Genomic DNA, 72,089 nt, shown 5'->3' on the forward strand with positions numbered 1-72,089 from the left:
ATTCCAGTTAATTGTTAAATTAGATATCATCACTAATACACAGGTGATAATATTCCAGTTAATTGTTAAATTAGATATCATCACTAATACACAGGGGATAATATTCCAGTTAATTGTTAAATTAGATATCATCACTAATACACAGGTGATAATATTCCAGTTAATTGTTAAATTAGATATCATCACTAATACACAGGTGATAATATTCCAGTTAATTGTTAAATTAGATATCATCACTAATACACAGGTGATAATATTCCAGTTAATTGTTAAATTAGATATCATCACTAATACACAGGTGATAATATTCCAGTTAATTGTTAAATTAGATATCATCACTAATACACAGGTGATAATATTCCAGTTAATTGTTAAATTAGATGTCATCACTAATACACAGGGGATAATATTCCAGTTAATTGTTAAATTAGATATCATCACTAATACACAGGGGATATTATTCCAGTTAATTGTTAAATTAGATGTCATCACTAATACACAGGTGATAATATTCCAGTTAATTGTTAAATTAGATATCATCACTAATACACAGGGGATAATATTCCAGTTAATTGTTAAATTAGATGTCATCACTAATACACAGGTGATAATATTCCAGTTAATTGTTAAATTAGATATCATCACTAATACACAGGTGATAATATTCCAGTTAATTGTTAAATTAGATGTCATCACTAATACACAGGTGATAATATTCCAGTTAATTGTTAAATTAGATATCATCACTAATACACAGGTGATAATATTCCAGTTAATTGTTAAATTAGATATCATCACTAATACACAGGTGATAATATTCCAGTTAATTGTTAAATTAGATATCATCACTAATACACAGGTGATAATATTCCAGTTAATTGTTAAATTAGATATCATCACTAATACACAGGTGATAATATTCCAGTTAATTGTTAAATTAGATATCATCACTAATACACAGGTGATAATATTCCAGTTAATTGTTAAATTAGATATCATCACTAATACACAGGTGATAATATTCCAGTTAATTGTTAAATTAAATGTCATCACTAATACACAGGTGATAATATTCCAGTTAATTGTTAAATTAGATATCATCACTAATACACAGGTGATAATATTCCAGTTAATTGTTAAATTAGATATCATCACTAATACACAGGTGATAATATTCCAGTTAATTGTTAAATTAGATATCATCACTAATACACAGGGGATAATATTCCAGTTAATTGTTAAATTAGATATCATCACTAATACACAGGTGATAATATTCCAGTTAATTGTTAAATTAGATGTCATCACTAATACACAGGTGATAATATTCCAGTTAATTTTTAAATTAGATATCATCACTAATACACAGGTGATAATATTCCAGTTAATTGTTAAATTAGATATCATCACTAATACACAGGTGATAATATTCCAGTTAATTGTTAAATTAGATGTCATCACTAATACACAGGGGATAATATTCCAGTTAATTGTTAAATTAGATATCATCACTAATACACAGGTGATGATATTCCAGTTAATTGTTAAATTAGATGTCATCACTAATACACAGGTGATAATATTCCAGTTAATTGTTAAATTAGATATCATCACTAATACACAGGTGATAATATTCCAGTTAATTGTTAAATTAGATATCATCACTAATACACAGGGGATAATATTCCAGTTAATTGTTAAATTAGATATCATCACTAATACACAGGTGATAATATTCCAGTTAATTGTTAAATTAGATATCATCACTAATACACAGGTGATAATATTCCAGTTAATTGTTAAATTAGATGTCATCACTAATACACAGGTGATAATATTCCAGTTAATTGTTAAATTAGATATCATCACTAATACACAGGTGATAATATTCCAGTTAATTGTTAAATTAGATATCATCACTAATACACAGGTGATAATATTCCAGTTAATTGTTAAATTAGATGTCATCACTAATACACAGGGGATAATATTCCAGTTAATTGTTAAATTAGATATCATCACTAATACACAGGTGATGATATTCCAGTTAATTGTTAAATTAGATGTCATCACTAATACACAGGTGATAATATTCCAGTTAATTGTTAAATTAGATATCATCACTAATACACAGGTGATAATATTCCAGTTAATTGTTAAATTAGATATCATCACTAATACACAGGGGATAATATTCCAGTTAATTGTTAAATTAGATATCATCACTAATACACAGGTGATAATATTCCAGTTAATTGTTAAATTAGATATCATCACTAATACACAGGTGATAATATTCCAGTTAATTGTTAAATTAGATATCATCACTAATACACAGGGGATAATATTCCAGTTAATTGTTAAATTAGATATCATCACTAATACACAGGTGATAATATTCCAGTTAATTGTTAAATTAGATATCATCACTAATACACAGGTGATAATATTCCAGTTAATTGTTAAATTAGATATCATCACTAATACACAGGGGATAATATTCCAGTTAATTGTTAAATTAGATATCATCACTAATACACAGGTGATAATATTCCAGTTAATTGTTAAATTAGATATCATCACTAATACACAGGTGATAATATTCCAGTTAATTGTTAAATTAGATATCATCACTAATACACAGGTGATAATATTCCAGTTACTTGTTAAATTAGATGTCATCACTAATACACAGGTGATAATATTCCAGTTAATTGTTAAATTAGATATCATCACTAATACACAGGTGATAATATTCCAGTTAATTGTTAAATTAGATATCATCACTGATACACAGGGGATAATATTCCAGTTAATTGTTAAATTAGATATCATCACTAATACACAGGTGATAATATTCCAGTTAATTGTTAAATTAGATATCATCACTAATACACAGGTGATAATATTCCAGTTAATTGTTAAATTAGATATCATCACTAATACACAGGTGATGATATTCCAGTTAATTGTTAAATTAGATATCATCACTAATACACAGGGGATAGTATTCCAGTTAATTGTTAAATTAGATATCATCACTAATACACAGGTGATAATATTCCAGTTAATTGTTAAATTAGATGTCATCACTAATACACAGGTGATAATATTCCAGTTAATTGTTAAATTAGATATCATCACTAATACACAGGTGATAATATTCCAGTTAATTGTTAAATTAGATATCATCACTAATACACAGGTGATAATATTCCAGTTAATTGTTAAATTAGATGTCATCACTAATACACAGGTGATAATATTCCAGTTAATTGTTAAATTAGATATCATCACTAATACACAGGTGATAATATTCCAGTTAATTGTTAAATTAGATATCATCACTAATACACAGGTGATAATATTCCAGTTAATTGTTAAATTAGATGTCATCACTAATACACAGGTGATAATATTCCAGTTAATTGTTAAATTAGATATCATCACTAATACACAGGGGATAATATTCCAGTTAATTGTTAAATTAGATATCATCACTAATACACAGGTGATGATATTCCAGTTAATTGTTAAATTAGATGTCATCACTAATACACAGGTGATAATATTCCAGTTAATTGTTAAATTAGATATCATCACTAATACACAGGTGATAATATTCCAGTTAATTGTTAAATTAGATATCATCACTAATACACAGGTGATAATATTCCAGTTAATTGTTAAATTAGATATCATCACTAATACACAGGTGATAATATTCCAGTTAATTGTTAAATTAGATATCATCACTAATACACAGGTGATAATATTCCAGTTAATTGTTAAATTAGATATCATCACTAATACACAGGTGATAATATTCCAGTTAATTGTTAAATTAGATATCATCACTAATACACAGGGGATAATATTCCAGTTAATTGTTAAATTAGATATCATCACTAATACACAGGTGATAATATTCCAGTTAATTGTTAAATTAGATATCATCACTAATACACAGGTGATAATATTCCAGTTAATTGTTAAATTAGATATCATCACTAATACACAGGTGATAATATTCCAGTTAATTGTTAAATTAGATATCATCACTAATACACAGGTGATAATATTCCAGTTAATTGTTAAATTAGATATCATCACTAATACACAGGTGATAATATTCCAGTTAATTGTTAAATTAGATATCATCACTAATACACAGGTGATAATATTCCAGTTAATTGTTAAATTAGATATCATCACTAATACACAGGTGGTAATATTCCAGTTAATTGTTAAATTAGATGTCATCACTAATACACAGGTGATAATATTCCAGTTAATTGTTAAATTAGATATCATCACTAATACACAGGTGATAATATTCCAGTTAATTGTTAAATTAGATGTCATCACTAATACACAGGTGATAATATTCCAGTTAATTGTTAAATTAGATATCATCACTAATACACAGGGGATAATATTCCAGTTAATTGTTAAATTAGATATCATCACTAATACACAGGTGATAATATTCCAGTTAATTGTTAAATTAGATGTCATCACTAATACACAGGTGATAATATTCCAGTTAATTGTTAAATTAGATATCATCACTAATACACAGGTGATAATATTCCAGTTAATTTTTTAAATTAGATATCATCACTAATACACAGTGTATTATCTATTTAATTGTTAAATTGGACATGATAACTAAAACAGTGTCTAAAATATCCCACTTAATTTTGACGTTACATGTCATCCCTAATCCACAAGAGTTCCCCAAAAGCTGGTTTGGGAATTAGGGGTACACTTTTTATTGCAAGTTGTGGCTTCCCCACAACCTGGCACATGTGAACAGTTTTACAGAACTCCACCACATCTTTGTAGAGTTGTGGCCAGTCAAACTGCTGTCTTATGCAGGCTTGGGTTTTTCTGATGCCGACATGTCCAGCCATTGGAATTCCTGGGTTATTCTCTGTATTTCCTTATGGTACCTGGGCAGAACCACTATCTGGTGAACCACTGTCCACTCTTCATCCGCAGGTCTCTAAGGAGGTCTCCACTTCCTCATCGTCACCTCATTCTTTAAATAGTCACACTCTGGAACTCCCTCTGCTTCTGTTTAACTTTAGACTGTCTTTGCTAACTTTTTAAACATTGGGTCAGCTTGCTCAGCCTCGACCAAGGAAGATCTGTTTAACACATCCTTTTTGTCCTCTGAATTCCCAAAGAAGGTTTCAGATAACTAGATAGGAGGGTCATCAGTCTGCAGTGTCAGTTCATCCTCCTCTGATGGAGCTTGTTTGACCATGGACCATCACAACACAAAGGCAGGAAAAATGTCAGTGGCCTTCTCCTGTAACTGCTCTGTCTATCTCATCTATTTCAGTCTCTTGAAAACCACTGGAGAAGCTAGCACCTTCACCCTGACCAGATCATTACCCAGGAACAGGACCACCCTGTCTACAGGTAAATTAGGGACAATCCCCAGGGTTACCAGTCCTGAAACAAAGCTGCACTCTAGGTATATTCGATATGGAGTCCTGGGCATTTACCTTCCCCAATACTGATGACTAATACTTGAGCGTTCGATGCCCTCTCTGGGGGAGAGTTCATGCATTTTCCCAGCAGGAGGGAATGGGTGGCCCCTTTATCCCAAGTATGGCTTTGGGCTTACTTGCTGCATTCGAGGGGTATTTGGTCACTTTTCCTTAGGATACAAAATCCTGCTATCTCGCAGGGATTTTCTTAAATTTTCCAGCACTCTCTGTGTTGGGCATACTGGGTCTTACTGCCACAGTTAAAGTCACAGCCTGGTCTTCTGTGTTTCCCATCAGGGCCCCATTTCCTGAACTGGTCTGGTGTATCCTGATTAATCCGACAGATTTTCACTGTAACGTCCAGCAGTCAGCTCGGAGGTGATTGTTTCAGTGGAAACACACAGGCTTTTGGGCGTCACTCCTGTTCTCAGCCTTGTCTGCTCTGGCCTAAGGAGGACCCGTTGTGTTTCCACCTCTCCCTTCTTGCTCATGGCTGTTTTACTTTATTCGTTCATGAGATGTGGGCGACGCTGGCTAGGCCAGCATTTATTACCCATCTGTAATTGCCCTGGAGAAGTAGTTGGTGATCTGTCTTCTTGAACCTCTGCAGTCCATGTCGGGTAGGTACACCCACAGTGCTGTCAGGAAGGGAGTTCCAGGATTTTGACCCAGCGACAGTGAAGGAACAGCGATATAGTTCTAAGTCAGGATGGTGTGTGACTTGGAGGGGAACTTGCAGATGGTACTGTTCCTATGAATTTGCTGCCCTGTCCTTCTAGGTGGTGGAGATCGCGGGTTGGAAGGTGCTGTCTAAGGAGCCTTGGTGCGTTGCTGCAGTGAATCTTGTAGATGGTACATACTGCTGCCTCTGTGCATTTATGGTGGAGGGAGTAAATGTTTGTAGATGGGGTGTGACAATCTGGAGCGTTGCTTTGTCCTGGATGGTGTCGAGCTTCTTGAATGTTGTTGGAGCTGCACACATCCAGGCAAGTGGAGAGTATTCCATCACACTCCTGACTTGTGCCTTGTAGATGGTGGACAGGCTTTGGAGAGTCAGGAGGTGAGTTACTCGCTGCAGAACTCCAAGCCTCTGACCTGTTCTTGTCACCACTGTATTTATATGGTTACTCCACAAGCAAATGGACCGCTGGGTGTAGCACTACCTAGAACTGTACTCCAGGGAGAATGTTGTCACTGAGACTGCCTTCAATGCAGCCCAGTCTCTGCCAGTCATGGTTGAGCTGGACGTACAGCCAACAAAATCGGAATCAGTGATGCCATTGATTCTCTAGCCAGCGGAAAAGCCCCTGGGAAGGACGGAATTACCCCTGAAATCATCAAGACTGCCAAGACTGCTATACTTTCAGCACTCTACGAACTGCTTTGCCTCTGCTGAGATGAGGTAGCAGTCCCACAGGACGTGCGCGATGCCAATATCATCACCCTCTAAAAGAACAAATGTGACCACGGTGACAGCAGCAACTACCGTGGAATCTCCTTGCTGAGCATAGTGGGGAACGTCTTCGCTCGTGTCGCCTTAAACAGGCTCCAGATGCTGGCTGAGCGTGTCTATCCTGAGGCACAGTGTGGCTTTCCAGCAAAGAGATCCAACATTAACATGCTATTCTCCCTTCGCCAGCTACAGCAGGAATGCCGTGAACAACAGATGCCCCTCTACGGTGTTTTCATTGATCTCACCAAAGCCTTTGACCTCGTCAGCAGACGTGGTCTCTTCAGACTATTAGAAAAGATTGGATGCCCACCAAAGCTACTAAGTATCATCACCTCATTCCATGACAATATGAAAGGTAAAATTCAGCATAGCGGGGCCTCATTAGAACCCTTTACTTTCCTGAATGGCGTGAAACAAGGCTGTGTTCTCGCACCTACACTGTTTGGGATTTTCTTCTCCCTGCTGCTCTCACATGCGTTCAAGTCTTCAGAAGAAGGAATTTTCCTCCACACAAGATCAGGGGGCAGGTTGTTAAACCTTGCCCGTCTTAGAGCGAAGTCCAAAGTCCGAAAAGTCCTCATCAGGGAACTCCTCTTTCCTGAAGACGCTGCATTAACATCTTATACTGAAGAGTGTCTGCAGAGACTCATCGACAGGTTTGCAGCTGTCTGCAATGAATTTGGCCCAATCATCAGCCTCAAGAAAACGAATATAATGGGACAGGACGTCAGAAATGCTCCATCCATCAATATCGGCGACCATACTCTGGAAGTGGTTCAAGAGTTCACCTAACTAGGCTCAACTATCACCAGTAACCTGTCTCTCGATGCAGAATTAAACAAGCGCATGGGAAAGGCATCCACTGCTATGTCCAGACTGGCCAAGAGAGTGTGGGAAAATGGCGCACTGACACGGAACACAAAAGTCCAAGTGTATCAGGCCTGTGTCGTCAGTACCTTGCTCTATGGCAGCGAGACCTGGACAATGTATGTCTGTCAAGAGCGACGTCTCAATTCATTCCATCTTCACTGCCTCCGGAGAATCCTTGGCATCAGGTGGCAGGACCGTATCTCCACCACAGAAGTCCTCGAGGCGGCCAACATCCCCAGCATATACTAAGCCAGCGGCGCCTGAGATGGCTTGGCCCTGTGACCCACATGGAAGATGGCAGGATTCCCAAGGACACATTGTGCAGCAAACTCGTCACTGGTACCAGACCCACCGGCCGTTCATGTCTCCACTTTAAAGACGTCTGCAAACGCGACATGACGTCCTGTGACATTGATCACAGGTCGTGGGAGTCAGTTGCCAGCGATCGCCAGAGCTGGTGGGCAGCCATAAAGGCGCGGCTAAAGTGTGGTGAGTCGAAGAGACTTAGCAGTTGGCAGGAAAAAAGACAGAAGTGCAAGGAGAGGGCCAACTATGTAACAGCACCGACAACCAATTTTATCTGCTGCACCTGTGGAAGAGTTTGTCACTCTAGAATTGGCCTTTATAGCCATTCCAGGCGTTGTTTCACAAACCACTGACCACCTCCAGGCACTTATCCATTGTCTCAGAGACAAGGAGGCCAAAGAAGGAGTTCAGTTGCTGGTCCGTGGTAACCCCAGGATGTTGATAGTGGGGGATTCAGTGATGGTAATGCAAATGTATGTCAAGGGGAGATGGTTAGATTCTCTCTTGTTGGAGATGATCATTGCCCAGCACTTGTGTGGCGCGAATGTTACTTGCCACTTAGCAGCTCAAGCCTGGATATTGTCCTAGTGTTGCTTGTTTTCTACACGGACTGCTTCAGTATTTGAGGAGTCACCAATGGTGCTGAACATTGTGCAATAATCAGCGAACATCCCCACTTCTGACCTTATGATTGAAGGAAGGTCATTGATGAAGCAGCTGAAGACGGTTGGGCCAAGGACACTACCCTGAGGAACTCCTGCAGTGATGTCCTGGAGCTCAGATGATTGACCTCCAACTCTAATCCTGTTATATTTTTCAGGTTCACGTGCAAAATGGTTGGCACATGGTTTAGGATTTCGGCTTTCCTAGCTTTTGGATGGATAGTAATCCCTTACTGCTCAGTTCTGTACAGAAATGTAGTTAGGCCACACTTACAATATTGCGTGCAATTCTGGTCGCCACACTACCAGAAGGACGTGGAGGCTTTGGAGAGGGTACAGATGAGGTTTACCAGGATGTTGCCTGGTCTGGAGGGCATTAGCTATGAAGAGAGGTTGGATAAACTCGGATTGTTTTCACTGGAACGACGGAGGTGGAGGGGCGACATGATAGATGTTTTCAAAGTTATGAGTGGCATGGACAGAGTGGATAGTCAGAAGCTTTTTCCCAGGGTGGAAGAGTCAGTTACTAGGGGACATAGGTTTAAGGTGAGTGGGGCAAAGTTTAGAGGGGATGTGCGAGGCAAGTTCTTTACACAGAGGGTGGTGAGTGTCTGGAACTTGCTGCCGGGGGAGGTGGTGGAAGCAGGTACGATAGCGACGTTTAAGAGGCATCTTGACAAATACATGAATGGGATGGGAATAGAGGGATATGGTCCCTGGAAGTGCAGAAGTTTTTAGTTTAGGCAGGCATCAAGATCGGCGCAGGGTTGGAGGGCCGAATCGCCTGTTCCTGTGCTATACTGTATTTTGTACAATCCTCAACTCTTCAACGAATAGGGCATTTAACCTGCCCCAAGTTACTTCACTCTGGGTTAGGAAGGTACTGCCTCAAATGTGGACATTTTAATACTCCAGCAGTGAAAAACCCATTAAAACTTTATTGAAGTTTTTGAAGTTTTGCTAGGGAACCATTTGGTTCCCCATTCCCAATTTCCCAACTGTCTTTGGTTTTTGATCCCAGATGCGAGCCCCAAATTTATGTTACACTTCAGGTGAGGAGGGGTCGAAAGGCTCCCGTCTTGTCGCTCTCCTTGTTCGATGCCACAGGTTTTATTCCTTTTTAAATAGTGCATGTGTTTACCAATTCAGTGAGTGTTTAATACTTCAAGTGCTAGGATCATAAAATAATCAATCAGGCAGGTTTTCTTTAGTTTAAACAAGAAAGAGGTTATTTTATTGTACTGAAAATCAAATACCGATTGAAGTAAAATAGTAAACTCTGCTTCAACTTTCACACACACACACACACACACACACACACACACACACACACACACACACACACACACACACACACACACACACACACACACACACACACACACACACACACACACACACACACACACACGAATCACACGGACACACAAATAGGTTACAGAGTGATGGAGAATAGTTTGGGTTGGATTAGAGTCCAGAAGAAATAAAACTAATGTACAGTTTGTGGGGTCTTGTAATTCATTTTTCCTCTGACTGAATTCATGGTTCCAAAGTCTCTGCCTGGTAGAAGTGGACATGCAGCTGGTCCGCCTGGTTCAGGGGTTTCTTGGAGACAGTAATGCTCAGTGGCTTTCTTCCTCGGTCTCTGTAGCAATGGTGGACTTGGATGTTCTGCAGTCACAGACAGATTACAACATTTACAATGTTACCTGGGGAGAGAAAGAGAGCGTAAGACAGCCCAACCAGGGTCTTGCATGGGTTAGCTTGCAAAGCTTGTCTGCTGTGTGTAACAAAAAGTTACAAGTTTACATAGACTGGGGTAGGGGGGAGGGAGGCTGTCACATGGTCTATCAGTACCTTTCTTCCTTTAATGAGTTTCAAAGTCTAAGAATCCCAAGTCTCTCTCAAATTATATTGTAAATGTTTCTCCTGCAGGTACGTCTCCGCGAGTAAATGCTGCAAGATGGCTTTGAATGTCTTGCTAATGAGGGTGATCCCAGATAATCTACTCAATTGTTCAAAACATTGTCGTGGGTGGGAGCTTTGAAGACATACATCTCCACTTCGATGTCCTGGAATGTGAGGTATTTCAATGCAAATTGTGGTGGCCATCTTGACTACCAGCTTTTTAAATGTTAAATGCAGGATTCCAGCTTTCCAATTTCAAAGTTTAATGTTGGTTTCCAACCAGTGAATTAAAAATTCTCATTCAGCATAGCATGTTTTCTTGGCAGGAGGTATTAGAAAGGCGTGCTGCACTTCAAGATGTTAATACAAAAAGAATCCTGGTTGCTGTGGGAAAGAAGAGTGGAAATTGTGAAGGAACGAACCATAGTTTTCCTTACACACAGGGATGGTGCCAAAGGACTGGAGAATTGTAAATGTTACACCATTGTCCTAAAAAGAGTGTAAGGACAAGCCCAGCAAATAGAGGACAGCCAGTTAAACCACGGTGCTGGGAAAGCTTTTAAAACAATAATCCAAAACAAAATTAACTGACTGGGACAAATGTGGATGAATTTAGCCTCACCAAAGCCTTGTTTCAATGCAGCAAGACACCCTTTCTCCTGTATTTCAATCCTCTCGCTATGAAGGCCAACATACCCGGGGACTGCTGGGTAGGGGAAAACTATTTATTTGGGCAGTTTTAAAATCTTTGTCTTTTGCGAGGAGCAGCCTTGATAGAACGGGGTGCGGAGCGGACTTTCAGCTGAGCGGTCAATTTCAGTAAGTTACAAGTTACTCCCTTTTTTGTTTCGGAGGACCGGGGACTGCTGGGTAGGGGAAAACTATTTATTTGGGCAGTTTTAAAATCTTTGTCTTTTGCGAGGAGCAGCCTTGATAGAACGGGGTGCGGAGCGGACTTTCAGCTGAGCGGTCAATTTCAGTAAGTTACAAGTTAATCCCTTTTTTGTTTCGGAGGACCGGGGACTGCTGGGTAGGGGAAAACTATTTATTTGGGCAGTTTTAAAATCTTTGTCTTTTGCGAGGAGCAGCCTTGATAGAACGGGGTGCGGAGCGGACTTTCAGCTGAGCGGTCAATTTCAGTAAGTTACAAGTTAATCCCTTTTTTGTTTCGGAGGACCGGGGACTGCTGGGTAGGGGAAAACTATTTATTTGGGCAGTGGCAGTACCCGAGACACTACACGTGTAGTGTCTCCCACCCACCCTCCTCCTCTAACCAAAAAAAAAAGGACTCTAGGGTGTTGATAAGGTAAGCTTTTTATTTAAAACTTCAGTCCGTCGGATTGCTAAGCGAACAAGTTTTGACTTTTTTTTTTTCGTTTGGTTTTTCAGTAGATTTATTGGGAATCTAGAATAGTGGGAATGGAGGTAAAGGCAGTTGTATGTTCCTCCTGCAGAATGTGGGAGGTAGGGGTCGCCAAGAGTGTCCCTGCTGACTGCATCTGTGGGAAGTGCACCCAACTCCAGCTCCTCGCAGACCGTGTTAGGGAACTGGAGCTGGAGCTGGATGAACTTCGGATCATTCGGGAGGCGGAGGGGATTATTGACAGGAGTTATAGGGAGGCAGTCACACCTCAGGTAAAAGAAGTAGGTAGATGGGTTACCGTCAGGGGAAGGAAAGGGAACCAGCAGGCAGTGCAGGGATCCCCTGTGGCCGTTTCCCTCAACAACAGGTATACCGTTTTGGATACTGTTGGGGGGGACGACTTACCAGGGGTAAGCAATGGGGTGCTGGTCTCTGGCACAGAGTCTGTCCCTGTTGCTCAGAAGGAAAAGGGGAAGAGGAGCAGAGCATTAGTCATTGGGGACTCCATAGTTAGGGGAACAGATAGGAGGTTCTGTGGGAACGAGAGAGACTCACGGTTGGTGTGTTGCCTCCCAGGTGCCAGGGTACGTGATGTCTCCGATCGTGTTTTTGGGATCCTTAATGGGGAGGGGGAGCACCCCCAAGTCGTGGTCCACATAGGCACCAACGACATAGGTAGGAAGAGAGATGGGGATTTAAGGCAGAAATTCAGGGAGCTAGGGTGGAAGCTTAGAGCGAGAACAACCAGAGTTGTTATCTCTGGGTTGTTGCCTGTGCCACGTGCTAGCGAAGAGAGGAATAGGGAGAGAGAGGAGTTGAACACGTGGCTGCAGGGATGGTGTAGGAGGGAGGGTTTTGGTTTCCTGGATAATTGGGGCTCTTTCTGGGGTAGGTGGGACCTCTACAAACAGGATGGTCTTCACCTGAACCAGAGGGGTACCAATATCCTGGGGGGGAGATTTGTTAGTGCTCTTCGGGGGGGTTTAAACTAAATCAGCAGGGGAATGGGAACCTAAATTGCAGTGCCAGTGTACAGGCTGTTGAGAGTAGTGAGGTAGGGGATAAGGTTACAGGGACGCAAGAGGGCACTGGCAAGCAGGAACTTGGTTTAAAGTGTGTCTACATCAACGCCAGGAGCATCCGGAATAAGGTGGGTGAGCTTGCAGCATGGGTTGGTACCTGGGATCCTGATGTTGTGGCCATTTCGGAGACATGGGTAGAGCAGGGGCAGGAATGGATGTTGCAGGTTCCGGGATTTAGATGTTTCAGAAAGAACAGAGAAGAGGGTAAAAGAGGTGGGGGTGTGGCATTGTTAATCAAGGAAAGTATTACAGCGGCAGAAAGGACGTTTGAGGACTCGTCTACTGAGGTAGTATGGGCCGAGGTTAGAAACAGGAGAGGAGAGGTCACCCTGTTGGGAGTTTTCTATAGACCTCCGAATAGTTCCAGAGATGTAGAGGAAAGGATAGCGAAGATGATTCTCGACAGGAGCGAGAGTAACAGGGTAGTGGTTATGGGGGACTTTAACTTTCCAAATATTGACTGGAAATACTATAGTTCGAGTACTTTAGATGGGTCTGTTTTTGTCCAGTGTGTGCAGGAGGGTTTTCTGACACAGTATGTGGACAGGCCAACCAGGGGCGATGCCACATTGGATTTGGTACTGGGTAATGAACCCGGCCAGGTGTTCGATTTAGATGTAGGTGAGCACTTTGGCGATAGTGATCACAATTCGGTTAGGTTTACCTTAGCGATGGGCAGGGACAGGTATATACCGCAGGGCAAGAATTATAGCTGGGGGAAAGGAAATTATGACGCGATTAGGCAAGATTTAGGATGTGTAGGATGGGGAAGGAAACTGCAGGGGATGGGCACAAACGAAATGTGGAGCTTATTCAAGGAGCAGCTAATGCGTGTCCTTGATAAGTATGTACCTGTCAGGCAGGGAGGAAGTTGTCGAGCAAGGGAGCCGTGGTTTACTCAAGAAGTTGAAGCGCTTGTCAAGAGGAAGAGGGCGGCTTATGTTAGGATGAGACGTGAAGGCTCAGTTAGGGCGCTTGAGAGTTACAAGCTAGCCAGGAAGGATCTAAAGGGAGGGCTAAGAAGAGCAAGGAGAGGCCACGAGAAGTCATTGGCGGATAGGATCAAAGAAAACCCTAAGGCTTTCTATAGGTATATCAGGAATAAACGAATGATAAGAGTTAGAACAGGGCCAATCAAGGATAGTAGTGGGAAGTTGTGTGCGGAATCAGAGGAGATAGGGGAAGCGTTAAATGAATATTTTTCGTCAGTATTTACAGTAGAGAAAGAAAATGTTGCCGAGGAGATTACTGAGATACAGCCTACTAGGCTAGATGGGATTGAGATTCACAAGGAGGAGGTGTTAGCAATTTTGGAAAGAGTGAAAATAGATAAGTCCCCTGGGCCAGATGGGATTTATCCTAGGATTCTCTGGGAAGCCAGGGAGGAGATTGCAGAGCCGTTGTGGTTGATCTTCAAGTCGTCATTGTCGACAGGAGTAGTGCCGGAGGACTGGAGGATAGCAAATGTTGTCCCCTTGTTCAAGAAGGGGAGTAGAGACAGCCCTGGTAATTATAGACCTGTGAGCCTTACTTCGGTTGTGGGTAAAATGTTGGAAAAGGTTATAAGAGACAGGATTTATAATCATCTTGAAAAGAATAAGTTCATTTGCGATAGTCAGCACGGTTTTGTGAAAGGTAGGTCGTGCCTCACAAACCTTATTGAGTTTTTCGAGAAGGTGACCAAACAGGTGGATGAGGGTAAAGCCGTGGATGTGGTGTATATGGATTTCAGTAAGGCGTTTGATAAGGATCCCCACGGTAGGCTATTGCAGAAAATACGCAAGTATGGGGTTGAAGGTGATTTAGAGCTTTGGATCAGAAATTGGCTAGCTGAAAGAAGACAGAGGGTGGTGGTTGATGGCAAATGTTCATCCTGGAGTTTAGTTACTAGTGGTGTACCGCAAGGTTCTGTTTTGGGGCCACTGCTGTTTGTCATTTTTATAAACGACCTGGATGAGGGTGCAGAAGGGTGGGTTAGTAAATTTGCGGATGACACGAAGGTCGGTGGATTTGTGGATAGTGTCGAAGGGTGTTGTAGGGTACAGAGGGACATAGATAGGCTGCAGAGCTGGGCTGAGAGATGGCAAATGGAGTTTAATGCGGAGAAGTGTGAGGTGATTCACTTTGGAAGGAGTAACAGCAATGCAGAGTACTGGGCTAATGGGAAGATTCTTGGTAGTGTAGATGAGCAGAGAGATCTTGGTATCCAGGTACATAAATCCCTGAAAGTTGCTACCAGGTTAATAGGGCTGTTAAGAAGGCATATGGTGTGTTAGCCTTTAATAGTAGGGGGATCGAGTTTCAGAGCCACGGGGTCATGATGCAGCTGTACAAAACTCTGGTGAGGCCGCACCTGGAGTATTGCGTGCAGTTCTGGTCACCGCATTATAGGAAGGATGTCGAGGCTTTGGAGAGGGTGCAGAGGAGATTTACTAGGATGTTGCCTGGTATGGAAGGAAGATCTTACGAGGAAAGGCTGAGGGACTTGGGGTTGTTTTCGTTAGAGAGAAGGAGGAGGAGAGGTGACTTAATAGAGACATACAAGATAATCAGAGGGTTAGATAGGGTGGATAGTGAGAGTCTTTTCCTCGGATGAGGATGGCAAACACGAGGGGACATAGCTTTAAGTTGAGGGGTGAAAGATATAGGACAGATGTCAGAGGTAGTTTCTTTACGCAGAGAGTAGTAGGGGCGTGGAACGCCCTGCCTGCAACAGTAGTAGACTCGCCAACTTTAAGGGCATTTAAGTGGTCATTGGATAGACATATGGATGTAAATGGAATAGTGTAGGTCAGATGATCGGCGCAACATCGAGGGCCGAAGGGCCTGTACTGCGCTGTAATATTCTAATTCTAATTCTAATTCGAATACCATTTTCCTCCTTAACTGCCTGCTGAACCTGCATGTTTACTTTCAGCAACTGGTGCACAAGGACACCCAGGTCTCACTGCACCTCCCCCTCTCCAAAGTTATCGTCGTTCAGACAATCTGCCTTTCTGTTTTTGACACCAAAGTGGATAACTTCACATTTATCCACATGATACTGCATCTACCATGTATTTCCCACTCACTCAACCTGTCCACATCACACTGGAGCTTCTCTGCATCCTCCTCACAGCTCACCCTCCCACCCAGCTTTGTGTCATCTGCAAACTTGGATATATTACATTTGCTCTTACTGTTTGTTTCCTGTCTGCCAACTAGTTCTCTATCCATGTCAGTACCATACCCCCAATCCCATGGGATTTAACCTTTGCACGCTAATCTCCTGTGTGGGACCTTATTGAAAGCCTTATTAAAATCCAAATACAACACATCCACTCGTTCCCTCTTATCTATTCTATTAGTTACATCCTCAAAAATTCCAGTAGATTTGCCAAGCATGATTTCCCTTTCCTAAATCCATGCTGACTGTGTCCGATCCTGTCACTGTTTCCCAAGTGCTCTGTTATTACATATTTTATAATGGACTCTAGCATTTTCCCCACTACTGATGTCAGGATAACCCCTCTATAATTCACTGTTGTCTCTTTACCTCTTTTTTAAAAATAGTGAGGTTACATTGTCTACCCTCCAATCCATTGTAACTGTTCCAGGATAGAATTTTGAAGACTGACCAGCAATGCATCTACTATTTCTGGAGTCACTTGCTTAAGTGATCAGACCCACCGGCCGTCCATGTCTCCGTTATAAAGACGTCTGCAAACGCGACATGAAATCGTGTGACATTGATCACAAGTCGTGGGAGTCAGTTGCCAGCATTCGCCAGAGCTGGCGGGCAGCCATAAAGACAGGGCTAAATTGTGGCGAGTCGAAGAGACTTAGTAGTTGGCAGGAAAAAAGACAGAGGCGCAAGGGGAGAGCCAACTGTGCAACAGCCCCAACAAACAAATTTCTCTGCAGCACCTGTGGAAGAGCCTGTCACTCCAGAATTGGCCTTTATAGCCACTCCAGGCGCTGCTTCACAAACCACTGACCACCTCCAGGCGCGTATCCATTGTCTCTCGAGATAAGGAGGCCCAAAAGAAAAAGAAAGAACTTGCTTAAGTACTTTGGAATGTAGATTATCAGGCCCTGGGGATTTATCAGCCTTCAATCCCATCAATTTACCCAACACCATTTCCCTATTAATACTGATTTGTGTCCTCATTTGAGAAGAAAGAACCAAAGTATGTATTTAATTGTTCTGCCATTTCTTTGTTCCCTATTACTTCCAAACAGCATTTGATGAAGTGTCACTTAACAGGCTTGTCGATAAAGATAAAGCCCATGGAATAAAAGGGACAAAGTTGTCTGCATGACAGGAAGCAGAGAGAGGGGGTGAAAGGTTGTTGTTAGAACTGGAGGAAGTTTCCCCCAGGGGTCGTTACTAGGTCTGTAACTTTTCATGATCTATTTTAGCCACTTGGACTTGAGTGTAGATTAGAGATACAGCACTGAAACAGGCCCTTCGGCCCACCGAGTCTGTGCCGACCATCAACCACCCATTTATACTAATCCTACACTAATCCCATATTCCGACCACATCCCCACCTGTCCCTATATTTCCCTACCACCTACCTATACTAGGGGCAATTGCTAATGGCCAATATACCTATCAACCTGCAAGTCTTTGGCATGTGGGAGGAAACCAGAGCACACGGAGGAAACCCACGCAGACACAGGGAGAACTTGCAAACTCCACACAGGCAATACCTAGAATTGAACCCGGGTTGCTGGAGCTGTGAGGCTGCGGTGCCAACCACTGCGCCACTGTGCCGCCCTGTAAATAGCACAATTGTAAATTTTACACTTGCCACAAAACCTGGAAGTGTATTGCACAATGAGGATGATATTGACAGACATCAAGTGGATATAGACAGACTGATGGAATGGACGTACACATGGTAGATAAACATTAACAGAAACGCAAAATGATACATTTTTCATAGGATGGACAGGAGAGGCAATGGAAAATAAAGGGTGTAATTTTAATGGGGGTGCAGCAGCAGTTTGGATGCATGTGAATAATTCTATGGCAGGGCATGCAGATAAGATTGTTAAAAATGACATGCTGTGTGACTGTTACAAAGACAAACTATCCCTCCTTGTCTTTCACAGACGTATTGGAGCCTGTTACAATGTTGGTGTCTTCCTCCCACACCTCTCCACAGTCGTCCAGCCAGAAGGAACTACTATTACCTTCTTATTATTTCATGGTAAGTGGGCGCCGCTGCCTGGGCCAGCATTCATTGCCCATCGCTAATTGCTCTTGAGAAGGTGGTGGTGAGCTGCCTTCTTGATCCAACTGGTGCAGGTACACCCACAGTGCTGTTAGGAAGGGATTTCCAGGATTTTGACCCAGTGAGAGTGAAGGAACAGCGATATAGTTCCAAGTCCGGATGATGTGTGACTTGGAGGGGAACTTGCAGTGGTGATGTTCCCATGCATCACTGCCCTTGTCCTTCTTTGTGGTAGAGGTCGCGGGTTTGGAAGGTACTGTTTAAGGAGCCTTGGTGCGTTGCTGCAGTGCATCTTGTAGATGGTACACACTGCTGCCCCTGTGTGCTGGTGCTGGAGGGAGTCAATGACACTACGTACACAATCAATCAATCAAGCAGGGCTGCTTTGTCCTGGATGGTGTTGAGTTCCTGGAATGCTGTTGGAGCTTCACCCATCCAGGCAAGTGGGGAGTATTCCATCGCACTCCTGATTTGTGCCTTATAGATGGTGGAAAGGCTTTGGGGAGTCAGGAAATGAGTTACTCGCCTCAGGATTCCTAGCCTCTGACCTGTTGTAGCTGCAATTCAGCTTCTGTTCAATAATAACCCCTAGAATGTTGATAGTAGAGGATTCAGTGATGATAACGCCATTGACTGTCAAGGGGAGATGGTTAGATTCTCTCTTATTGGAAATGTTCGTGTCCTGGCACTTTTGCAGCATGAATGCGACTTGCCACATATCAGTTTTGGGTGCATCTTGGTTTGCAAGTACGTAGTTCCTTGGAAGTGGCAACACAGGTAGACAGCGTGGTGAAGAAGCCATTTGGCTTGCCTTCATCGGTCGAGGCATTGAGTACAAGAGTTGGGACGTTATGTTACAGTTATACATAACGTTGGTTGGGCCGCATTTGGAGTACTGTGTGCAGTTCTGGTCGCTGCACTACAGTAAAGATGTGATGAAGCTAGAGAGGGTTCAGAAATGATTCACAAGGATGTTGCCTTGTTTGGAGGGCTTGAGTTATAGATAGAGATTGGATAGGCTGGGTCTGTTTTCCCTGGAGCGAAGGAGGCTGAGAGGGGACATGTTAGAGGTATATAAAATTCTGAGAGGCATAGATAAAGTAGTTGGCCAGAGTCTGCTTCCATGGTGGGGGCGACTAAATCTAGACGGCATAGAATTAAGGTGAGAGGGACGAGGTTTAAAGGGGATCAAAGGGGTAAATTTTTCACACAAAGAATAGTGGGTATCTGGAATGAGCTGCCTGAGGAGGTGGTGGAGGCAGGAACAGTAGCGACAGTTAAGAGGCATCTGGACAGGTACTTGAATGAGCAAGGCATAGTAAGATATGGAATTAATGCAGGCAGGTGGAATTAGTATAGATAGGCATCATGGGGTGACTAAATCTGAGGGGGGAGCTGATAGAAGTATAAAAAATTATGAGGTGCATAGATAGGAAGAAACTTTTTTTTTCCCCCTTGGCGCAAGTGTCAATAGCCAGGGGGTAGAGATTTACAGGAAGGGGCAGGAGATTTAGAGGGGAATTGAGTAAAACAAATTCACCCAGAGGGTGGTTGGAATCTGGACCACACTGCCTGAAGGGATGGTAGAGGCAGGAACCCTCATAACATTTAAAAAGTATTTGGAGAAGCACTTGAAATACCATAGCATACAAGGCTATGGGCCAAGTGCCAGAAAATGTGATTAGAATGGATAGGTGCTTGATGGCCAGCATGGATATGATGGGCCGAAGGGTCTGTCTATAGTCTGTATAACTCTATGGCTGTACAAAATGAGTGGAGTTGAAGGAGAAGTTGATCAATGTGAAAACAATTTCAGCCAGGCAGAGGAGGGTGGTAGTGGATGGGGACTGGATGGGCCTCTGTTCAAGGAAGAAGCAGAGAACCCTAAGACCGTCCTGGTGGGGGATGGAAGGTGCAGATACATTGGACGTCCATCATGAAGAGGAACTGGAAATTGTCAAAATGACGTAGTGCGTCCGAAGAGTCGCAGATGTAGGTGGAAAGAGACTGGACGAGGGGAGAAAAAAATCGATTCAAGATAGGAAGTAATAAGTTCAAGTGGGGCAGGAACAGGCTGAAACAATGAGTCTGCTGGGATTGTCCTGTTTGTGGATTTTAGGAAGGAGGTAGAAGTGGGTTGCCCGTGGTTGTGGGACTGTGAGGTTGGAAGCTGTAGCGGGAAGATCTCCAGAGGAGATGAGGTCAGTTACAGTCCTGTGGACAGCAGCTTGATGTTCGCTGGTGGGTTCATGGTCGAGAGGGAAGTAGGAAGAAGTGTCTGAGAGTTGATGCTGAGCCTCTGCAAGGTAGCAGTCGGTACGCCGGACAACAACAGCACCATCCTTGTCTGCAGGTTTGATCACAATGTCGGGATTAGACTTGAGAGAACGGAGTGCAGCAAGTTCAGAGGGGGACAGACTAGAGTGAGTGAGGGGAGCAGAGAAATTGTGATGGCCGATGTTTCACCGACATTTCTCAATGAAACGATCAAAAGTGGTTAAGAGGCCAGAGGGAGGGGTCCAGGTGGAGGGAATATACTTGAGCTGGGTGAGTGGGTCCACTAGTCGGGGTGGGTGTAGGACTCCTGGTCAAGGAAGTGAGGCAGGAGGTGATATGATGGAAAAGAGATCAACAGCATGCCGAGCGTGAATTTAATTAAGGTGGGAGTGTAAGGGGATATAACTGAGTCCTTTGCTAGGTACAGATCATTCGGTGACAGAGGGGGGGAGGTGCACCTGTTTAAGAATAAGGGATCACCCATTTAATACAGCGATGAGGAGACATTGTTTCATCTCAAAGGGTCGAGAGTCTTTGGAATTCTCTTCCTCAAACGGCAGTGGAAGCAGAGAATTTGAAATTTTTTAATGCAGAACTGGATAGATTTTTGATCAGCAAGGGAGTGAAAGGTTACCGGGGGTAGATGGAAATGTGAAATAATCAGTTCAGCCAGGAACTTATTGAATGGTGGAGCAGGCTCGAAGGGCCGAGTGGCCTACTCCTGCTCCTACTTCGTGTGTTCATATATAAATATATGTTGTTGTTGTTATTGATGGCTTTGGAACAGCTCTGTATACTCACCCCAGCCTGAAAAACAATCTATTTTCTGTGCCTTAGCCAATTGGATGTTCACACAACCACTGCCACTTTGATCATTGGGTTCAGTTTTCCGAAGAAGTCGATTAAATCGCTCTTGATCAAACGCCTTTTGAAAGTTTATATACATAACACCAGCTGTACAACCCTCATCAATCCCCTATATTACTCCATCAAATAAATCCTTCAAGCTTGTTAGATACAATTATGTCTTTAACATGTTCATGGTAGTTGACATTTATAAACCCTTGTTTTTCAAAACAGCAGGTATCTGTATCCTGGTTGATGGTTGAAATTTCCCCACCAGGGACGTTAAACTGACTGGTCAGTAAATACAGGGCTTAGTCCATATCTCCTTTTTTTAAACAATGTCTAACATTTACAACCATCCAGTCTCCTGTCATCACTCCAATATCCAAGAAGTATTGGAAGCTCCTGGCCAGTGCCTCTGTTATTTGCACCTTTCCTTCCCTCAACAACTCTCATACATCCCATGCAGACCATGCAAATGTTCTGCTTTATTGTGGTACAAAAAGGGTTGGATTGAACCTGTTTGTTCAGTGACTGTAATTAATGTAATCCATGGACTCTAATTGCGTCACTGGAGGGTTTCCTTCTTCTATTAATACAGGACTCCTTTTAATGTGTTCTTCCACCATGTCTGCAGGAGCATCACCCCCGCACTAACAGGGATCAGTGGCTCCAGTGAGATGGAGAGGATAGATCAGAATCTGAGAACAATAGATTGGAATGTTACAAAAATGGACAGGAGTTTATCCCATTGGTTTGATTATCTTACTGCGGATGATTATTGGATAACATTGGCGCATCGGATCCACTGGGCACTGATGCTGATTCAACACATTTATTATCCCATCCTCGCTATTGTTGGTGTCCCTGGTAAGTCTCTCTATCCAGCTATTAATTCTAGAAACCATGATTAACTGTTTTACTGTTCTTAACAACGACCACCTTCAAAATATCGTCCTCCATGTGAGCCCATTTGCTGCATAAACTCTGGTCTGTGTCTTTGTCAAATCTACTATACCAATGCTGTCCTGGTTACTCTCCCTGTTACAAACCACCATAAACCACAGTCTGTACAAAACTCTGCTGTCCATATCCTAATTCACACTAAATCTCATTCACGCAACATCCCTGAGCTCAGTGACCTATATTGTTTTTTGTAGGATAGTATACAAAAAGAAATAAATGGGGTGTGGATGAAGGGTACCACAATAATTATGGGTGAATTTAATCTGCATGTAAATTGGGCAAATCAGATTGGCAAAGGTAGCCGAAAGAATTATCACATTGAGTGTATTCAGGACAGTTCCTTAGAGTAGCACGTTCTGCAGTCAACCAGAGAGGAAACTATTCTAGAACTGGTAATGTTCAATGAGACAGGATTAATGAAGAACCTCCTAAAAAAGGAGTCTTTAGACAACAATTATCATAACATGATAGCATTTCAATGTTCAGACGGAAGGGAAAACTGTGGGTCTAAGACTAGTTTTTAAAAAAAACCTAAATAAAGGTAATTATAAGGATATGAAGGCATAGGTGGCAAAAGTGAACTTGGAAACTAGGTTAAAAGGTAGTACAGGAGAGATGCAGTGGCAGATTTTTAAGGAGATACTTAATAACTCTCAGCAAAGATGTATCGCAATGAGAAAGAAAGGCTCTTGCAGAAGGTTGCATCATACGCGGCAAAATAATGAAGTTAAGGATAATATTGAATTGAAAGAAACATGACAAATCTGCAAAGATTGTTGGTGGGTGAGAAGATTAGACAGATTTTAAGAACCAGCAATCAATGTTAAAAAAGAGGGAAAGGTAGAGTGTGGGAGAAAGCCAACTAGTAATCTAAAAATAGAGGATAAGAGTTTATACAAGTATTTAAATAGGGAAATAGAAACTAAAATTAGTGTTAATCCTCTAGAAAGTGAGTTTTCAGAATTAATAATGAGAAACAAGGACATGGTGGAGGTGTTGAACAGCTATTTTCTGTCTGTTTTCATTGTAGAAGACATAGCAAACCTTCCAAATATACCTAAATCAAGAGGCAAAAGGAAGTGAGGAACTTAAAACAATCACTATGACCAGGGAAAAGAGGATACTGGGAAAACTATCACACCTAAAGGCTGATAGGACCCACCATCCGTGGATAACGAAAACAGCTAAAGATAGTATCAAACTTAAAGATAAAGCATTTAGCGGTGCAAAGATGGGTGGCAGGGCAGAAGATTAGACAGAATATAAAAATCAGCAAAGAACAACTAAAGATTGATAAGGAAGGAAACATTAGAGTACGAGGGAAAGCTGGCTAGAAATATAAAGACAGATAGGAAGAGTCTCTATAGATATTTAAAGAAGAAAAGAGTTAACAATGTGAACATTAGTCCTACAGAAAGTGAGTCTGCGAAATTAATAATGGAAAATAAGGAGATAGCAGATGAATTGAGCAGATATTTTGCATTGATCTTCACGATTGAGGATGCAAGTCACATCCCAGTATTAGCTGTAATTCAGGAAATGGAAGGGAGGGAGGGAGAAACCCAAGAAAATTACAATCACCAGGGAAGTGATACTGAGCAAATTGTTGGAGCTGCGGAATGACAGTCCCCCGATCCTGAAGAGTGACTAGTGAGATAATTGATGCGCTGGTTTTGATTTTTCAAAATACCCTAGATTCAGAGAAGGTTTAATTCGATTGGTAAATAACGAACTCCTTTATTCAAAAAGGGAGAGAGACAGAAAGCAGGAAACTACAGGCCAGTTAGCTTAACATCTCTCTTAGGAACAATGTTAGAAGCTATTATTAAATATGTAACAGAGCATTTAGAAAAAGTCAAGGTAATCAGGCAGAATCAACATGGTTTTCTGAAAGGGGAAATCATGTTTAACCAATTTATTGGAGTTCTTTGAAGAAGTAACATGTGCTGTGGATAATGGGGAACTGGTGGATGTACTATACTTAGATTTCCAGAAGGAATTTGATAGAGTGCCACATCAAAGGTTATTGTGAAAAAGAAAATATCATGGTGTAGGGAGTAGTATATTGTCATAGATAGAAGATTGGCTAGCTAACAGGAAATAGAGAGTAGGCATAAATGGGTCATTTTCTGGTTGGTAAGATGTAATGAGTGGTGTGCCACAGGGATCAATGCTGGTGACTCAACGTTTTATAATTTATAATTTGGATGAAGAGACTGAAGTTATGGTTGCTAAATTTGCTGATGAAACAAAGATAGGTCGGAAGGTAAGTTGTGAAGAGGATATAAGGAGGCTACAAAGGGATATAGATAGGTTATGTGAGTGGGCAAAGATCTGGAAAACGGAGTATCATGTGGGAATCGTGAAATTTCCCATTTTGGCAGGAAGAATAAAAAAGAAGTGTATTATATAAATGGTGAGATTGCAGAACTCTGAGATGCACAGGGATCCGGGTGTCCTAGTGCATAAACAAAAAAGGTTAGTATGCAGGTACAGCACGTAATTAGGAAAGCTAATAGAATGTTACCATTTATTGCAAGGGGAATTGAATACATAAGTAAGGAGGTCTTGCTACAGTTATACAGGTAATTGGTGAGACCACATCTGGAGGACCGACTATTGTACTGATCTCCTTAGTTAGGGAAGGATGTAAATGCGTTGGAAGCAGTTCAGGGAAGGTTTGCGAGACTAATACCTGGCATGGGCGAGTTGTCATATGAAGAAAGGGTGGGCAGGCCAGGGTTGTACCTGCTGGAGTTTAGAAGAGTAAGAGGTGACTTGATTGACACATAAAAGATCCTGAGGGGTCTTGACAGGGTGGATGCGGAAATGATGTTTCTTCTTGTTGGAGAATCTAGAATTCGGGGTCACTGTTTAAAAATAAGGGTCGCCCATTTAAGACAGAGATGAGGAGATTTTTTTTCTGAGGGCCGTGAATCTTTGGAACACTTTTCCTCAAAAGGCGGTGGAAGCAGAGTCTTTGAATATTTTTAAATCAGAGGTAGATAGATTGTTGATAAGCAAGGAGGTGGAAGGTTAGTGGGAGAAGCTGGGATTGTGCAGTCGAGGGTACAATCAGATCAGCCATGATCTTATTTAATGATGTAGCAGGCTCGAGGGCCCGAGTGACCTACTCCAGCTCCTACCTTGTATATTTGTCTGTCCAGTCCAGTCCCCAGGACCAGATGGCCTGCGTCCAAGGGTCCTAAGGTAAGTATGGTAGATAAATGTGCTGACGACATCAAGATGGGACGGAAAGTACGTGGTCAAGATGAGGTAAAGAGTTTGCAAAGGGATACAAATAGGTTAAGTGAGGTCGCAAAACTTTGGCGGATGGAGTATAATGTGGTAAGATGTGAACTTGTTCACTTTGGCCGGAAGGATAGAAAAGCAGTATACTATTTAAATGTAGAGAGATTGAAGAACTCGGTGGTACAGAGGGATCTGGGTGTCCGGGTACATGAATCTGAAAGAGTTAGTATACAGGGACAGCAAGTGATTCGGAAGGCAAACGGAATGTTAACGTTTATTGCAAAGGGAATCGAATATCAAAGTGGGGAAGTTTTACTGCAGCTGTGCAGGGCCTTGGTGAGACCACATCTGGAATATTGTGTACAGTTTTGGTCTCCTTATTTGATCAAAATGAAATTATTGCATAAGAAGCAGGTCAGCAAAAGTTAACTTGACTCATTCCCTGAATGAAGGGCTTATATTATGAAGACATTTTTTTAACGGTTTGGAGTTTAGAAAAATGAGATGTGTCTTTTTGAAGCTTATCAGATCCTGTGGGGACTTGATAGAGTGGATACCGGGAGGATGTTTCAATTGTGGGGGAGACTGGAACAAGGGGATAAAGTTTAAAAATAACAGATCAGTCATGCCCTTATTCGAATGGTGGAGCAGGCTCAACGGGTCTAATGGCCTCCTCCTGCTCCTCAGTTCTATCTTCCTACGTCCAACACCTCAATTTTAATATTCTCACTCTTGTAATCAAATCCCTTCATGTCCTCACCCCTCTGATTATCCCAATACCCTGTCCATTTCCAGTATTCCTGAAACTTGTTCATCTTAAAGTCTTTTTATAATTCCCTTTTTAAACTGAGTTTCTTTCCCTCTGTTTCTCTCCCTGACCACACATTTCATCTCTCCAGCTCCACTGGTGCTGTGGAAGTTTGGATCCAGAAAATGGTGTGAGCTGCACTGCCAGTCACATCCAGTACATTGCACAGGACACCCAGGCTGGCCGGGGTGATAGCGTGGGTGTAACGTGTGTGTGTCTGTAGTGTGAGGAGGGGTCTGAATATGCTGTTCATCAGCCATTCCCACAACTGTGACGTACGTCTTTGAAACTTGACCTGGACATGTCCACTGACCGCCTGTGTTAGTCACTGTCAGCTGAACATGCATTCAGCAGCACGAGGAACTCCCTCTAATTTTATTTCAAAGGACCAGGCATCCAACTTACAGGTGAAGGGCTTTTGACTTACTTCTGCTAGTATAAAGTTGGGGGAGGTGCTGTGGATGATTTTCTGGAGGTTGTGTTGTGAGCTGCTGCAGGCATTCAGGGAGGACAGAGGATTTGGTGACCCAACACTGGACCAGGTATGGGGACTGTAGTTACTGTGTCTCTGCAACAAATGGAGCAGAGGCTGCAGAGAGGGGAAGCTCTGTAAAGAGGGAGGAGGAGGGGTCTCTTCCCTACCCAGCCCGGGTTCTCCAAGCACAAAAGAGCAGTGGTCCTAATACCGAGCCCTGGGGAACACCACTGCATACTCCCATCGAGTCTGAACAACAACCTTTCACCATTTCTCTCTGTTTACTGTGCATTAGACAATGTTATATCCAAACTGTCACTGTCCCTTTAATCCACAGTGTTCAGTTTTCCTAACCTGTCTATTGAATGTGACTTCATGAAACACCTTTTGAAAGTCCATATATATAACTTCAATGACAGGCAGATTGGTGAGGACGAGGTCAAATATATTTTTCACTCTGGTTGGTTACCTCACCGCCTGCTCCAGACTCAGTCTAGCAGCCGCATCCTTTAGGACTCTGCCAACTCAGTCAGTAGTGATGCTACCGAGTCACTCTTGGTGATGGATATTAAATTCCCTTACCCAGAGTACATTCAGTGTCCCTGCTACCCTTAGTACTTCCTCCAAATGGTGTTCAACATGGAGGAGTACTGACTCATCAGCTGAGGGAGGGCGGTAGTTGGAAATCAGCAGGAGGTTTCCTTCCCCATGTTTGACCTGATGCCATGAGACTTCATGGGGTCCTGAATCAAGGGTCTGTCCTGTTTCTGGGGTGTAGACATACCTTGGAATGGGAATGCTTGTGTCTGGGACATTATAAGATATAATTCGGTGAGGATGAATTTGTTTTCTGCAACTTGACTAGTCTATGCGACAGTTCTGCCAATTTTTGCACAAGCCTCCAGATGTTACCAAGGAAGACTTTGCAGGGTCGACAGGGCTGAGTTTGCCTTTGTCGTTTTTGGTGCCTAGGTCGATACCAGGTGGCCCATCCAGTTTCATTGCTTTATTTGGCTTTTCTACAACCGAGCAGCTTACTCCTCCATTTCATAAACAACCACATTGCTGTGGGTCTTGAGTCACATGTAGGCCAGACCAGATTAGGATGGCAGATTTTCTTCCATAAGGGACATGAGTGAACCAGATGAATTTTTACAACAATTGACAATGTTTTCATGGTCACCATTAGAATAGATATTTTAATTTCAGAATTTTATTAATTGAATTCAAATTTCACCATCTGCCGTGGTGGGACTTGAACCCATGTCCCCAGAGCATTAGCCTGGGCGTCTGGGCCACTAGTCCAGTGGCATTGCTACTCCACCGTCACCTCCCTGTGGTTCAGTTTCGGGGGTGGGGCAGAGCTTTAACACTGGTATAATTCCCTCAAAGCCCCTCTTCACAGCTTCTAACCCTTCACTAATTCTGGTATTTCCTGACGGTAACTCGTTTTGGTCCAGGATTTGTTCTAATTTTCTCCACATCTAATGTACAGTGTCAATGCCTCCTGTTCCCAGAGTAACTGATTGTACAGGATGCAACTATTCTCCTGACAAACTTCAATTTCCTTCTGTAACCTATCTATCTGTTCCTTCAATTGGTTGTGTTTGTTTTATTTAACTGTGATGTGCACAGATGATCCCCATTGTCCAACTTATCCCAGCACTTTATTTTAGCTAAAAGTTGCATTTCTGGATGTTCTCATAAATTCTCCTGAGGATGAAATCGTAAACCACACTGGACTTCTCCAAAATTCTTAGGAAGTCAGTTATTCCAGGTGCGACTGTTTTTCTCTGTCAGGAAACTGATCGACTATTCCCTGTGATATACCAACAACATTATGCATCTGACTTTATTTCTTCCAAGTTCTCTCAAGGTTCCATCCTCGCTGTTCGCAATGATCACACACATTTCACCGAGTATAAACTCTCTCCCTCTCTCTCTGTCTCAAAGTTTCCTACCCGGTCCCAGTGATGATCACTCATGCCCAACTGAGATTATAATTTCTCACAAACCCAAGTAAACCAGGCCTCTGAACCCAATCTCTGTGATCCCTCTCCTAGACCTCTGTAAGATCAGATCATGTGTCACAGATCATCCAAAAGTAGGTCGAGGAGACACAAGCAGTTTATTGCGGATTGACAGTTCAAATACAAAACAAAATCAGAACAGATAGTGTAGGCATCTGACCTGTGACAGGTGAGAATGGTTTGTTATCCTCGATTGGATAGATGGAATGGCATGATCTCTGCTGTCTGACCTGTGACAGGTGAGAATGGTTTGTTATCCTCGATTGGATAGATTGAATGGCATGATCTCTGCTGTCTGACCTGTGACAGGTGAGAATGGCTTGTTATCCTCGATTGGATAGATGGAATGGCATGATCTCTGCTGTCTGACCTGTGACAGGTGAGAATGTTTTTTTTATCCTGGATTGGATGGGTGGAATCTTATATTATCATATTATTGTATTCTATTCAGGGCATGTGAGTATCACTGAGAAGGCCAGCATTCGGTCCCCATCCCAAATTGCCCTTGAGTTGCCCTTTGCTTTTTTACAGGTGTACCGAAAACTGACTGGACCTGACCAGCATGCATTGTGCAGGCCAAAAGGGTGTATCTGAGATAAAGTAACCTGTTAACAGCTACAAGCTGCTTTACAGATTAACAGAGTTACTCGTGGAAGAAAACACTTTTAGTCTGAGGGATGTTTGAACAATAAACAGAACGGTCATACATATCACATCAAAACTAATTAAGAGACCTACTTCAAAGTTCTATTTCACTTTGATGCCAATTTAGAACTTCACAGAGGTTTTGCATGCACAAAACACTGCAAACATGTGTTTTATTTTTTTATTTTATTGTTATGTAGAGATACAGCACTGAAACAGGCCCTTCGGCCCAACGCGTCTGTGCCAACCAACAACCAACCATTTATAATAACCCTACAGTAATCCCATATTCCCTATCACCTCCCTACACTAGGGGCAATTTACAATGCCCAATTTACCTATCACCTGCAAGTCTTTGGATGTGGGAGGAAACCAGAGCACCCAGCGAAAGTCCACGCAGACACAGGGAGAACTTGTAAACTCCGCACAGGCAGTACCCAGAATCTAACCCGAGCCCCAGGAGCTGTGAGGCTGCGGTGCTAACCACTGCGCCACCCCATGTTGGACATGTTGTCTGGAAACACAAAGAAAAGAGATTGGCGTGACTGAATATGTTTTAAAATGCTAATTCAGCTGGTCTAAGTTTTACAAACTGTCTTGAAAGACTACGAGAGTGACACAAACTGTCATTGATTGATGATGCCAGTGCCTGTCTTCTTAGAAATGAGAATAAACTAGAAATTCTCTAAGAAACAGTTTGTAAGACATCAGGAATGCAAGGGATTTGGATTCTTTCATTGTCCTGTGGTTTAAAATATGTATGTAACCAGGAAGGAAAGCTGCTATTGGTTTTACTGATATCAGTCCCGGGGCATCTGTAACATCCACAAGTGGTAATGAAATTACTGAAGGAAATGTAAACACGTGCTCACCATCAAGGCAGTCTCTTGTATCACAGTTTGAACAAAGAATTAGACATCTCATTGGACAACTGTAGCTTACGGTGGATTTTAATAGGGCAGTGTGATCTTATCAATGAAACATCCAGCCCACCTTGGTATGAAAGGTGTAAAGATTATTGTAAATGGTGATTCAGTGATAAGGTCGAGGAGCTTGGTCAGTTACTGAACGAATAGCACAAATCCTTGTAACATGTTTGTGACTAATGAGTGTATTGCTAACAGGTGCATTGCGAATGGATATTTTGTATAATTGTTAACTAGTAGTATTCCTACTCAATCTCGTAGAGTCATTGGTGCTCAATTTGAGCTTTGAGTGCTGTACCGTTACTTCCTGTCATTATCATGTTCGAACCACAGAGTAACCAATCAAAAAATCACAATTTATAAACAACAATTGTTTAGATATGTGGATATGAGGCTTCACATTTTCATTCCCAGGAATATCGACACAAAGACCTGTGTCCAGAGTTATGTCCTTGACTAGTTAACGACCCCTATTAAAAACTCTGGAATACAATTCCTGCCTCTTTGTTGTCCATTCATAATTATCCTTAACAACTGAGTGACTTGCTAGGCTATTGCAGAGGACAGTTAGCAGTGAATCACATTGAGTTACATGTAGACCAGATTAGGTAAGGATGGCAGATCTCCTTCCCTAAAAGACATTAGTGAATCAGATAGATTGTTATAAAAATCAATTATAGTTTCATGCAACATTACTGAGTTCAGCTTTCAATTCCAGATTTTATTTTATTTATTAATTGAATGTATTAATTAAATTCCACCAGCTGTCACTGCCTCTCCACCTCACGTTCCTCCCAGAAGACACTACTGAAAACCTTCCTCTATGACCAATCTGTTCGTCATCTGACCTCATAATCTCCTGTTGTTTCACGTGTCATACTTTCCTTTATAATGCTCCTGCAAAGCACCTTGTGATGTTCTATTACATTAAAGGCATTATGTAAATATAGGTTGTTGTTGACATTTACGAGACATGGGTTGTCTTACTATATCCTTGCTGCTTGTCGTTTTTTGTCCATTCGAATCCTATATCCACTTGAGATAATTCAATATATTTACGTTTACAACCTCGCTATTGTTGGTGCCCTGGTAAGTCACTCTATAAAGATTTAATTCTCTAATCCATTTTTACCTATACTACTGTTCTTGCCATTGACTCTTCCCTCCTTGCTGCTGTTGTTATTCCTGGTGAATCTCTATCTCCAGCTATTAGCTGTCAAACCATTGCTAATGTTATTACAGTTCTTGTAATTAACTCTCTCATCTTTGCTGTTGCTGCTGTCTCTATTTTCCACTCGGAGATCTGTAAACACTGATTCACTGAAATACTGTGATAGAGTCATACAGTCGTACAGCATAGAAACAGGCCCTTCGGCCCACCGCGTCCATGCCGACCATAATGCCTATGCATACTAATCCCACCTGCCTGAGTTAATGCCATATCCCTCTATGCCTTGCTCGTTCAAGTACCTGTCCAAATGCCTCTTAAATGTTGCTACTGGTCCTGCCTCCACCACGTCCTCAGGCAGCTAATTCGAGATATTCTTTGTGTGAAAAATTTACCCCTTTGCGCCCCTTTAAACCTCCTCCCTCTCACCTTAAATATATGTAATTTTAGTCACCCCTACCATGGGAAACAGACTATGGCTATCTACCCTATCTATGCCTCTCATAATTTTATATACCTCGACCATTTCCCCTCTCAGCCTTCTTCGTTCCAGGGAAAACAGACCCAGCCTATCCAATCTATATCATTAACTCAAGCCCTCCAAACAAGGCAACATCCTTGTGAATCATTTCTGAACCCTCTCTAGCTTAATCACATCTTTCCTGTAGTATGGCGACCAGAACTGCGCACAGTACTCCAAGTGCGGCCTAACCAACGTAATGGACAACTGTAACGTGACGTCCCAACTCTTGTACTCAATGCCTCGGCCGATGAAGGCAAGCATGCCATACACCTTCTTCACCACCCTGTCTACCTGTGTTGCCACTTTCAGGGAACTATGTCCTTGCACCCCAAGGTCTCTCTGCTCAGTAACACTCCCCAGGGCCCTGCCATTCACTGTATATATCCTGCCCTTGTTTGACCTCCCAAAATGCATCACTTCACACTTGTCTGCATTATATTCCATTTTCAAATCCCTTGACCACCTCCCCAGTTGATCTTTCTCCTGTTGTAACCTTAGACAACCTTCTTCACTGTCCACTATACCACCAATTTTGGTGTCATCTGCAAACTTACTAATCATGCCCCTTACTATCACATCCAAGTCATTAATATATATGACAAACAACGGAGTGCCCAACACCGATCCCTGCGGCACACTACTGGTCACCGGCCTCCAATCTGAAAAACAACACTCCACTACCAGTCTCTTCCTTCTGTCACTAAGTCAATTTTGTATCCAGTTGGCCAGCTCACTCTGGATCCCATGTGTTCTAACCTTATGTACCAACCAACCATGCGGGACCTTGTCAAAGGTCTTGCTAAAGTTCATGTCGACAACATCCATCGGCCTGCCCTCGTCAATCATCTTTGTCACCTCCTCAAAAAACTCAATCAAATTCGAGTCATGATTTCCCACACACGAAGCCATGCTGACTATCCCTAATCATACTTTGCCTTTCCAAATGAATGTAAATCCTGTCTCTCAGAATCCCTTCCAATAACTTTCCCACCACTGATGTAAGGCTCACTGGCTTGTAGTTCCCTGGCTTATCCCTGCTGCCCTTCTTAAATAAAGACACAACATTAGCTATCGTACAGTCTTCTGGTACCTCACCCGCGGCTAACGATGAATCAAAATGTTCTGTAAATTAATTTTTTGGAAGACTGAAGCCAGTGCCATTGGTATCCATCACAAACTCCATCTCCTATCTGTGAAACACATATCCCTCCCTGGACAATTTAGGAGGCTGAAACAGACTGTTTACAGCCTCTGTTCTATTTAAACCTAAGCTGAGTTCATCTCCATATTCTCTCCATCACCAACCCTGCCTACTACCACCTCTGAAATATCACCCGTCTCCACCTCTGCCTCACTCTATCTGTTGCATAAATCCTCATCTGTGCCTTTGTTAAATCCGCACTTGACTATTGCAATTCTATCCTGGTCACGTTCCCAGGTAAAACCTCCATAAACCACAACCCATCCAGAACGCTGCTGCCTGTGTTCTAACGCACACCAAATCCCGATCACCCATCACCTCTGTGCTCACTGATCTACATTGTCTCCCGGTCTGGCAGCACCTTAATTTTAATCTTCTCATTCTTGTGTTTGAATACCTCCCTGGTCTCACCCTGCCAATTAATCCCAATTCCCCTCTCCATTCCCATATTCCTACAAATCTTTTACCATCAAGTCTAATTCCATGTCTCCTTTCAAAGTGAATTTCCTTCCCTCTCTATCTCTCCCTTGTGTTGATTTTCAGCTCTTACAACACCACTGTTGCCCACAGTAAGGAAGTTTAGATCCATAAAATGTATGAGCTGAGCTACCAGCCACTTCCGGCATGGCCAGCACACTGCCTCATGCTGTGCAGAGCTCTAGCCCAAGTGTACATTGCATGCATTAATACCAGGAGGAGTTGTTGAATGTCACGCCAAACTGCTATTCCAGCAGCTTTGATGCACGTCTTTGAAACTTGGTCTGTGCATATTCACTGACTGCCTGTGTTAGTCATTCTCAGCTGAACAAAAATTCAGCAGCACGAGGAACCCCTGTCGTGTTAGTTAAAAGGACCAGGCATCCAACCTACAGTTGAAGGACTTTTGACTTACTTCTGCTATTGTAAAGTTAGTGGAGGTGCTGTGGATTGTTTTCTGGAGGTTGTGTTGTGAGCTACTGCAGACATTCAGGGAGAACAGCGGCTGTTGGTGACCCAACTCTGGACGAGGTCTGGGGACTGCAGTTACAGTGTCTGTGGATCTGTCACATCACCAACAAATGGAGCAGAGGCGCAGAGAGGGGAAGCTCTGTAAAGAAGGAGGAGGAGGGGGCTCGTCCCTACCTACCCCGGGTTTTCCAAGAGCACTTTTCCTACCTACACCTAACCCAGGAGCAGTGTGTGAGGTGACTCTGATTCAATAGGGAGATGGTCACAGAGCTGTGTCACCTCCTGCAACACGACCTGGAGCCTCAGATCAGGGTGAGAACGGAGCTGTCAGTGGCTGTTAAGGTCACATTTTCATTGAACTTGTATGTATCTGGAGTTTTCCAGGAAGGGGCGGGCGCCGTATACAAAATGGAGTCATCGACAGTGATAGTCATAGAGTCATCTACCAAACAGAAGATGTCCATTCGGTCCATCGAGAAAGTGCCGACTCGGTCTGGAGCAATTCAGTCAGTCCTACCTCTCGGTTCTATCCCTAGAGCCCTGCAAGTTCACTTCCTTCAAGCACCCATCCAGTTTCCTGTTGAAATTGAAAGGAAGGATCAAATTGTAAGGAGGTAAAGCTGGTAGCAACAGGTAGATAAAGTAGAAAGTGATATTAGAAGGCAGGTGAAACAAAGATGAGCATCAACTAGAATGCAGAATGTCAGGAAGACACGGTTATGGGCACTGTACCTGAATGCACGCAGTTGCACGTAGATTATTTAAAGGCCCAAATAGAGATAAACGAATATGATCTCAGATTATTCCAAATTCAAATAACAGTAAATTTCCCTTTGAATGCTTTAAATAACCAATCATATCAATTTAATTTTGCTTATCGATTCCAATTTCTTATTCCCAGACTTGGTGATATTGCATATTTTAGTAAAGACAGAAGTGCGTGCAACTATTTCTCCTTCTCAATCAATCACTTTGTCTCATTGATAAAGATAGTTGCAGCAAGGTTAATTTCTTGCTTGTCTCCAAGGGGACGGAGCAAAGCATTCTCCGCTGCGCCACTTAACGTAACCCTTTTGTTTTAATGGAAAAGAACTAAACTCCCTTTTAAATGTTTTTTGGTATCCTTAGGATTTTCAAACAACAAAATCTTTAGTAACATTATCAACTTCGAAGGAAACCATCTCCATCAGGAAAGACAGCATTTTCGATCAAACTTGAATTGTTTCCAAACTTTTAGCATCCTTTGTAAGAGATTTCTAATCCAAGGATTTTTTTTATAAAACAAAGATTATTCCAAATTCCAATTCACTGCAATAAATATTTAAAAATCTAAACTGCCGATGTTACATGAGTGAGTCCTATGTCTGGAACTTAAGACTCCCCCAAAACTCGACATGCTAAACTTGAAAGTTCATTGTGGTTGCAAATGACATTTCCAGTTTCTTTTTCAATTTAACAGGTCAATTATCCTTAACAGTATTAATTTAATTCAGACTTATCAACTACACACAGAACAGAATAGCACGTGCTTTTTTTAAAAAGATAGGTAAATTACATCATTTTTCTTGTTCTTCAGACGCCTTTTCAAAAGTCTGTAATAAAACCAAAAACTAAAGAAAAAGTTATTTAACATTCTTACAACAAAACGATTTAACACCAGCTCCTTACACAAACTTTAATCTTTCCCATTATCTCCTTTGCTTATCCTTCCCTCCCTTAAAACCAATATCCAATTCCTCACATTTGCTACTTAAAACAGTCAGTAAAACATGTCTTTAATTTAAACTCCAAAAAAAAATAGAACAGATTTTAAACTGGAACTCCAATTAAAGCAGGAGTTGTAAACTTCAAATTGGATTTCTGCCAAACATCTTCAGACCTTCAAGACTGAAGCTTATCTTTTAGAAAATTGTTCATTGCCTTTTCACAGTTACAAAACTAACTTTTAAAATCAAAATAAAATTTTAACTTAACATATAATTCAATTTTATATCCCATTCCTGGGTGCACAATCTTAAATCGAAATGAACACACTCAACAATCACTTTTCACACTCATTCAATTCCAAACAACTTAATAGACTCATGCTTTCAACATTAAAGACAGACAACAAAGAGTTAACAACAGTCAGTTCTACAGAACACAAGTTTCACAGAACACAAGCTGCACAACCCAGACATTCAATTCAGTCGTGGACGCTTCCAACAATCACACATTCGAATCAAAGATACAGTAACTTGTTTTAACTCTAAAACATAGTCCTCTGCCATAAACTTAGTGAATACCTTTTCTCCGTTTTTTTTCACTGCCAGCTGGCAGCTAATGGACCCCTCCGGTCCCCACTCGAGCGTCATCTTTTTTCACTGGCCATCCTTATGTAGAACCGTTCGAATCTACTCTCAGAGGTCTGCTTTTAACCTAGTGCAACTTGTAGTAGACCGTCTCCTGGCTATCTGTCGGGTCACAAGTCTGTTCATATTTCATACAACAAGCTTATGATATATATACGCATACATATATTCCAAACCCTCCTTGACAGTGCCTATGTCTCTTAACAAACTAACTACCACCGTTTGACCATTGTTCAGATCCTGTTCACAAACTTGGCATTCGTTGGTCACGAAACACCACCCGGCCCCAGGATAATCACCCGGTATTCCTGATGGCATCAAGCGACCGCCGAATCCTGTTCTCAAGTTCGGGATCAGGTTTCTGCCAACCCCCCCTTGGCCCCTTCGGGGTTATAGAAGAGCTGACTTACACCTGATCCTGCTGACTACCCCAATTGCTAGTGGGAATGAATCTAGAAGAATCACTCGGCACTCAGGTCTGCTCCAATGTCAAACAGTTTATTACACCGGCAGGGAGCAGGTCACTGGGCTGTTCAGATGCCTCTCCACCGAAAAAAGGGAAATCCACAACAGATATACAGTTACTCAGCCCATCCCGGCTGGACATGGTCCAATCAGAACGGTTATTGATTCCATACATTACACATATTACCAATTAGATTACTCTTTAGGCATCATGTGGCTACATGATCAGCTCGTGCAAGCCCCCTGATCACCATTGATCATCTCAGGCCCCATCAATTATCCTTGAGACTTCCAATTGTCACTTGTAATTGGGCCTGCATTCCTGAGGGTGCTGTGCAGTCTGCAGTTACATTGATAAGAGGGGCTCCCTCGGTGTCTGTGCTGTGCTGTACCAGGCTCAAACTGCAAGCTAAGTAACTTGTCCCACAATGCCTCGGGTCAATTCTCCATATTGTTACACAATATGTAGCTACACTTTCAACTTATATATGAGAGTATATATATATATATATATATATTCACTAGGATTATATTCATCTACTTACTCAAATAACATTTGAACAGTATGATATTTACTGCAGATGCCTCTGTGCTTGGGAATACCCTACAACAGTAGAATGAAGGGTAGGTAGTTAGTTTGATCAGAGTAGGTTAAAGCTTCGGCACAGCATCGTGGGCTGAAGGGCCTGTACTGTGCTGTACTGTTCTATGTTCTATGTTCTCTAAAATCTGTATAGACATAGTAGACATACGACCCGTGACAGATGAGAAAGGCTTTCTGGCTATGGATCGGATGTTAGAAGCTATTATTAAAGATGTTATAGCAGGGCACGTGGAAAAAATCGAAGTGATCAGACAGAGTCAACATGGTTTTGTGAAAGGGAAATCATGTTTAACCAATTTACTGAAGTTCTCTGAAGAAGTAACATATGAGGTGGATAACGGGGAACCGGTGGATGCATGTACATAGATTACCAGAATACATTCGATATGGTGCCACATCAAGAGTTATTGCGGAAAATAAAAGCTCATGTTATACAGGGTAACATATTGACTAGGATAGAAAATTGGCTAGCTAAAAGGAAAATAGAGAGTAGGCGTCAATGGGTCATTTTCTGGTTGACAGGTTGTAACGAGTGGTGTGCCACAGGGATCAGTGCAGGGGCCTTAAAGTTTTGCAATTTTAATACATGACTTGGATGAAGGGACCGAAGGTCTGGTTAATAAATCTGTTAATGACACAAAGTTGTGAAGAGGACATAAGGAGGCTACAAAGGGACATAGATAGGTTGAGTGAGAGGCAAAGATCTGGAAAATGGAGTAGAATGTGGGAAAATATGAAATTGTCCATATGGCAGGAATAATAAAAAAAGCATATTGTCTGAATGGTGAGCGATTGCAGAGCTCTGAGATGCAGAGGGATCTGGGTGCCCTGGTGCATGAATTACATAAGGTTACTCTGCAGGTTCAACAAGTAATTAGGAAAGTTAATATAAGTTTATTACTTATTGTGAACGGAATTGAATACAGAAGTAGGGAGGGCATTGGTGAAACCATTTCTGGCATGCTGTGTGCACCATTGGTCTTCTTCTTTAAGGAAGGATGTAAATGCGTTGGAAGCAGTCTAGAGAATGTTTACTGGACTAATATGGGCGGGCCGTCATATTAGGAAAGGTCGGACAGGCTAGGCTTATATTCACTGGCGTTTGGAAGAGTAAGAGGCGGCCTGATCGAACCATATAAGATTCTGAGTGCGGGACAGAGCAAGTGAGGGCGACAAAGAGAGAAGTAGAGGGAGAGAAATAGAGAGATAGAGATAGAGCTCAGCTCATCTGCTGCTGAAACCCTCATCCATACCTTTGTTAACATGAGACTTGACTATTCTAACACACTCCTGGCTGGTCTCCCACATTCTACCAACTGCAACCTTGTGGTCATCCAAAATACTGCTGCCATCTTCTAATTTACACAAGATTCTGTTCACCCAACATCCCTGTGCTCACTGATCTACATTGGCTCTTGGTCCAGTAACGCCTCATTTTTATTATTCTCCCTCCTGTGATCAAATCCCTCCATGGACTCATCCGTCTGATTATCCCAATACTCTGTCAATTTCCAATATTCCTGGTGCTGTGGAAGTTTGGATTCATAAAATGGTGTGAGCTGCACTGTTGGTCACATCCAGCACATTGCATAGGACACCCAGGCTGACTGGGGTGCTAGTGTGGGTGTAACGTGTGTGTGTCTGTAGTGTGAGGAGGGTCTGAATATGGTGTCAATCAGCCATTCCAGCAGCTTTGATGTACGTCTTTGAACCTTGGTCTGTGCATGTCCACTGACCGCCTATGTTAGTCTCTCTCAGCTGAACATATATTCAGCAGCACACGGAACCCATTCTAGTGTTATTTAAAAGGACCAGGCGTCCAACTTGCAGGTGTGGGGTTTTGACTTACTTCTGCTATTGTAAAGTTAGTGGAGGTGCTGCAGATGGTTTTCTGGAGGTTGAGTTGTGAGCTGCTGCAGACATTCAGGGACGACAGAGGATTTGGTGACCCAACTCTGGACGAGGTATGGGGACGGTAGTTACAGTGTCTCTGTGTCTGTAACATGATCAACAAATGGAGCAGAGTCTGCAAATCGGGAAAGCTTTGTACAGAAGGAGGAGGAAGGGGCACTGCCCTACCCACCCTGGGTTTTCCAAGAGCAAAAAGAGCATTGGGCCTAATACCGAGCCCTGGGGAAAACCACTGTATACTCACATCTAGTCTGAACAGCAACCTTTCACCACTTCTCTCTGTTTACTGTTCATTAGCGAATGCTATATTCACACAGTCACTGTCCCTTTAATCCATAGTGTTCAGTTTTCCTAACCTGTCTATTGAATGTCAATTGATCAAACACCTTTTGAAAGTCCATATCTATAACTTCAATCACACCACCCTCATCAACCCTCTCCATTGTTTTATCAAAGAACTCCATCAAGTTTACCTCACCACCACCTCTCTCCACTCCTTCACTGTTGTTAAATTATCAGACTGATTATCCAACATCCAGTACTGGATGAGCAGAAATTTCCTCCAATTAAATATTGGGAAGACTGAAGCCATTGTTTTGACTCCCCACTCCAACTCTGTTCCCTTGCTATTGATCCCATCCCTCTCCCTGGTAACAGTCTGAGATTCAGACAGTTTGTTTGCAACCTTGGTGTCACATTTGACCACTAAATGAGTTTTAACCTCATTTTCAGGATATCATTACAACCACATATTTTCACCTCAGTGACATCGCCTGACTTCACCCCTGTCTCAGCCCATCTGCTGCTGAAACCTCATTCATGCCTCATCACCTCTCAATGTGATTATTCCAACTCACTCCTGGCTGATCTCCCACATCTACTCTCTGTAAACCTGAGGTGCTCCACAAATTCTGCTGCCCATGTCCTAACTCCCTGTTCACCTATCACTGACAGACATTGACTGCTGATTAAGCAATGTCTTTATTTTAAAATTCTCCACCTTGTTTTCCCTCCATGGCATCGCCCTCCATCCTATATATGTAATATCCTCCAACCCCACAACCCTTAAAGATATCTGCATTCCTCTCTTTCTGGCCTCTTGTGTGTACCTGATTTGAATTACTCCACCATTGGAGGCTGCACCTTCAGTTGTTTAGGTGCCAAGCTCTGGAATACTCTCCCTACAGATCTCCACCTCTCTGCCTCTCTGCCTCGCCACTCACTTTCCTTATTTAAGATACTCCTTAAACCTACCTCTTTCACCAAACTGTTGGTCATCTGACCCAATATCTCCATATATGGCTCAGTGTGATACATACAACACTCCAGTCCCTTGTCGCCACTCTTATATCCAAGGAGGATTGGAAGATTCTGGCCAGTGCCTCTGCTGTTTCCACCATTCCTTCTCTCAGCAAGTCTTATGCATCCCATCCAGACCGGGTAAATACTCTACTTTATTGTGGTACAAAAGGTGTTGGATTGAAAGAGGTTAATTGAACCTGTTTGTTCAGTGACTGTAATTAATGTCGTTCTCTATAGACCTTAATTGTGTCACTGGAGGGCTTCCCGCTTCTATTGATAAGAGGCTGCTTTCAATGTGTTATCTCAGAGTGTCAGCAGCAGCATCACCGCCGGCAGTAACAGGGAAAAGCAGCTCCAGTGAGAGAGAGGATAGATGAGAATCTGAGAACAACAGATTGGAATGTTAGAGCAATGGGTCAGAATCTGAGAACAATAGATTGGAATGTTACAACAATGGGTCAGAATCTCAGAACAATAAATTGGAATGTTGCAACAATGGGCAGGAGTTTATCCTTTTGGTTTGTCTATGTTACTGCGGGTTATTCTTGGATGACATTAGCGGATCGGATCTATTTCGCACTGAAGATGACTCAATGCTTTTATTATCCCATCCTCGCCGCTATTGGTGTCCCTGGTAAGTCTCTCTATCCAGCTATTACTTCTATGATTAACTGTTTTACTGTTCTTAAGAACGAACATCTCCATAATATCGTCCTCCATGTAAGCCCATTTGCTGCATAAACTCTGATCTGTGCCTTTGTCAAATCTACTATATCAATGCTGTCCTGGTTACCATCCCTGTTACAAACTGCCATAGACAACAGTCTATCCAAAACTCTGCTATCCATATCTAAACTCGCACAAAGTCTCATTCACCCAACATCCCTGTGCTCAGTGACCTACATTGGTTTCTGTAGAATAAAGTATACTGGAAGAAATAAATGGGGTGTGTAAGAATCATGGGTAATAATAACTACAATAACTACAATAATCATGGGTCACGTTAATCTACACGTAGATTGGGCAAATCAGATTGGCAAAGTTAGCCTGGAAAATTAGCTCATAGAGTTTATTCGTGAAAATTCCTCAGAGCAACACGTTCTAGAGTCAACCAGGAGCAGACTGTTCTGGAACTGGTAATGTGCAGTGAGACAGTATTAATCAAGAACCTCATGGTAAAGGAGCTTCTAGGCGACAAGGATCAGAACATGATAGAATTTCAACGTTCAGATTGAAGGGAAAACTGTGGTCTAAGACTATGTTTCTTTACCCAAATTAAGGTAATTATAAGGATATGAAGGCATATTCAAGTAAAGTAAACTGGGAAACTAGAGTAAAAGTTAGAACAGTACAGATGCAGTGGCTGACTTTTAAGGAGATGCTTAGAAACTCTCAGCAAATATATATCTCAGTGAGAAAGAAAGCCTCTTGGAGGAGGTTGCATCATACGTGATTAAATAGGGAAGTTAAGGACAATATTAAATTGAAAGAAACACTGTACAATTCTGCAAATATTAGTGGTAGGTGAGAAGATTGGACAGATTTTAAGAACCAGCAACGAATGACTAAAGAAAATAAGAGTGTAAAAGTATAATGTGGGAGAAAGCTACCTAGCAATATAAACAGAGAGTAAGAGTTTCTACAAGTATTTAAAAAGGAAAAGAGTAACTAAAGTTAGTGTTAGTCTTCTAGAGAGTGAGTTTGGGGAATTAATCATAAGAAACAAGGACATGGAGGAGGGGTTGACCAGATATTTTGTGCCTGTTTTCACTTTAGAAAACTTAGAAAACCTTCCAAAGATACTAAATCAAGAGGCAAAAAGGGAGATAGGAACTTCAAATAATCACCCTCACCAGGGAAAAGGTACTGGGAAAGCTATTACACCTAAAGTCTGACAGGACCCGCCATCCTTGGTGAACTGAAATTGTTAAAGATAGTATTAAACTTAAAGAAAAAGCATATAATTATGCAAAAATCAGTGGCAGGTTAGAAGATTGGGCAGATTATAAACAGCAGCAAAGAACAGTTTAAGATTAATAAGGAGGTAAAAATTAGAATACGAGAGAAAACAGGCAAGAAATAAAAAAGACAGATAGTAAGAGGTTCCAAATATTTAAAGAAGAGTTAACAACGTGAGCGTTGGTCCTATAGAATGTGAGTCTGGGGAATTAATAATGAATAATAAGGATATAACAGGTGAATTGAACATGAATTATGCTTCAGTCTTCACTATAGAGAATACAAGTAACATCCCAGTATTAGCAGTAAGCCAGGAAATGGAAGGGAGGGAGGAACTCAAGAAAATTCCAATAACCAGGGAAGTGGTACTGAGCAAGTAGATGGAGCTGCGGGCTGACAAGTTCCGACGTCCTGATGGGCTTCATTCTGGGGTGTTAAAAGATAGTGGCGAGTGAGATAGTTGATGCATTAGTTTTAATTTTCCAAAATTCTCTAGATTCGGGGAAGGTTCTGTTAGATTGAATATAGTGAATGTAACTCCTTTATTCAAAAAGTAAGAGAGACAGAAAGCAGGAAACTACAGGCCAGTTAGTTTAACATCTGTCTTAGGTAAAATGTTGGAAGCTATTATTAAAGATGTTGTAGCAGGGCATTTAAAAAGATCAAGGTAATCCGGCAGAATCAACATGAGTTTGTGAAAGGAAAATCATGTTTAAACAATTTATTGCAGTTCTTTGAAGAAGTAACATGTGCTGTGGATAAAGGGGAACTGATGGATGTACTGTACTTAGATTTCCAGAAGGCCATTAATAAGGTGCCACGTCAAAGGTTATTGTGCAAAATAAAAGCTCATGCTGTAGGGGTAAAATATTGGCATGGAAGGAGGATTGACAGGAAACGGAGACTAGGCATAAATGGGCCATTTTCTGCTTGGAAAGATGTGACGAGTGGTTTGCCACAGTAATATGTGCTGGGGTCTCAACTTTTTACAATTTATATAAATGACTTGGATGAAGGGACTGAATGTATGGTTGCTAAATTTGCTGATGACACAACGATAGGTAGGAAAGTAACTTGTGAATAAGACATAAGGAGGCTGAAAAGGGATATAGATCGGTTAAGTAAGTGGGAAAAGATCTGATAAATGGAGTATAATGTGGGAAAATGTGAAATTGTCCTTTTTGGCAGGTAGAAAAGAAGCATATTTCTATCGTGAGAGATTGCAGAGCTCTGAGATGCGGAGCGATCAGGGTGCCCTAGTGCATGAATAACAAAAGGTTAGTATGCAGTTTCAGCAAGTAATTAGGAAAGCTAATAGAATGATATCATTTATTGGAATGGGAATTGAACATAAAAGTAGGGAGGTTATGCTACAGTTATACAGGACATTGGTGAGACAATATATGTAGTACTGTGTAAAGTATTGGTTTCCTTATTTAAGGAAGGATGTAAATGTATTGGAAGCATTCAGAGAAGGTTGTCCAGACCAATTCCTTGAATGGGCAGGTTGTCTTATGAGAAAAGGTCGGAAAGGCTAGGCTTGTATCCACTGGAGTTTAGAAGAGCAAGAGGCGACTTGATTGAAACATATATGATACTGAGGGTTCTTGACAGGGTGGATGTGGAAAGGATGTTTCCCCTTGTGGGAGAATCCAGAACTAGGGGTCACTGTTGAAAAGTAAGGGGTCGCCCATTTAAGACAGAAAGGAGGAGAACTTTTTTTTTCAGTGGGTCGTGAGTCTTTGAAACTCGTTTCCTCAAAAGGCAGTGGAAACAGAGTCTTTGAATATTTTTAAAGCAGAGGTGGATAGATTCTTGATAAGCAAGTGGGTGATTGGTTATTGGGGGAAGGAGGGAATGTGGATTGAGGTTACAATCAGATCAGCCATGAAGTTAATGAATGGCGGAGCAGGCTCGAGGGGCCAAGTGGCTTACTCCTGCTCCTAATTCGTATGTTTGTATGCTCGTATGACAAGTCCCCAGGATCAGATGGCCTGCATCCAAGGGCATTAAAGTATGTGGCTGCAGAGATAGTGGAGGCATTGATTATAATCTTCCAAAATTCCTTAGATTCTGGATGTATCCCAGCGGATTGGAAAATAGAAAATGTAACACATTTATTCAACAAAGGAGGGAGACAGAAAACAGGAACCTATAGGGCAGTTAGCCTAATATTTGTCATAGGGAGTTGCTGGAATCCATGAATAAGGAGGTTATAACAGCATACCTAGAAAATCATTATGGGACCAGACAGAATCAACATGGTTTTGTGAAAGGGAAATCATATGTAAATTATTTATTAGAGCTCTTTGAGGAAGTTACAAGCAAGGTGGATAAAGGGGCACCTGTAGATGTGGTGTACTTGGATTTCCAAAAGGCACGTAGAGGGGGTTACATATTGGCATGGATAAAGGATCGGATAGCTAAAAGGAAAGAGAGACTAGGGATAAATGGGTCTTTTTTGCGTGGGAAATCAGTAACTACAGGAATCAGTGCTGGGGCATCAACTATTTACAATCCATATCAATGACCTGGGTGCAGGGATAGAATGTGTGGTAGCTAAATGTGCCGATGAAAACAAGATGGGAAGGAAAATAAGTCGTCAAGAGGAAGCAAAGAGTTTACAAAGGCATATAAATAGCTTAAGTGAGATTGGCAAAAATTTGGCAGATGGGTTATAATGTGATAAAATGTGACCGTGTCTACTTTGGCAGGAAGACTAGAAAAGCAATATACTATTTAAATGTAGAGAGAAAGCAGAACTCGGTGGTACAGTGGGATCTGAGTGTCCTGGTACATGAATCAGAAAGAGTTAGTATACAGGGACAGCAAGTGATTAGGAAGGCAAATGGAATGTTAGTGTTTATTGCAAAGGGAATCATGTATAAAAGTGGGGACGTTTTACTGCAGCTGTGCAGGGCTATAGTGAGAACTCATCAGGTGTACTGTGTACAGTTTTGGTCTTCTTATTTGATAAACATGATACAATTGCGTTAGAAGCCGGTAAGACAAAGTTCACTTGATTCATTGAGCGATTGAACGGTTTATTTTATGAAAAAAGGTTGAACAGGTTGTGCTATTGGATTATGAAAGAATAAGAGGTGATCTGAGTGAAACATGGAATATCCTGAGCGGACTTGATAGTGGACTTGTTTCCTCTTGTGGAGGAGACTGGATCTAAGGGATACAGTACAACAATAAGAGTTCAGCCATATTAAGCCATGATCTTATCGAATGGTGGAGCAGGCTCAAAGGGCCGAATGGCCTAGTCGTGCTCCTGAGTCCCATGTTCCTATGTCCAGTAACACCTCAATTTGAATATTCTCACTAGTATGATCAAATCCCTCATGCCCTCACCCCTCTGATTATCTCAATCCCCTGTCCATTTCCAATATTCCTGAAACTTGTTCATCTTAAAGTCTCCTTTTAATTCCTTTTTTAAAGTGACTTGCTTTCCTTCTGTCTCTCTCCCTGACCACACATTTCATCTCTCCAGCTCCACTTGTGCTGTGGAAGTTAAAATCCATAAAATGGTGTGAGCTGCACAGCCGGTCACATCCAGCACATTGTACAGGACACCCAGGCTGGCCGGGGTGCTAGCGTGGGTGGAACGTGTGTGTGTCTGTAGTGTGAGGAGGGGCCTGAATATGGTGCCAATCAGCCATTCCGGTAGCTTTGATGTACGTATTTGAAACTTGGTCTGTGCATGTCCACATGTCAACCTGTGTTAGTCACTCTGAGCTGCACGGACATTCAGCAACCCTCCAGTGTTATTTAAAATGACCAGGCATCCAACTTACAGGTGAGGGGCTTTTGACTTACTTCTGCGATTGTAAAATTAGTGGAGGTGCTGTGGATGGTTTTCTGGAGGTTGTGTTGTGAGCTGCTGCAGACATTCAGGGAGGACAGAGGATTTGGTGACCCAACACTGGATGAGGTATGGGGACTGTAGTTACAGTGTCTCTGGGCCTGTAACACGACCAACAAATGGAGCAGAGGCTGCAGAGAGGGGAAGCTCTGTAAAGAGGGAGGAGGAGAAGGCTCTGTCCTACCCAACCCGGGTTTTCCAAGAGCAAAAAGAGCAGTGGTCCTAATACCAAGCCCTGGGGAACACCACTGTATACTCCCATCCAGTCTGAACAACAACCTTTCCCCACTTCTCTCTGTTTACTGTTCATTAGCTAATGTTATATCCACACAGTCACTGTCCCATTAATCCATGGGTTCAGTTTTCCTAATCTGTCTATGGAATTCCACTTGAACAAACACCTTGTGAAAGTCCATATCTATAACTTCAATCACACCACCCTCATCAACCATCTCCATTGTTTTATCAACGAACTCCATCATGTTTACCTCACCACCATCTCGCTCCAGTCCTCCACTGTTGTTAAATTATCAGACTGCTTCTCCGACATCCAGTACTGGATGAGCAGAAATTTCCTCCAATTAAATATTTGGAAGACTGAAACTATTGTTTTTACTGCCCCACTCCAACTCTGTTCCCTTGCTTTTACTTCCATTTCTCTCCCTGGTAACATTCTGAGATTCAGACAGTCTGTTTACAACCTTAGTGTCATGTTCGGGAGAACATTAATAGGCAGATGCACAAATGTGGGTTAATTAAGGAAAATCAACATGGATTTGTTCAGTGAAAATGGTGTTTAACGAACTTGCTGGAGTTATTTGAAGAGGTATAAAGGAAGCTTGATGAGGGCAATGTTGTTAATGCGGTGTAAATGGAATTCCAAAAGACATTTGATAAAGTGTCACACAACAGACTTGTGAGCAAAGTTATGGCTCATCAACTAGAAATGACAGTAGCAACATGAAACTAAATTGGTTGACTGACAGGGAACAGAGAGAAGTGATTAATGGATGCTTTTCGGGCTGGAGAAGTGTTTGTAGTGGAATCAAAACAAAATGCTGCCGATGCTGGAAATCTGAAATAAAAACAAAACGTACTGGAAATACTCAGCAAGTCTGGCAACATCTGTGGAGAGAGAAGCAGAGTTAATAAAAACAGCAAGTGCTGGAAATACTCAGCAGGTCAGGAAGTATGTATGGAGAGAGAAGCAGAGTTAATGTTCCAGGTTTGTGATTTTTCATCAGAACTGGCAAAGGTTAGAAATGTAATAGGTTTTAAGCAAGTAAAGCAGGTGTGGGGCTGTAAACACGAGGACATAAATGTGGGCATTAGAGCAGTGGTGGGGATGGAGGGTGTTGAAATGACAAGCGAGTGGAAGCTCGGGATCATGCTTTGGGACTGAGCGGAGGTGTTCCACAAAGCGCTCACCCAATCTGTGTTTGACCTGCTGTGGTGTTCCAGTGAACATCAACGCCAGCTCGAGGAACAGCACCTCGTTGTCCGATTAGGCACTCTACAGACTTCCGGACTGAATATTGAGTTCGATAATTTCAGAGCATGACTGGCCCATTTTATTGTTAAATGTTTGATCAGTTTTTTTACCATGTCCCAGTCTTAAACTGGGATTTTTTATGTTGGTGCTTTTAGCGAGGGCTGTTCATTATTCTATCATTTAATACCCTCTCTGCACTAACGCTTTGTCTTTCACCACACCACAAGCACACTCTCTTTGCCTTTGCTCCATGACCTCCACGTCAGTAAATCTCTCAGACCCTCTGTTCCATCAACACCCCTTTAGTTCTCTTTTTACCCACCCCTGCTTTATTTAATTAAAAACTATTACATTTCTAACCTTGGCAGTTCTGATGAACCGTCACAGATGTGAAACGTTAACTCTGCTTTTCTCTCTCCCCAGATGCTGCCAGACCTGCTGAGTATTTCCAGCACTTTCTGTTTTTATTTAAGATTTGTAGTGGAGTTCCCCAGGAATCAGTGTTGGGACCCTTTCTCTTCCTGATATATATTAATGACCTAGACCTTGGTGTACAGGGAACATTTTTAAATTTTGCAAATAATACGAAACTTGGAAGCATTGTGAACTGAGAGGAGGATAGTATATAACTTCAAAAAGACATAGACAAGCTGGTTGAATGAGCAGACAGGTGACAGATGAAGTTCAATGTGGAGAAATGTGAAGTGATTCATCTTGGTAGGAAGAACATGGAGAGACAATACAGAATAAAGGGTACAATTCTAAAGGCTGTGCAGGAGCAGAGGGACCTGGGTGCATATGTGCGTAGGTCATTGAAGGTAGCAGAACAGGTTCAGAGAGAGCGGTTAATAAAGCATACAGAATCCTGGGCTTTATTAACAGCGGCATGGAATACAAGAGCAAGGAGGTTATTTTGAACTTGTATAAGACACTAGTTCAGCCTCAGCTGCAGTGTTACGTCTAGTTCTGGGCGCCACACTTCAGAGAACGTGAACACATTGGAGAGTGTGAAAAGACATTCAGAAGAATGGTTCCAGGGATGAAGAATATCAGTTATGAAGATAGACTGGAGAAGTTGGAACATTTTCCTTAGAGAAGAGAAAGCTGAGAGGAGATTTTGAAAAGCTATTCAAAATTATGAGCTGTCTGGACAGAGTGGATCGGGAAAACTGTTCCCATTCCTGAAAGGATCGACAACGAGAAGGCAAAGAATGAAGGTAATTGGTAAAAGAAGCAGCAGTGACATGAGGAAAACTTTTTCACACAGCGAGTGGTTAAGGTCTGGAATGCACTGCCTGAGAGTGTGGTGGAGGCAGATTCAATCGAGGCATTCAGGAAGAAATTGGATAGCTGTCTGAAAAGGAAGATTGTACAGAGTTACAGGGAGAAGGCAGGGGAGCGACACTAGAGGAATTGCTCTTTTGGAGAGCCAGTGCAGACACGATGGACTGAATGGCCACCTTCTGTGCTGTAACAATTCTGTGATTCTGTGACATTCGACCACAAAATGAGCTTCCAACCTTATATTCGTGCCATCACTATGACCACCTACTTCCACCTCAATAACATTTCCCGACTTCACCCCTGTCTCAACTCATCTGCTGCTGAAGCTCTCACACATTCTTTCATTACCTGTAGACTAGACTGTTCCTATTCATTCTACCACATTCTACTATCTGTAAACTTGAGGTCATTTAAATCTCTGCTGCCTGTGTTTTAACTCAAAACAAGTCCCATTCCCCAATCACTGACCTACATCAGTTCACAGTCAAGCAGTCAGTCTTGATTTTAAAATTCTCAACCATGTTTTCAAATCCCTTCATGGCCTTGCTCCCTACTATCTCTGAAGTCTCCTCCAGCCCCACAGTCCTGCGAGATATCTCTGCTCCTCTAATTCTGGGCTCTTGTGCATCCCTGATTTTAATTACTCTACCATTTGTGGCCACACCTTCAGTTGCCTCGGCCCCAGCTCTGGAATATCCTCCCTTTACAGCTCCACCTCTCCACCTCGCTTTTATCCTTTAAGAAACTCCTTTCAGCCCTGCCTTTTTGCCACGCTGGCAGCACCTTAAGTTTAATATTCTCATTCTTGTGTTTGAATCTCTCCATGGCCTCACCCCTCCAATTAGTCCCATTCCCCTACACATTCCTACATTCCTACAAGTCTTTTGCCTGAAAGTCATTTCTCCATTTCCCCCTTTAAATAACTGCTTGAAAAGGCACGGTTTGAAAATTAAGGGTCGCACTTTTTGGGCAGAGATGAGGAGATTTATTTTTCTCTCTCAGAGGGTCAGGTGACTTTGGAACATTCTGCCTCTGAAGGTGGTGAAGGCGGGTTCATTGAATAATTTTAAGGTTGAGGTAGATGGATTCTTGTTAGGCAAGAGAATCAAAGGTTATCAGGGGTAGATGGAAACACAAACATATCAGCCATGATCTTAATAAATGGGCTGAATGGCCTACTTCTGCTCCTAATACATACAATCCTATGGTCGTTCTCGCTGTATCTACCCCTAGCCATGCTTTTCAGCTGTCGAGCACCACTAGGCCCAACGCCATAAAAGCTTGTATCCATAAAATGGTAACAGCAGAGCTGCCGGTCATTCCAGTGCTCCATGCTGGGCAGGGGTCTAGCCCCGGTTCACCAAGCATGTGCAGGTAGTGTGAAGAGGGGCCTGAGTATGGTGTCCATCAGCCATTCCAGCAGCCTTGATATACATCTTTGAAACTTGGTCTGTGCATGTCCACTGACCGCCTGTGTTCGTCACTCTCAGCTGAACATACATTCAGCAGCACGAGGAACCCCCTCCAGTGTTATTTAAAAGGACCAGGCATCCAGGGAAGCTCTGTAAAGAGGGAGGAGGAGGGGGCTCTGCTCTACCCACCCCGGGTTTTCCAAGAGCACTATTCCTACCGGAACCTAACCCAGGAGCAGTGTGTGAAGTGACTCTGATTCAATAAGGAGGTGGTCATAGAGACGTGTTAGCTCCTGTAACACGACCTGGAGCCTCACAGCAGGGTGAGGACGGAGTTGTCAGTGGCTGTTAATGTCTCAGTTTCATTGAAATAGGCAGGAGGATGAGACATATTAAACATAGATTCACAGAGAGTGATAGAGTCATTTATGTAACAGAAGGAGGCCATTTGTCCCATCGAGTCCACACTGGCTCTCCATGGAGCAATCCAGTTAGTCCCACTCCCCCTCTCAATCACTGTAGTAAATTCATTTAGTTTAGTTTAGAGATACAGCACTGAAACAGGCCCTTCGGCCCACCGAGTCTGTGCCGACAATCAACCACCCATTTATACTAATCCTACACTAATCCCTTATTCCTACCACATCCCCACCTGTCCCTATATCTCCCTACCTAGTATAGGGGCAATTTACAATGGCCAATTTACCTACCAACCTGCAAGTCTTTGGCATGTGGGAGGAAACCGGAGCACCCGGAGGAAACCCACGCAGACACAGGGAGAACTTGCAAACTCCACACAGGCAGTACCCAGAATTGAACCCGGGTCGCTGGAGCTGTGAGGCTGCGGTGCTAACCACTGCGCCACTGTGTCAAGTGTCCACGAACTCTCTCTTGAAATCATTGGTTGTCTCTGCTTCCACCACACTTGTGATCAGTGAGTTCCAGATCATTAATACCCGCTGTGTAAAAGAAGTTTCCACATATTCCTCCTGCATCTCTTGTCCAAAACAAACAACAAAGAACAGTACAGCACAGAAACGGGCCATTCGGCCTTCCAAGCCTGCGCCGATCTTGATCTCTGTTTAAACTAAATCCTTCTTCACTTCCGTGGACCGTATCCCTCTATTCCCATCCTATTCATGTCTTTGTCAAGATGCCTCTTAAACGTCGCTATCGTACCTGCTTCCACCACCTCCCCTGGCAGCAAGTTCCAGGCACTCACCCCTGTGTAAAAAACCTGCCTCGCACATCCCCTCTAAACTTTGCCCTCACATCTTAAACCTATGTCCCCAAGTAACTGACTCTTCCACCCTGGGAAAAAGCTTCTGACTATCCACTCTGTCCATGCCGTTCATAACTTTGTAAACCTCTATCATGTCGCTCCTCCACCTCCGTCATTCCAGTGAAAACAATCCGAGTTTATCCAACCTCTCCTCATAGCTAATACCCGCCATACCATAAACATCCTGGTAAACCTTTTCTGTACCCTCTCCAAAGCCTCCACGTCCTTCTGGTAGTGTGGCGACCAGAATTGCACGCAATATTCCAAGTGTGGCCTAACTAAAGTTCTGTACAGCTGCAACATGACTTGCCAATTCTTATACTCTACGCCCCGACTGATGAAGATAAGCATGCCGTATGCCTTCTTGACTACCTTATCCACCTGCGTTGCCACTTTCAGTGACCTGAGGAGCTGTACACCCAGATCTCTCTGCCTGTCAATACTCCTAAGGGTTCTGCCATTTACTGTATACCTCCCACCTGCATTAGATCTTCCAAAATGCATTACCTCACATTGCTCCGGATTAAACTCCATCTGCCATTTCTCTGCCCTAGTCTCCAACTGATCTATATCCTGCTGTATCCTCTGACAATCCTCATCATTATCTGCAACTCCACCAACCTTTGTGTCATCCGCAAACTTACTAATCAGACCAGCTACATTTTCCTCCAAATCATTTATATATACTACAAACAGCAAAGGTCCCAGCACTGATCCCTGCGGAACACCACTAGTCACATCCCTCCATTCAGAAAAACACCCATCCACTGATACCCTCTGTCTTCTATGACCGAGTCAGTTCTGCATCCATCTTGCCAACTCACCTCTGATCCCATGTGACTTCACCTTTTGTATCAGTCTGCCATGAGGGACCTTTTCAAAGGCTTTGCAGAAGTCCATATAGACAACATCCACTGCCCTTCCTTCATCAATCATCTTCGTCACTGCCTCAAAAAACTCAGTCAAGTTAGTGAGACACGACTTCCCGTTCACAAAACCATGCTGCCTCTCGCTAATAAAGTCCATTCGTTTGCAAATGGGAGTAAATCCTGTCCCGAAGAATCCTCTCCAGTAATTTCCCTACCACTGACCTAAGGCTCACCGGCCTATAATTTCCTGGATTATCCTTGCTACCCTTCTTAAACAAAGCAATATCATTGGCTATTCTCCAGTCCTCTGGGACCTCATCTGTAGCCAATGAGGATACAAAGATTTCTGTCAAGGCCCCAGCAATTTCCTCCCTTGCCTCCCTCAGTATTCTAGGGTAGATCCCATCAGGCCCTGGGGACTTATCTACCTTAATCTTTTCCAAGACGCCCAACACCTCCTCCTTTAAGATATCGACATAACCCAGACTATGTACACTCCCTTCCCTATACTCATCATCTATCCAGTCCTTCTCTTGGGTGAATACTGAGGGAAAGTATTCATTTCGCACCACGCCCATTTCCTCTGGCTCCACGCATAGATTCCCTCCTCTGTCCTTGAGTGGGCCTAACCTTTCCCTGGCCACCCTCTTGTTCTTTATATACGGATAAAAAGCCTTGGGATTTTCCTTCATCCTGTTTGCCAATGACTTTTCATAACCTCTTTTAGCCCTCCTGACTCCTTGCTTAAGTTTCTTCCGACTTTCTTTATATTCCTCAAGGGCTTTGTCTGTTCCCAGCCATCTAGCCCTTATGAATGCTTCCTTTTTTTTTGACAAGGCTCACAATATCCCACGTTATCCAAGGTTCCCGAAACTTGCCAAGCTTGTCTTTCTTCCTCACAGGAACATGCCAGTCCTGGATTCTAATCAACTGACGTTTGAAAGACTCCCACATGTCAGATGTTGATTTGCCCTCAAACAGCCGCCCGCAATCTAATTCTTCAGATCCTCCCTAATATTGTTATAATTAGCCTTCCCCCAATTTAGCACCTTCACCCGAGGACTACTCTTATCCTTATCTACAAGTACCTTAAACCTTATGGAATTATGATCACTGATCCCGAAATACTCCCCTACGGAGACTTCGATCACCTGGCCGGGCTCTTTCCCCAATACCAGGTCCAGTACGGTCCCAATCTCGTTGGCCGATCTGCATATTGTTTGAAGAAGCGCTCCTGGATGCCCCTTACAAATTCTGCCCCATCCAAGCCCCTAGCCCTAAGTGAGTCCCAGTCAACATAAGGAAAGTTAAAATCATCCACCACAACAACCCTGTTGCCTTTACACCTTTACAAAATATGTCTACCTATCTGCTCCTCTGTCGCCTGCTGGCTGTTGGGAGGCCTGTAGTAATTCCCCAGCATCGTGAATGCACCCTTCCTATTCCTGAGCTCTACCCATATTGCCTCGCTGCATGACCCCTCCGAGGTGTCCTCCCGCAGTACAGCTTATTCACCACACTCCATGCTTTCACATACATGCACATTAACCTTCACGTAAATGTTATTACTTTCTCCCATTCTCTGATCCCACCTAATAACATTCTGAACCCTGCTATAGTGCTATCCAACTCTTCCCCTATTCTGTGCACCTTGGAATTCCTCTCTGATGTTTACTCCTGGTTCCCACACCCCTGCCAATTTAGTTTAAACCCTCGCCAATAGCACTAACAAATCGCCCCACAAGGGAATTAGTTCCAGCTCTGTTCAGGTGTAAATCGTCCAACCTGTACAGATCCCACATTCTCCATAATTGGTCCCAGTGTCCAGGAATCTAAACCGCCCCGCTTCTGCAGCATCCTTCCAGCCACACATCCATCTGTGCCATCCACCTATGTCTCTACTCACTCGCATGGTGGACTGAGAGTAATCCGGAGATTACGACTTTGAAGTCCTGCTTGCTAACTTCTTTCCCAGCTCCCTGAATTCTGAGTGCAGGACAACCTCCCTCTTTCTGCCTCTGTCGTTGCTTCTGATGTGGACCACGACTGCTGGCTGTTCACCCTCCACCTTCAGGATGCTCTGTAGCCGCTGGAGTGATATCCTTGACCCTGACCCCAGGGAGGGAACACACCATCCTGGATACACATCTGCGGTTTCAGAAAACATTGTCTATCGAATTTCCTATCACTATCAACTTTCCAGTCTTCCCTGTAACCCCCCCCCCCCCACACCCCGGCACCAGTACAGCTGAGACAGCCCTGGTACCATGGCCTTGCCTGTGGCTGCAGTCCCCAGATGATCCATCAGTATTGAATACTGGTTGGAGAATGAGATGCAGTCAGGAGTCTCCTGTGCTACCTGCTGATTCTTCTTGACGTGCTCTCCACAAATTACTCAACCTCACATATACACTACAGTGACATCCATGGTCCCACCATCTGCAGCTTGTACATCATCCTAGACAGCAGGATGAGGGGGAGGTGAGAGTTAAGTAGGGACATAAGGCAGGAACATAACATCATCCTGAATACTCTCGCTGATGCCGGATGCTACGGGAACTGTCACAGCCGGTCCCATGATGTGGAGAATCATCTCCTCCCTCAGGCTCAGGGGATGAAGGAATGTCTGCTCCTCGCTGGATCACTGCTGCTCCCTGTGATTATTGGCCACCTTGTCCAGTAAGAGGGAGGTCAAAATGCCAGTGATTGTATTGCACTGTGTTTGTGTGATGTGCCTGCCATAGTTGAATAGCTGGAGGTATGTGAAGGCACTGAGAGGTGGGTGTGAATCTGGTATCAGTGGAATGTGTGGAGGGTGAGGTGGAGTATGTGAATGTTAGGTGTGAGTCCTGAGTGTTAGGGACTGCTGATGGGTGAGTGATGGGGGTGTGGTACATTGAGCAGTGTGAGAGGTTGGTGATGTTGGGGGTAGGAGATGCCATTCGGAGATGAATTCACTGACATTGACCGCCAGTGTGAGCTCATTAAACGTCTTCTGGGTCTTCTGCCAGGTCGTCGGGGCCATGCTTCTTGCATTGGCCTCCCTGACCACCTGCTCCCATTCCGTTCGGTGGGCGTTCCTTGAGGGTCTCCACCCCACCCCACAGAAACATGGCCTCTCTCCTCCTGTCACCCACCATGACTCAGGCCTGCAGCACTACATTCGTGAGCCGCAGAGCCCTCTCTCTGTCCTAGTATCCCATTTACCTTGTCTACAATTGCAGCATTCACAGTCAGCAGCAGCAGGCTCCTGTGATTCAGTGCCACCTCCCTTTCGAGGGACAGACTACCTTTAAGAGCGGAATCCTGGCAAACATCTGCCAGACCCACACACAGGCAGGTCCCTCTTCAGCGTGCAGATGGACAGCAGCGCAGTCTCCCTCAGGGACATGTAGAATTCGTGGAAATGTGGAGGAAGCAGGACGTTTGTATGTCACCTGTCAGAATAGGAACGGGTACGGGAAGATCATGATCCCTCTGCCCAAAAAGTGATGCAAACCCGATTTTCTTGCTCTTTCTATTTCCCTTTCCCTCTTTCACACTGTTTCTCTCTCTCTCTCTATCTTTCTCCCTCTCTTTTTATTCTCTGTCACTTGTTCATAGAATCAAAGATTGATGCAGCATAGAAGGAGGTTATTCGGCCCTTGGTCTCAGTGCTGTCTCTTTGAAACAGCTGTTTAATTCGTTCCTCTCCCCTCCTCTTTCCCCAGATTCCTGTTTATTTTCTTTTTCCTTTTCAAGTATTTGTTAAATTCCCTTTTGAAATATATTATTGAATCTGCTTCCACCATGTTTTCAGGCAGTGAATTCCAGATCCCAACAACTTGCTGTGTAAGAAAAATCTTCGCATTTCACCTCTGGTTCTTTGTCAATTATCTTCAATCTGTGTCTTATTAACACTAAACTTTCATACACTGGGAACAGTTTCACATTAATTACCCTATCAAAACCCTTCATGATTCTGAATTCTATTTGAAATCTCCCCTTACCTTTCACTGCTCTAAAGAGAACAATCCCAGCTTTTCCAATCTCTCCACGTAACTAAATTCCCAGATCCCTGGTACCATTCTAGTAAATCACCTCTGCATCTTCACTAAGTCCTTGACATCCTTACCAAAGTGTGGTGATCAGAATTGGACACAATTCTCCAGCTGGGACCTTACCAATGATCTATAAAAATCAGCATTTCCTCCTGAATTTTATTACTCTGTGCTGAGTGTATAAAGCCAAAGACACGATATGTTACCTTCAAAGATCTGTGTGTGTACATCCCAGGTCTCTCTAACCCTGCACTTACTTTATAATGGTGCCATTTAGTTTATATTGTTCCTCCACATACTTCCTACCCAAATGTCTCACTTCACACTTCACTGAGTTAAATTACATGTGCCATGTTCCTGCCCATTTCACCAGTCAATCTCTGTCTTCCTGAAGTCTGTTACTATCCTTCTCACTGTTTATTAACATTTCTGAGTTTCGTGCCCTCTGAAAACTTTGACATTATCCCCTCTGTACACAAGCCCATTGCATTAACATACAGCAACTGTGATCCCAACAGTGAACCTGGGGAACCCCACTGTGTACTTCCCTCCAGTCCGAACAACAACCATTCTCCACTACTCTCTGCTTTCTGTCACATAACTAATTTCCTGCAGGCTGCCATTGTAAATGTTTTAAAAACTTCCATTTATGTAGCGCCTTCATGACCACTGCATGTCCCAAAGCGATTTACAATCAATGAGTGCTTACTAAACCCTAGTCACTATTGTAATGTGGGAAAGATGGCAGAAGATTTCCGCACAGCAAGATCCCACAAGCAGCAATGTGATAATGATCAGATCTTTAACATCCACCCGAGAGGGCAGATGTTGGTTTAATGTTTCATTCGACAGACGGCACATCTGACAGTGCAATACTCCCACAGTAATGTCACTGCAGTGTCAGCCTTGATTCTTGTGATCAAGTCCTGCAGTGACACTTGATCCTAGAAGCTTGTGACTGAAAGTGGAGGGAGCTACAAACTGAGCCACTGCTGACATTGGTCCATTAATCCTATGTGTTTCTAATTTGGTAACACGGCTGTTATGTGGTACTTTATCAAACGCCTGTTTAAAGGATAGGAATATTAGGAAAGTAGAGGCAAGAACAATCATAGAAACATAGAATAGCATTGCACTGAAGAAGGCCATTCGGTCCAACATGTCAGTGCTGGCCCTTTTGAAGATCTTCCAGTTAGTCCCACACACTGGCTCTTTTTTTAATTCATCATGGGATTAGGGCCTCACTGGCTTGGCCAGCATTTATTGCCCTTATTGCCCTTGAGAAGGTGATGGTGAGCTGCCTTCTTCAACCGCTACAGTCCATTTGGAGTAGGTAGACCCACAGTGCTGTTAGGAAGGGATTTTGACACAGCGACAGTGAAGGAAGGGCGATATAGTTCCAAGTCAGGACGGTGTGTGATGTGAAAGGGAACTTGAAGGTGGTGATGTTCCCATGTATTTGCTGCCCTTGTCCTTCTAGTTGGTAGAGGTCGCGGGTTTGGAAGGTGCTGTCTAAGGAGCCTTGGTGCATTGCTGCAGTGCATCTTGTAGATGGTACACACTGCTGCTACTGTGCGTCGGTGGTGAAGGGAGTGAATGTTTGTAGATGGGGTGGCAATCAAGCGGGCTGCTTTGTCCTGGATGGTGTCGAGCTCCTTGAGTGTTGTTGGAGCTGCACCCATCCAGGCAAGCGGAGAGTATTCCATCACACCCCTGACTTGTGCCTTGTAGATGGTGGACAGGCTTTGGAGAATCAGGAGGTGAGTTACTCGCCTCAGGATTCCTAGCCTCTGACATGTTCTTGTAGCCACGGTATTTACATGGCTACTCCAGTTCAGTTTCTGGTCAATGGTAGCCCCGAGGATGTTGATAGTGGGGGATTTAGCGATGGTAATGCCATTGAATATCAAGGGGAGATGGTTAGATTCTCTCTTGTTGGAGATGGTCATTGCCTGGCACTTGTGTGGCACGAATGTTACTTGCCACTTATCAACCCAAGCCATGATATTGTCCAGATCTTGCTGCATTTCTGCACGGACTGCTTCAGTATCTGAGGAGTCAGGAATGGTGCTGAACATTGTGCAATCATCAGCAAACATCCCCACTTCTGACCTTATTATTGAAGGTAGGTCATTGATGAAGCAGCGGAAGATGGTTGGGCCTAGGACACTACCCTGAGGAACTCCTGCAGTGATGTCCTGGAGCTCAGATGATTGACCTCCATAAACCACAACCATCCTCCTTTGCACTAGGTATGACTCCAGCCAGCGGAGGGTTTGAGATAATGAGGTAATGAGATCAGGAGCTGAGTGGCTGTAGCGGAACCTAAACTGAGCATCACTGAGCAGGTTATTGCTAAGCAAGTGCTGTTTGATAGCACTGTCGGTGACACCTTCCATCACTTTACTGATGATTGAGAGTAGGCTGATGGGGCGGTAATTGGCCGGGTTGGACTTGTCCTGCTTTTTGTCTACAGGACATACCTGGGCAATTTTCCACATTGTCAGGTAGATGCCAGTGTTGTAGCTGTACTGGAACAGCTTGGCTAAGGGCGCGGCAAGTTCTGGAGCACAGGTCTTCAGTACTATTTCCGGAATATTGTCAGGGCCCATAGCCTATGCAGGATCCAGTGCCTTCAGTCGTTTCTTGATATCACGCGGAGTGAATCGAACCCTGAGAAACAGTACTATATACTCCCCTCCACCTCCAGTCTGAACAATGACTGTTCACCACTTATCTCTGCTTTCTGTCCCTGAGTCACTGTCATATCCACACCATCACTGTCACATTAATCCATGTCTTCCATTTCTCAAAACAAATCTATGAAATGTCATTTGTTCACAGGTCTTTTGAAATTCTCTATAAATAAATGGATATACACGAGTAGGGGCGGAACATGTTGGTATGGTTCTTCATGAATACTTTGTATCTTTCTTCACAAAAGGGGGGCACGATGCAGATATTGTGGTTAAGGAGGAGGAGTGTGAATTATTGGATGTGATGTACATAGGGAGAGAGGAAGTATTAATGGGATTCGCATCCTTGAAAGTTGATCCATCACCAGGGCCAGTTGAAATGTAACCTAGGCTGTCAAAAGAGATGAGAGTGGAAATAGCAGAGGGTCTGACCATTATTTTCCAGTCATCACTGGATACAGGTGTAGTGCCAGAGGATTGGTGAACTGTTAACATTGTACCTCTTTAAAAAAGGAGCAAAGGATAGACCGAATAATTGCAGGCCAGTCAGTCTAACCTCAGTAGTGGGCACATTATTGGAATCTATTCTAAAAGACAGGATAAAGTGTCAAGTAGAACAGCACAGGTTAATCGCGGATAGTGAGCTTGGTTTTGATAAGGGAAGATATTGTTTGACCAAATTGATTGAATTTTGCGAAGAAGTAGCAAAGATGATAGATGAGGGTAGTGCAGTTGATATGGTCTACATGGATTTTGACAAGGCTTTTGTCAAGGTCCCATGTGGCATACTAGTTAAAAAAATAAAATTCCATGGAATCCAGGGAAAATCAGCAAGTTGGATGCAAAATTGGCTCAGTGACAGGAAACAATGGGTGATTGTTGACGGGTGTTTCACTGACTTGAGGCCTGTTTCCAGTGGCGTTCCACAGGGCTCAGTACTGGGTCGCCTGCTTTTTTGTAGTATATATTAACGATTTGAACGTAAATGTAGGGGGCATGATCAAGATGTGTGCAGATGGTACACAGATTGTTCGTGCAGTAGATAGCGAGGAGGATAGCTGTAGGCTGGAGAAAGATATTGATGGCAGAAAAGTGACAAATGGAATTCAACCTGGATAAGTGTAAGGTGATGTAATTGAGGAGGTCAAACAAGGCAAAGGGATAGACGATTAATAGGAAAATACTGAGAAGTGTAGATGAAGTGAGGGACCTTGGAGTCAATGTTCACTGATCCCTGAAGGTAGCAGGTCAGGTCGATAAGGTGGTTAAGAAGGCATATGGAATCCTTTCCTTTATTAGCTGAGGTATAGAATACAAGAGCAGGGAGGTTATGCTGGAACTGTATAAATCATTGGTTAGGTCACAAAATGAGTACTGTGTGCAGTTTTGGTCACCTCATTACACTAAGGATGTAATTTCAGTAGAGAGGGTATGGAGGAGATTTAAGAGGATGTTACCCGGACTTGAAAAATGCAGCTATGAAGAAAGATTAGATAGGCTGGGGTTGCTCTACTTGGAACAGAGGAGGTAAAGGGAGATCTGATAGAAATGGGCATAATTTTGTGGGGTCTGGATAGAGTGGAGGTGAAGTAGTCTATTCACCTTAGCAGAGAGATCAGTGACTAGGGGGCAGTGACTTAAAGTGCTTGGTAGAAGGATTAGCGGGGAGTTGAGGAAAAACTTGTTCACCCAAAAATACAAAATTGGCTCAGTGGCAGGAAACAAAGGGTACTTGTTATAATAAAAGCAAAATACTGCAGATGCTGGAAATCTGAAGTAAAAAACAAGAAATGCTGGAAATACTCAGCAGGTCTGGCAGCATATGTGGAGGGGGAGGCAGAGATAATGTTTCAGGTCAGTGAAGAAGGGTCAGTGACCTGTAACGCTAACTCTGCTTCTCTCTCCACAGATGCTGCCAGACCTGCTGAGTATTTCCAGCATTTATTGTTTTTATGAAAGTGTAATTGTTGAGGGGTATTTTACTGACCGGAGGACTGCTTCCATTGGCATTCCACAGGGTTCAGTCCTGGGTCCCCTGTTTTTAGTGAAGGTCTAGAACTTGCTGCCTGTAAGGATAGTTGAGGCAGAATACCTGCACTCATTTAAAAGGAGTCTGGATGTTCAACTCAAGTGCCATAATCTTCAGGGCTATGGATCAAATGCTGGAAGGTGGGATTAGAATAGGTGGATCATTGTATCGGCCGGCACAGACACAATGGGCCAAGTGGTCTCTTCCTGTGTCTTAAACTTTTTATTATTATATTACATGAAACACGCTATCCTCAATAACACTCACAGTTATGTCCTGAACGAACTCGATCAAGATTATCAGAAATGATTTTCCATTAACCTATCCATGCTACTTGTCATTTATTAACCCATGTTTTTACAAGCAAGACATATTTTTGTGCTGCGTTATGACATCTAGAGGTTTCCAACCACCAACGTTAGACTGATAGTTACAGGGTTTATCCAACCTCTACTTTTTTAAATAGTGTAACATTTACCCTGCAGTCCTCTGGCATCAATACCATATCCAAGGAGGATTGAAATATTCTGTCCAGTGCCTCTGATATTTCCACCATTCCTTCCCTCAGTAACTATCATACATCCCATCCAGACTGGATAAATGTTCTACTTTACTGCGATACAAAATATGTTGGATTGAAAGGTGTTAACTGAACCTGTTTGTTCAGTGACTGTAATTAATGTCAGTCTCCATGGACCTTAATGGTGTCACTGGGGGGTTTCCCTCTTCTATTAATACAGGACTTCTTTCAATGTGTTTTCCGATAGTATTAGCTGGAGCATCAGCTCCCGAACTAACAGGGATCAGCGGCTGCTGAGAGAGGGAGAGGATAGATCAGAATCTGAACAATAGATTGGAATGTTACAACAATGGGTCAGAATCTGAGAACACGAGATTGGAATGTTACAACAATGGGTCAGAATCTGAGAACAATAGATTGGAATGTTACAACAATGGACAGGAGTTTATCCGATTGGTTTGACTATCTTACTGCAGATTATTATTGGATAACATTAGAATTGCTGATCTTTTATGCTCTGAAGATGATCCAATGTATTTACTATCCCATCCTCGCTATTATTGGTGTCCCTGGTAAGTCTCTGTATCCAACTATTAGATTCATAAACCATGTTTCACTGATATAGTGTTCTTGTCATTTAAATCGTAAGAAGACTGAAAGCATTATCTTCAGTTTCTGTCACAAACTCCATTCCCTGTCCATGATCTGCATCCACCTTGCTGGCCGTTGTCGGAGGCTGATGCAGGAACTTTACAACCTCTGGTATCTATTTAATGCTGAGCTGAGTTCATCCCCATATTCTCTCCATCCCCAACACTGCCTATTGTTATGGCCAGGTGAGGAGGGGTCAAAGTCGCTCGGCTTTATTTTACCACAACAGTGTTTGACCTTTATAAACAGTGAATATGCTTAACGTCTCAGTGAGTGTTTTACATTTTATCTTTGGTATGATGGTGAAGAATTCGATTGGACAGGTTCTCTTGAGTTTAACCATGAAAGAGGTGAGTTTATTATACTGTACAATATAAACCCGATCTAAATAAAATCATTAAAATAAGTAGAACACATTTATGCACACACACACACGAGAATCACACAGAAATAGATTACAGAGTGAGAAATAAATGTGTGGTTGGATTGGAGTCCAGAATAAATATTAAAAAAAAACTCATTCTGTGAGATTTGACCATTCCGTGGTCTTCCTGCTGAAGTTGTATCCTTGAAGTCTTTTTCTGGTCAAAGTGCAGTTTGTGGCTGGTCCACATGGCTCAGGGATTTCTTTGAGGCAGGCTTGTAGGTGGCTTTCTTCCCCTGGTTATTCTGTCTGTAGCAATCTGTAGGCTTGGAAGGCCCACAGTCGCATGAGGTTTTCAAATTTGTGATGTTATCTGGAGAGAGAGACGGAGAGGGAGGGAGGGGCGTGAGGGGAACACAGCCCTTCTGCTTCAGCTCATTTTGAATCACTGACTTGTCTGTTTTTGTCCAGGGGAAACTCTCAGCTTTCACAGAGATAGACAGTCTCCTGACTGCCTCAGTGCATTCGCTGGACCCTTACAATGAGATTCAAGGTTCGGAACTTCTATCTCCCCAGTGCTCAGGATACCAGTATTTACTCTTGGAGGAGTTTGCTCTTTCAAAGTCAATGTGTCAGGATGACCTTGTATGCCGTGTTAATGAATGTAATCTTAGGTAATTCAATCACTGGAGCAAGCCAATGATTTGGGTCCAGGCTCATCAGACATGTGTCTCCTATTGTCGGCCTTCGAATGTGAAAAGGTGTTTCAGATGCCAATTGCGGTGGCCATCTTGGCTGCCAGTTTTTTCAATGTTAACTGCAAGGTTGTTTTTCGATTAAAAGTTTACTGTAAGTTTCCAAACGATGAATTAAATTTCATAATTTGGCATATTGTGTTATATTGACACCGCCACAGCACACGGGGAAAAATGTGATAACAGGAACATTTCATTGCAGAATTGTGCACAGTGGGGCGGCACAGTGGCGCAGTGGTTAGCACCGCAGCCTCACAGCTCCAGTGACGCGGGTTCAATTCTGGGTACTGCCTGTGCGGATTTTGCAAGTTCCCCCTGTGTCTGCGTGGGCTTCCTTTCCTCCGGGTGATCCGGTTTCCTCCCACAAGACAAAGACTTGCTGGTTGATAGGTTAATTGGCCATTATAAATTGGCCCTAGTATAGGTAGGTGGTAGGGAAATATAGGGACAGGTGGGGATGTGGTAGGAATATGGAATTAGTGTAGGATTAGTATCTATGGGCGGTTGATGGTCGGCACAGACTCGGTGGGCTGAAGGGCCTGTTTCAGTGTTGTATCTCTGTAACTGTAACTGTAACTGAAGCACACATTCATTCTCAATAATAACTTCCCAAACTGACATATTAGTCTTAGAATTACTGCAGCTGAGATTGTCTGTTACAGTTGTACTGATTTAATGTTTTGGTGTTTTGTTTGGGATGGTTATGTGTCGGGTTCGACCCTGGACAAAGCATCAGCGATTACATTGTTTATTTTTTTCTCTCCTGCAATGAAGCTTTAACCATTCCGGTTCCTGCAGCTTGATAATCTTTCTCCTTAAACCCACAGTGTGTAATAAATTGTTATTTTAGACCCTGTGAGGTGTCTGAGATTTCCTCTGGGCCATTGTTCTTGCTGATTTCCACTTTGAAATTGTTGAGTTTGATTAGATTTGGGTTTGGGACCTGATCATTGGGTTCTTCAGTGGGTAGATCCACACTGACCTTACTTTTAGCTTTCTGGTGAGGTACACAAGTGCTGTTTACTTTAGGGTATTTTCCCTTCCCTTTTCCCTGTACTACGGGGAGCATCATTTTGCTAACTGGATCCATGTCCTCTGGGATTTTATGGCTCGCAGGTGGCTGTTCATCTTTCACTGCACTCTCCCGCGGCACCTCGACTCGGTGAGGCATCTCCCTCACTATTGGCTTGCCTTTTTGGGAACTTTCCTTTGTCATTGCATATTTCTGTAAATGCTGTTAGCTGACTTTTTAGGTTGCCTCATTGACCTGCATTTAAGAAGGAGAGTGTGGGGTCTAATTTAACTAAAACTTCAGGGTTGGCAAATCGGAGAGTAGGGGATTCCAGTTGGGAATCCTCCTGGCCCTTCTCTAACCTGTTTTCACTGTCCTTTTCGATCCTTCCCTCCTGACAGTCTGCCAGATCTGTACTTTTCTGTTCCCTCCACAGCCTTTGCTTTTTTCCTTTGGTCTGGGTGCCAATTAAATAATTTACCTGACTATTCCTTTTGCCACTCGATATGGACCACTGAACCGGGGTTTCAGGGGTTCACCCTGCAGTGGGAATAGTAACAATACATGGTCTCTGTCCTGAAATGTTTTGGCCTTGGCATTTTTGCCTGCTTACCTTTTCATAACTGAGTAGGAGATCTTTAGGTGTTCTTGAGCAATTGCACAGGCTGTCGTGAGCCACACCCGGAGCATGGAAATGTAGTCTGACATGGAAGACTCATCCCTGTGTCCCAAAAACTTCTCCTTGATTAGTTTAAGAGGACCTCTCACCTCGTGTCCATAAACTAATTCAAAGAGACTAAAGCCAGTGGACTCACTGGATAAGTTCCTGGTAACCAACAGGTGAAATGCCATCCCTTTGTCCCAGTCATGGGGTTCCTCATAGCAGTATGGCCTGATCATTGTCTTTAGGGTCTGGTGGTACTGCTCCAAAGCTCCTTGTGACAGTGGGTGGTAGGCTTTAGCTGGGTTATGTCTAGAATACCCATGACCTTTTCAAAATACTGGACGTAAAATGTGTGCCCTGATCCATCTGAATCTCAGCAGGCAACCCATAACGGATTAGCCCCTCCACCACTACCTTGGCAGAGATAGTTCTTCGGGGGAATGGCTTCTGGGAATCGGGTCACCACATTCATAATGGTGAGAAGATACTGGTTGTCCCGTTTTGTTTTCAGCAGGTGTCCCACATAATCCACCTGCATTCTGCTGAAGTGTTCCACAAAATCTGGTATGGGTATTAGGGTGAAGGTTTTATTGCAGGTTGGAGCCTCCCCACAACATGGCAGGTGTTAACAGTTTTACAGAATTCCACCACATCTTTGTGGAGTTGTGGCCATGTCAAAATGTTGCCTTATGTGGGCTTTAAATTTTCATACATCAACATGTACTGTCATTGGAAGTTCGTGGGCCATTAATATTTCTTTAAGGGACCTCAGCGGCACCACTATCTGGTGAAGCACTGTCCACTCTTCATCCGCAGATTTGTAAGGAGGTCTCCACTTCCTCATCAGCACCTCAATCTTTAAATAGTGGCACTCTGCAACTCCCTCTGCTTCAGTTATGGTTTGGACGGTCTGTGCTATATTTTAACACTGGGTCGAGTTGTTGAGCCTGAACTAAGTAAGATCTGTTTAACACATCCTTTGTGCTCTCTACCTTCCCAAAGAAGGTTTCAGACAACCAGACAGTAGGGACATTCATCTCCAGTGTCAGTTCAGCCACCTCTGATGGGGATTGTTTAGCCATGGTCCGAGTCACCACAGAATCAGGGAGAATGCCGGGGACCTTCCCCTGTAACTGCTCTGTGTCCCTGATCTCTTGTTGTCTCTCCAGAACCTTTGCGGAAACTGCCACCTTTTCCCTGCCAGATCAATACCCAGGAGCAGTTCCCCATGGCTACTGGTCCTGAAAATAGGTCGCACTGCACGTGCACCCAATATAAAGGTATGGACATATACTTTCTTCCAATACCATTCGCTAACAATCTAGCATTCACTGCACTCTCCGAGAAAGGTCATGCCTATTCCCAGCAGAAGGGATTGGGTGGCACCTTTATCATTGAGTATGACCAGGGCTTGCTAACCTCAATGAAGGGGTATAGGGTCACTTTCCCCTGGGATTCAAAATTCTAGTAACGCTCAAGGATTTTGTTAAGTTTTCCCGCCCTCTCTGTGGTAGTGTTACTGTGTCTGACTGTTACAGTTAAAGGCACAGCCTGACCTGCTGTGCTTTCCATCAGCGCCCGTTTTCCTGCACTGTTCTGGTGGACCCTGAGTAATCCTAGAGGTTTTCCCCATCACTTCCAGCATTCAACTCGATGGTGACCTGCCTTACTGCAGTGAAAACACACAGATCATTGGTCATTACTCCTGCTCTCAGTACCGTCCTATTTGGCCTGAGCATGTGCCCCTGTGTGTACAGATTTTCCTCCTTGCCCGTGGCTGCTCAGGCTCTTATCACCCTCCCACCTTTTATTCCCGGGTCTTTGGGGTGACTAGTGAATGCAGTCCCTTTGGGGTTAAGGCCTTGTGTACATGGAAAAAAATCATCATCCAGAATTGCAACCTTCCTGGCTCTTCAAACCTTTTTTTCCTCTGTGTGGGTTTTAATGGGAGCGGGAGCGGGAGCGGGAGCGAGCTTTTGAACTCCTCGAGAAGGATCACCACTCTGAGGTTTACATATGTGGGCTGTATCCCGATTTTCCGTATCTACTAGTCAGAAGCAAACATAAAAGCGGACTGTAAAATCTTCTATAGGTACGTAAAAAGGAAACATTTGGGTAAGACATGTATGTGTCTATTACAGGTAGAGTCAGGGCAATTTATAATGGGGAATCGAGAAATCGCAGAGAAGCTAAATGATCACTTTGTGTCTGTCTTCACTGAGAAAGATACAAGAAATCTCCCAGAATTAGAGATCCAAGGGATTAGGGAGAATGAGGAAGTGAAGCAAATTAATATTAGTAAGAAGTTTGTGTTGGAGAACTTAATGGGGTTGAAGGTTGCTAAATCCTCAGGACCTGATATTCTAAATTCCAGAGTGTTGGCAGAGGTAGCTATGGAGACAATGGGTGCATGGGTGATCACCTTCTGGAACGGTTCCTACATATTGGAAGGTCGCAAATGTCACCCCACGATTTAAGAAGGGTGGGAGAGAGAAAATGGTAGAATCTATCATAAAGGATGTGATAAACGGATAATTGGATAAAGATGATCTGATTGGACATAGTCAACATGGATTTATGAATGGGAAATCATGTTTGATGAACCTACTGTAGTTTTTTGAGGATATTAGTAACAGAATTGATAAAGTGGAGTCGGTGGATGTAGTATATTTGGATTTTCAGATGGATTTTTGATAAAGTCCCCCACAGGAGGTTGGTTAGTAAAATTAAAGCACATGGGATCGGACGTAATATACTGGCATGGATTAAGGATTGGTTAACAAGCATAAAACAGAGAGTAGGAATAAATGGGTTATTCTCGCTTTGGCAGGCTGTGACTAGTGGGGTAAGTAAAAAGGAAACATTTGGTTAAGTACTTGGGCCCCATCTGTTCACAATATGTATCATTGATTTAGATGTGGGGACCAGAGTAATATTCCCAAGTTTGCAGATGATACTAAAAGATGTGGGAATGTATGTGCTGTGAGGAAGGTGCAAAGTGGCTTCAAGGGAATTTGGACAGACTTCGTGGGAGGGCAAGAACGTGGCAGATGGAATAGAATGTGGAAAATATGAGGTTATCCACTTTGGAAGGTGGAATAGATGTGAAGGGTATTTCTTGAACGGTAAGAAATTAGAAAGTGTAGATGTACAAAGGGATCTGGGTGTCCTTGTCAATAAGTCACTGAAAACCGACATGCAGGGACAGCAAGCACTTAAGAAGGCTAATGGTATGTTAGCCTTTATCACAAGAGAATTTGAGTACAGGAGTGATGAAGTCTTGCTTCAATTGTATGGAACCTTGTGAGACCACACCTGGAGTACTGTGTGCAGCTTTGCTCCCCTTACTTTAGGAAGTATAATATTGCCATAGGGGGAATGCAACGAAGATTCACTAGACTTGTTCCTGGGATGGCAGGACTGTCCTCTGAAGAGATTAGGAAAACTGGGCCTGTATTCTCCAGAAGTTTGAATTGAAAATGTGAATCTTTGGAATTCTCTACCCCAGAGGGCAATGGAAGCTCAGTCATTCAGTATGTTTGAAGCAGAGATTGACAGATTTCTAAATACAAATGACATAAAGGGATATGGGGATAGTGTGGTAAAAAGGAATTGAAATAGATGATAACCCGTGATCATTTTGAATGGCGGGGCAGACTAGATGGGCTGAATGGCCTACTCTTGCTCCGATGTTCCGAAGCTGCTTAACTCTTTCAAACTGGAGGTAAGTTCGCTCAGGCTACTTTCGTAGTGTTCCGAATTTTTGTTAGTACGCTTCTGATACTATCTCATATGCACCCTGGATAACACTTTTATTCATTTCATAATCTGATGAACTTTCTTCGGGTAACAGTGAATAAACCTCATGGGCTTTTCCTGTTACTTTGCTTTATAAAAACAGTGTCCAGCTCTCTGCCGCCATTTCAGCTGCTTTGCAAGTTTTTCAAAAGTGATGAAAAATTCTGCCACATCCTCCTCATTGAACTTTAGAATGAACTGGGATAACTTTAAGAGCTCAGCACATGGTCCTGAGCTATGGGCAGCTCCCTCACTAGCTGTGCCTTCACTAGGTGTACTGGGTCTTCCTCTAGTTGATTGAGCCACCTTAACTCCCTTTCCTCCTTCTCCTTCTGGAACACTCTTACTTTTTCCCTTTCTTGACACTCAATCTGCTCTTTCTCGTTCTCTCTGGATTTCCAATTCTAGTCTCTTCTGTTCTAGTTTGACCTTAGCTAACATTACTCTATCTGTTAGTGATTCTCATCCTATTCGAGTCTTCAGCTTCAAGGGCATGTCCGGCCGGCTGACAAAGGCGAGGAAGTGGAGAGTGTGAAGGAGCAGCCCATGCAACAAACCCCTCCGCGCCGACTGGAATGGCATGGAAGGCATTTCCGAGAGGCAGCTCGTGTTGTGCGGCCCCGGCTCACGAGGAGGTTTTCGGGGCCTGGGTCCAATGAGCAGTTCCGGCCGAGCGGAGGTCAGCTCGGCCGGGAGCGCTCCACTCTCCCGAGCCCCATCGCCACCCACAGTGAAAGGCATCCCAGGGGCTTCGGCTACTCCTCAGCACACTGGTCCGGCACTGGAGTAGGCCGCCCGGACAGCCGAGGCGCTCTCCTCAGTCGGCGGGGGAGCACCTTGACTGGAGGTGACCATGTTCTAGAATCGGATTAGATCCCAGTAAAAGACAGGCAACTCCCTCAGAGAGGCGCGGCTAATGGACTCCACCGGGAGCTGCATGTCATCCCGAAGGCAGTGAAACTGGCGGAAAAAATATGTCACCAGCAACCATCATCTGGGAGGACGCTCGACGTACAGGTATCTCTGCAGGGTCCGAAGGCGGAGAGTCGCAGCCTGGGTGCGGACGCACATCAGCGACTGGCTGCCCTCCTCGATCGGGAGACTCAGGACCGCGGCAGATACCCAGTGTTTCCTGTTGCCCCAGAAGAAATCGACGAGTTTCTTTTGGATCTTGGTTGCTAATGCAGGGGGCGGGGCCAAAGTGACCAACCGGTACCACAGCATGGAGGCCACAAGTTGGTTTATCAACAGCGCTCGGCCCCTGTAGGAAAGCACTCGGAGCAGTCGTGTCCAGGGCCCCAGCCGAGTGGTGACTTTCGCCTCCAACTCCTGCCAGTTTGCCAGCCAGGCTTTCTCAGCAGGGCTAAGGTGGACTTCCAGATAGAGGAGGTGCGTGGTGCTCCACACAAAAGGTGTCATCTCCTCCGGCAGGGAGTCCACCCGCCACTGACCCACCAGGAGAATGGAATATTTCTCCCAATTGATCTTCGCAGAGGATGCTGCAGAAAAGGTCTGCTGGCAGTCGCGCATCCTGCACAAGTCAACAGGATCCGTAACCACGAGGAGCACGTTGTCGGCGTAAGCCGAGAGGACAAACCACATGGCCGGCTCGCGCAGAGCCAATCCCCTCAACCTCCTGCGAAGCAGGCACAGGAAGGGCTCCACACAGATGGTGTACAATTGGCCGGACATGGGGCATCCCTGACGCACTCCGCTCCCAAAGCGAAGGGGAGCTGTCAAGGACCCGTTAACCTTGACTAGACACTCTGCGGCGGCTTATAAAAGTCGGACCCGGGCCACGAAATGCGGCCCGAGTCCGAAAGCGCGCAGAGTCCCGAAAAGGTATTCGTGATCCACCCTGTCAAACGCCTTCCCCTGGTCGAGGTTAGAGAAAGGCGAATGACTGACCAGTCCTCTGGGAAAGATGGATCAGGTCCCGGACCAGGTGGATGTTGTCCTGGTTGGACCAGCCCGGGACCGTGTATGACTGGTCTGCTGGATCATGTGGGCCAGCACGGAGCCCAGGCGGGTAGACATAGCCCGGGCAAAAATCTTATAATCCGTGCTGAGGAGGGAGACAGAACGCCAGTTTTTAAGCAGGTGGAGATCACCCCACTGTGCAACGAGAGGGGCATCTGCCCGGTCACCAGGCTTTCCCCCAGGACCCTCGCGTAATCGACCCCCAGAACGTCCCAGAACGCCCTGAGGTACTCCACGGTCAACTCATCCAGCCCTTGGGATTTGCCCCTCGAGAGCTGATGGAGGGCGCCGGTCAGCTCCACCAAAGTGAGCGGTGCCTCCAACCATTCGGCGCCCTCCGGGCTGACCT

General features: G+C 43.3%; 1 long non-coding RNA gene across 1 annotated transcript; it reads left to right on the forward strand.

The window, feature by feature from the left end:
* Positions 1–18,254: 18,254 nt before the first annotated feature.
* On the forward strand, positions 18,255–31,448 carry LOC137362544 (uncharacterized). Its single transcript, XR_010972519.1, has 3 exons — positions 18,255–18,343; positions 22,128–22,360; positions 31,357–31,448. It is a non-coding gene; the product is annotated as an uncharacterized lncRNA (long non-coding RNA).
* The last annotated feature ends 40,641 nt before the right edge of the window (positions 31,449–72,089 follow it).

Source organism: Heterodontus francisci, unplaced genomic scaffold (assembly GCF_036365525.1).
Source record: "Heterodontus francisci isolate sHetFra1 unplaced genomic scaffold, sHetFra1.hap1 HAP1_SCAFFOLD_288, whole genome shotgun sequence".
In the NCBI taxonomy this organism is placed as follows: Eukaryota; Metazoa; Chordata; class Chondrichthyes; order Heterodontiformes; family Heterodontidae; genus Heterodontus; species Heterodontus francisci.